This window comes from Papaver somniferum, chromosome 9 (genome assembly GCF_003573695.1).
Source record: "Papaver somniferum cultivar HN1 chromosome 9, ASM357369v1, whole genome shotgun sequence".
Taxonomy (NCBI): Eukaryota; Viridiplantae; Streptophyta; class Magnoliopsida; order Ranunculales; family Papaveraceae; genus Papaver; species Papaver somniferum.
This window is the reverse complement of record NC_039366.1, coordinates 20,546,426-20,618,514: the sequence shown is the minus strand read 5'-3', so window position 1 is coordinate 20,618,514 and position 72,089 is coordinate 20,546,426. Positions and strand designations below refer to the sequence as shown.

Here is a 72,089-nt window from a genome sequence, read left to right as displayed (position 1 = left end):
TATTCTCGCAACAAGTTTACAGTTCTTTCTTCTTCTTCTATATCCATTTTGGTTCCAATTCTCAACATTAGAGGCTCCTCTACAGTCCCAACATTTATTTCTTTTGTTGGTTCTGCGGCAGTGTAACTGGGTTTAGGTTCTCCCATCGGTGTTGGTTCTTTTATTGTTTTTATGGGTCTCTCTCTTCTTCCGAAATTTCGCTGGGTATTCCTTTGCCTTCTTTTGCCCTTATCATATATACTCTAAATTCTTCTTCTTTCTTTGCTTCTTTTGCCAATTTTCTGCGAAATTGTTTCTTTTTTGCTTGTTCTTCATAATGTTTTACTTCAATTTGATGACATAATTTCGCATTGTCAACATCTCCTCTGATTTCACCTGTTCCATTTGGAGTGGGGAATTTAATACATTGATGCAACGTTGATACTACAGCTTTTATCGCATGTATCCATGATCTTCCTAATAACATATTATAAGGCGATTCCATATCCACCACGCATAATGTTACATGTGTTTCGATTTCTCCAAGTGGAATTCGTACCACTATCTCTCCTTTAGGTTTTGTTGTGGGTTTCCCGAAGCCGTGAACAAAATATGTTGAACTGGACATTTCTTCATCTTTAAATCCCATTCCCCGGAATACGTGATAAAATATTATATCAACTGAACTTCATGTATCAATTAAATTTCTGTTGAACATCCATTCTCCTGTGGATTTTATTGTTGTCTCCTTCTCTTTTCGTGTAACAGGCTTTGTAATGACCAACGGAGATGTGTGGTTCAAATTTTCTTTTGGTATTTCTTCCGCCATGAATGTAATTTTTTTCTTTTGCCAATCTTTCAAGGGTGATGTTTTTTCTACCACCATAACTTTCTTTCCTTCAAAATTTCGTTTATGTATTCTTCCTTTGATGTTTTCATGGAATTCATTAATCAAGCTTTTTGTTATCATATTACACTCCAATCTTTTTCCATTTCTATTAATTCTATTCATCTTTCTTCCAACTGATTCACTGATTTATTTAATCACTTTATTGATTTGAATATTCTCAATCAACAATCTTCAACTTTCGATCTTCATTCCCTGTTTCTAGCGCCATTATGTAGTTGCAGGAAATCCTACACTACACACCTCATATGATTTCATTGTTGATCAACTCATTTTTAGATTTATGTTCTTAATTTTATTGATTAAACTTTGAATGTTCTTACAAGAAAGATAAAGAAATAAAGAATGATCTCTGCTCTGAACTTTCTCTCTCCTATTTACTTGTTTCTTACTCAAAAAGATCCCTCCTCTTTACAACTCGAATGACTATTTATGAGGAAATACATAGTGGATGACAACTAATCTGCCCTTTGTTTTTGGATATGGTTTGCGACATTCTTGCAACCTTACAAATGTTAATTTCGCAAACTCTCTAATTTTCGCAGGACTATCATATCTTTCTCGTGTTCTTAGCTGACGTCATTTATTTTATCATTTCTGGAGTTGTTTTGCGACGCTTAAGTACTGCGTCATTGATAATTTCGCTGAAACATTATTGTTGCGAGATTATGATCCTACACTACTTGTTGGAGTGTTCTCTTTAATTGTGTAATCATATACATATTAACCATGAACAATTCATACTTAACTGTAATATGATATCATGCAATTATGTGAGAATCTGTTATATAGGATATGTGAGTATAATATAAAGAAAATGAAAAAAAAAAGAGTCTGATGACCACTTTTGTTGATATCTAACTTTTTATGATACTCGCATCAATATTGTATTCTTGAACCACAAAATCTTAGTTTAGTAGCCACGTACCTTAATTTTCATGAACCTTGGTCTTGAAACATGTCATTATATTTAGTTTAAGTCAGATTATTATCAAGAAAATACGTAAATAAACATAAGACAAATAATAAAACAAAATAAATTAATATTAATGAAATATATATGTGTGTGTTTTCTGATAAAAAAATATTCGATAATTGTTCTATTTTTTAATATAATTCTTAGATTTTTTTAGATTATCATGGTATGTATATAAACCTTATTTTAAATGTTGCGGGAAAAAAATTTAGTTGGGAAGAATGCAACTATCGAAAGATAAATAATTTATAATGACATTTTTACGCCACGTAGTGATATCGCATCAGCACGTTTGGACCTCTTGTTGTATAACTCTTGATCGACCTCCATACTAGCTATATTCTTTCCAGCTGAAATAAATGCCCTGGAAACACGGGATGTTGTCTCCTCATCCAATGACTGTTGAAGTTGTTTAATCCTTGTTTCAATGTGTATAATTCGTGTTCTCACATCCGTCTGAGCAAAATCTTCTTTCACTTTTAGGATAGCATTTCTTAAAAAATATACAGTGAAACTGCGGTTTCTGATTAATTCGTCAATTGTACCCAATTTGTATAATTGAAGTCTATATAGTTATACGACTTTTGTCTCAAATAGGAGATAGAGTAGATAGACTTTTGAGTGATAGATGAGTTCAAGTCTCCACATACCTTTTGTTGATGAAGTTCCATAAGCTCCCCTTAGTAGTTCTTCGTCTTCAATCGATGAACGCCATGAAGTCTAAAGCTCAACTACACTTACTATCCGATATTTTAAATTATTAAATTGGATAAATTAATATGAGCACTGAATATATCTCCGAGCGTTAATTAAACTGAGTACTAGTATGTGAATGGGATGACATACGAGACACCATGATACATGGAATGTTTGTTTAAATATAAGAGTGTATTGGTAGATGATCTATATTTTGATGCTTAAAGTATAAATTGTGTTTTAGTATCTAAGACGTGTTGCAGTTGGGTCATCACAACCATTCGACCATTTTCGCTGAACCATCACCATTTGTCTTTTTCACTGAACTATCTTTGACATTTTTCTTCAAAATATATCATATAACTTGAACCTTGAAAAACTTTTTGGGGCAGTCTATTACAATGATTTCAAGAACAGGTCCAGTAACAGTTCCGTCAACCATAACTCCCTTGATTTGATTTATAACACATTTAGTATCATCTTTAATTTCAAATTCGAGTGTCATCTCAAATACCCATTTCTCCTGGGTTGTTATGTTAGAAATAGGATTAATTGAACATCTATTTGGGATTGTTTGAATCTCACCTTTGTGTTGAGAACAGAGGTTTTGGAGGAAAAAAATCTCCATCACCTGCCCTTCAATTGTTTCATTTCTGAGAATGGCTTTTGTCTTGTGACCCTTCTCATAATTCCTCATGCTCTTTATCAAATCCATGTGTGTAAAAGCTTTATCAACAAGCTCAAGCAATAGTATAATATACGGAGATAACGTCGCCATCATACTAAGTTCTATCAACCCCGACTTTCTTGGGATCATCTTTTCTTAGTTGAAATAAATCTATTTCAACATCTTTTTTTCTGGGTTGAGAATAATTAAATTTTAAACTGATAATTATTTTAATTTTTTTTAAATTGGAAAACTTGTTTCTTAAAAATGCTTACCGGAATGACCAAGCTAATAAAAATATCATATGCAAAACATAAAAATTCGTATCATGAGATATCGTACTCTTAACACATGAGACATTGTATTTTAAATTATTTACCTATGAGGAACATTTGAAAATTTAGTTAGTCTTGATGTGTGTAGGATGTACGTAAATTAAAATAATATGATTGCATTATCGAGTTTTATTATCTAGTTTTTTAAATACTTGTAAACACAAATACTAGTAGTAAATATATTCATATACTAAAAAGAAACTTTATCTTATAAGAAAACAATTATATGCAAATGTCGAATACGAGAAAAAAAATCATGATATAAATCTATAATTAAAAATAAAACTTAGCTAAGTTAGGCAAGATAAAAAGAGGTTCGGATTTGTCCTACCAACAGATAAATATTGGTTTGAGTTCTGAAACGCTGATCATTTTCGAGAATTGAAAATTCTAGCAATTTTAGGGGCTCAAACCCTAGTAACAAAAAACCTTAAAAGAATTGAAGAATCAAACCTCCATATATGATCTCCTTTCTACTCTCTCTTGTATCTTAATCTTCTTCAATAAAAACTTATATGTTTGATCAATCAAACTACTTTAAGGTAAGAATGTGCGGGCACTCGTTATATTTCCGTTGCTTCGTGTATGATTTTTATGGATTCTATCATTTTACTCAAGTTAATTTGTTATATTTTAACTTAAATATATACATTCGCAAAGATATCCTAATTGATTAGGATATCACATGGTGTTGAACTTTTCAACCTATTCAGAACTTTAGGTCTAACGGTAAACTTTTAGGTCTAGAACAGTGGAATTTAGTACCTATTAATTATTTTTATTTGTTTAGACTTACTGGAGATATCGTTAGTTGCGATACCATTTGGATTTCGTCTCGATGAACCTTTTTTACTCGGATTATATCTAAAATATTCTTTTGTTGAAGCAAGGTGGTGGAAAGACTTTCAGAGAAAATGAGAGTCAGTCTTAGACCAATAGTGATAAAGTCTTTTTAGTAGCTAATACGGTAATCTAATTGGGATTCATAATACTTCAATTTCATGTCCATTTATTTACCCTTTATGTTATAGGATTGGTTTAATATTACCTCTGTATTAGTTTGGAAATGCCAAGTGTTAAATAGAAAAAAAATACTTTCATCTTCCTTGCTATATTTTCGTTGAGCATTTTTCTTGATTGTTTTGGTTTCATGGATATGTTTAGGGTTTTCAATATGTTCTTTACTTGGGTGTTTTTGTTACCTGTTTTTTGGCGTTATCCTAAATATCAAAATTTATTTCAGAGGTACAAATAAATTTAGGTGGCAATCTAGCTGGTTTAGATGGATATGTGAGAATGATAGTGTTGGAAGTAGTCAAAATTCATTGATCATAACGCTTTTTGGAAGATTAAACTTCTTCCTAGAATTTACCATTTTTTTGTAAAAATGTTTGCTAAGTTTTGTTCTCGTTAGAGATCAAATGGTTATATATGTTAACATTAATGACGTTTGTTGTTTATGTAATAGTGGAATGATAGCATTTAACATTTGCTTTTGGATTGCGATATGACTAAGATAATTTAGCTAGATTGTTGTTAATATGTCTAATGACTAGAATTAATTCCTAATTATTTCGAAAATAAATTTGCTCTTTCGCATATTTGAAAAAGTATATGTTCTATCTCTTTTGAGGATCTGCAGTTTAATGAGATTGAAATTTTGAAAAAGAGGGGGTACCAAGTGTTAGAGAAATGCTCGGTTGAACCCACAAGTTTTGCTATCTCAAGCTTGTTGTCAATGCTAGACGACCAAAACTATATCTTGATTTCTAGTCTACTTAGTCAAGTCTCGTACTAGGTTTATAATTTGGTAGTTGGGTATCAGACATCACCCTCGAAGACTAAAGATCGACGAAAATATTTGGAGAACTTTATCAACAAGGTATGTGAAGAATAAACCATTCTATTTTACTCAATATCTTACCATTCTATCTTTATGAGACTAGCATATTTATTGCAAAAAAAAAAAAATCGGGTCACAATACTGGTTCGAAAAAAGTATAAAAACTATTATCTTGTTAAACATCTCGAAATATGATTCAAGCATTAGATGTTCAAAGGTCCTTAACAATATTAGTTCGGGAAAATTTATTATTGAAAAATTTATGAATTAATTTTATCATTTCAAACTGTTTCAAATATCAAAGAGGGGAATTCAGAACTTTGGTAATTTCAACTCAGGGTAGGTTGGCAACCAGTTCGCAAACCATGGATATCTGAGTTTATGGAATACAGGAAGGTTCGCAAACCTTAAGCTCAGTTCATGAACCCTGTTAGAGCACTGCTCGGTGAAACTCGCAAGCATTGATATCTCAAGCTTGTTTGTCAAATTCAGTGATCCTATAAGTCTTGATTTCTAGTCTACTTATAGCTATATCTCGGACTAGGATAGAATGTGTAGTTGAGCTTTAGACTTCACGGTGTTCATCAATTGAAGACGAGGAACTACTAAGGGGAGCTTGTGGAACTTCATCAACAAAAGGTATGTGGAGACCGAAACTCATCTATCACTCAGAAGTTTATTTCCACTTTATCTCCTATTTGAGACAAAAGTCGTATAGCTATATACACTTCATTATACACATTTGATATTTCGAGCTGAGTTTATCTCGCTTATATATTTCTCGAAATAAGTGTTGGGAAGCTTTCGCTTTAACAAAGTTCATCTTATATTCTTGACGAAAGTCAAAAGATGATCATGTGAAAATCGCCTGGTAACATCTTACATGATTTGTGTGAGATAGTCATTTGATGTAGACTCAGAATGTTTTGTATTGATCATTAGATCACTTGAAAATTGCTTTGAAGCTAATAGTTTGTGTGAGACAACTATTGTCGTCTTCCAAGAATGTTTCAATGATTGAAATGAGGGTTTAAAAAACTTAACCATGATTGGATTATAAGCACAGTATGCGTACTTGCATATGTGTTGATCCAAGACCGGAACTTAGTATGCATACTGGTTGGTCAGGTAAAGTCCGGGAGCTAGAGTACGCGTACCTGTACGCGTACTGGCAAAGTCAGTTGAAGTCCGGGAGTATGTGTACTTGTACGCGTACTAGTTTCAACTAAAGTTTGGAAGTGTACGACTTTATGCGTACCCGTTTGCATACTGGAGAACACAGTCCAAGTTCGGCTACTTAGGTGTGCGTACCCGCTTGCATACTTGAGTGGGTTTTATTTTAGAATCGGTTATGTCATGAACTAATACATTTATATAATGAGGGATGCAATCTTTTGCAAGTGGTAATTTAAATAATTGTCCCTACTTTTGATGGACTTTACAAATATCCTTATCACACATTAAATATGTCCTTCTTTATCTATAATCCCATCAGGGGTCCACTAACATTTTTTCTACTTTTCATATTTATCCCTCCCTCTTTTAGATCGGATCAAGGTTATATTTTTTCTGCTTTCTATTCTTCCCTTCAACGTCTGCAACTACCATCACCACCAACTCCTACGTCGCCGTACCAACATGTCCTCCACTATAATCAGTTGATCTATCAATATGTTTATGTTCGATTTTCAACATGTTAATTATTGTTCTTCATCTTCTTAGGTTAAAATTGTTTTTCCAGATTCAGGGATCGACAGATTTGTTTTTGGTTTTCGATTTCATAATTTCGAGTTGGAGATTCAGGGAGATCTTTGCATGTTCGAATTATTGAAAGAAGGTACTGATTTGGTATGTATGATTTTTAATTTTGTTGCAGAGATTTAAGATTTGAGAGATAGAGAATTCTGTGATTGAAACAAATCAAACCAAACCAAACCACTCCCACCACCACCATCTTCATCGTCACCAGCTCTGCAACTATCAGCACTTCTTCGCTGCCAACTGGTTCGGGATTTTGAAGATTAATTTTCAAAATCAAATCTGACGAGATGGAGATTTGATTTAGGATTTGGTATTTGCTCAATTGGTTCAGATGGTTCAAATTGGTGTTGAAGCTTCATAGAAGACAGGTGGCGGTTGCTGCTATGGATTATAAATGGTGGTTGATGGTTCTGTTGGTGGTTACTGCAATGAAGGAGATGAAGCTGTTGTTGTTTATGAAGCTACAGGTGATAATCAATTGGTGTTGTTTATATGTTTTTATGGGATCAATTGTTGTTGTTGACCCAATTTTTTATGGGATCAACTACGGTTGTTGATCCATTTATGGGATCAACTCTTGATGTTGACCCAATTTTTTATGGGATCAACTACGGTTGTTGATCCATTTATTGGATCAACTCTTGTTGTTGACCCAATTTTTTATTGGATCAACTACTGTTGTTGATCCTTTCAATTCCTATTGTTGACAATATTTCCTTGGATAAGTATAATCATGCTTGTATTTTAAATCATACTTGTAGTATAAATCATGTAAATTTCTTCCGATGTTGAACTTGTGGTGCAATGGTAGCATGATTGACTCCATGTCAGCTGATGCGTGTTCGATTCACGCCAAGTTCACTCCATTTACATGGATCAACTTCTACTGTTGATCCCTTTTTTTTGGATCAACTACCATTGTTGGTTCTATTTTTATTTGGATCAAATACTGTTGTTGATACAAAAATATCCGAACCACCGGCGGTGGTGGTGGCGGCGGACTAGTGGTGGTAGCGACGACAAACTAGTGGTAGTGGAGGACTGGTGGTGTAGTGGTGGTGGTGAAGGAGTGGTGGTAGAATATTAGTGGTGGTGGCGGTTGGTAGGTGGTGGTGGAATGGTAATTGAATGTTGGTGGTGGTGGTGCCAGTGGTGGTGGTGAAGTGGTAGAGGAAGAAATTTGTTGCATTTTGAAATAAAGAAAAATATTATATGGGTGAGGGTATTAAGGGAATCTAATTTTAAATGGATAAGGTAATTAAAAAGTAGGGACATATTTATTGTTGTATAAGGTTATATTTATTGGGTGTCAAAAGTAGGGACATATAAATAATATACCCCTTTTGCAAACCGTGGCTATAATGTTCATGAATTGATTCGAGTGAATCAAACCGATTTTGCTTCAACTGTGTCTTGTATACTTCTATGAGAATATAAACAATTGAACAACTCTATAACTAGTTTCATTTGATTTATTAGTTGTGGTTAAGATGAATAAGGTTGATATGAAAGTGTTCATATGGCTAAATTCGGTTAACTATTGTTGAGCCAACTTTGTGTACACGTTTAGGTACGGTTAGTCATATCTAAATGAAGGTACATTTCATTTGTGTATAACAAGCTAAGTTCGATCTAAAGGTTGAATGATAGTAGCTTGAGTATAATCAGGTTTTCATCTAACGGTGAATATTGAATGTTTTGTTACCAAGGTAACATTGATTGCAAACCCTGATTTGAAGACTGTATAAGGGAGAACTTTAGCAACTGGGAAACCTAATCTTGTGTGATACTAGTTGCGACTAGAGTCGATTCTCTAAAACCTTCATAGGTTAACGACTTGAAGACTTCATTGGGATTGTGAAGCCAGACCGAACTATTTTCTCTGTAGTTGCGTGTTCTGATCTTACTTTATACTATCGTGATTGAGTACTATCTTCTCTAAGGTTTGCTCGAGATTTATCTCCGAAAGGTAAGATAAAAATAAGTCACAAACATCTTCGTCTCATCGTTTGTGATTCCACAATATCTTGTTTCGCTTCCATACGATTAAGATTATTGTGAGGTGATTGATATTACTACGCTGTTCTTCGGGAATATAAGTCTGGTGTATCAATTGGTTCCTGTTCACCATGATTTATCAAAACACGGAACAAGAATCGTAGGTATTTCTGTGGGAGACAGATTTATCTATTCCAATATACTTTTCTGTGTGAGACAAATTTGTTTATCAAGTCTTCGACTTTGGGTCGTAGCAACTCTTAGTTGTGGGTAAGATCAGCTAAGGGAATCAAGTGTGTAGAGTCTTGCTGGGATTCAGAGGCATAAGGAGCTCAACTGTACCTTGATCAGTGTGAGATTGGTTAGGGCTCAACTACATTCCAGTATGAAGTTACTTGTAGTAGGCTAGTGTATGTAATGGCTTAATACAGTGTGGTGCTCAAAGCTGGACTAGGTCCCGGGGTTTTTCTGCATTTTCGGTTTCCACGTTAACAAAATTCTGGTGTCTGTGTTATTTCTTTTCCGCATTATATTTTATATATAATTGAAATATCACAGGTTGTACGTAAGTTCAATCAGTTCTTAAATCCGTCCTTTGGTTGTTGCTTGAATTGATTGACACTTGGATATTGGTTTTTGATACAGTCCAAGTTATTTGTCTTATTCAATCGGTCTCGCAAATTCCTATTTGTTTGATTACGGATTAAATTGAGAAATAGAGATATAACTCTTTGATATACTTTTCTAAAGATTGAGTCTGACTGTCTAGTTGTTTCTCTTGAAAGTATGTTGGAGTTAGTCCATATAGATTGATAAACAAAATATTGGGTGTGGTTGTTAGACCCCCGCTTTTTCAATTGGTATCAGAGCAGGCAAACACGTTCAAGACCTCATAAGTATGTGTTTGTAGAAATCTGACTCTATGGACAGTAGCGCTATCTCTGATAAACGCATCACCAGAAACAAAATCTATTAAAGAGAAAGATTTGTCAATCTCGAATATAGATGAACCTAGCGTTCCAACGAAACAGACTTGCATTGACAAATGTTATCTTGATTACCTTACCGACGAGTCTGACTCTGAAGTAGAAAGGGAAGTAGCCAAAGAGAGCGCAGCGATTCTAAAACTTGTTAGAATCCAGGATGATGAAATCAATTGGTTGAAACATAAAGTCAATGCTCTTGTTGGTATGGTAAATGACCGTGACTCTCAATTAAAGATTCTTCGAGAGGAATTCAGTCTGTTCTTCACGAACCCTGCTCGAGGTGAAACTCAAAGAGGATGCTTTAGAAATTGAACATCTTTTGAGTAAACTCTCTATTCAAGGATGTTCCGAATATTCCACTATACCAATTGCTTCTGATTCGACTATAAAATATTTAATCCCAGAAGCTAAATTAAAATCCCTTCCTGTTGGAAAAAATGTGCATGTATCATCCTCTAATCAAGGAATCTCCACATCACATGGAAGGAAGAATTCTCCCAACGATGGTGTTAAGTCTGTTCACTATAATCACTCAGGTGATCAGAAAGTGTGTCTCTTTTGTGATTCAAAAGAACATGTTGAACAAAAGAGGAAATATAGGTTGAATGACAATTTTATTTTTCGAATTCAACACACCTTAGATTTAATTCTCAAAGGTGTAACTGACATTCGTATGTCTAAACCAACTGGTTTTAGTACTCACCCTGTGAATCCTACCAGGAAAGTCAGTTCGATTTGTTCCTCAAATGTTCATGCAGGTAACAGTATTTTTAATACAATTCGTCCATGAAGAGTTCAAGGATCTTCTTCAACTAAAAAGTGAGATATTGTTGTTCTTGATGTGAATAAGGTTTCATGAGAAGGAAAGAAAAATGGAGGTGTCAATGACAACCTAAATTTGATAATTGAAGGATACATAGAACTCATCAACAGGCTGTCACATTCCCCAGGTCAAAATCCTTCAGGTAAGAATCCATACTATGCATCATACTTTGATGACAGTAAGTTTTATGATAACTTTTCGCATCAAAACGGTTTTCCTCTAAACATTAAGAAAAATAGGGTTAACCGAAAACATCTCATGCTTATGCTAATTAATCACAAGGTTGAAATGTCACTCACAAAAACTCCTGGTTGAGTGAGATATGATCATGTATACTTGATGACAAAATGTTCTCTGACTGTATATCTATTTTCTTACCATTCTTAGATGGATTATCATTCACAAACATTTTTGCATAAGTATTTCTGTTTTATTTTTTCAATTTTTTGATTTACGAGTCAAAAATGCTACTCTTATGCTCTAAATTTTTCTCTTGAGAGAATATAAAATTTATTGAGCTAAGATTTGTGAAAACATTCACTTAGCAAAATATTGCTGTCCAGACATCTTTTCTTGGGTTACATTTTTTGTTGCTTTGGTGATTTCCGCCTATGAGTCAAGTTTGTGTTCGTACAGGTACCCGTGTTGCATGTGACGAACCAAATTTTGAAACCCTAAATTTTTCCCGAAACCGTGTATATATCTTTCCTATTGAGTTGAGTTATCTCACTCTAGGTTTTGATATTATCAAGAATGTCTTCTCCTCCTTGTTCTTGGGATTTACCAGAATACCTTGTTGATAAGGCTATATGCTTCGATTTCGATGTAAAGAAGAAAAGAACCATTGTTGAAGCTGACGAACTCAATCCTAGTGCATCATGCAATTATGCATATTCTCATCAAGATAGTGAAAAGGTTGAGATGGTCTCTGCTGAGGTGGTTCATGATTTCCTCAATTATTTTGAGAAAGCAAAACTGAAGCTCGTTGATACTATGAAGGACCTTGACGTGTTACGAACTGAGTTGAAAAAGGTTAACTCTGACCTTGGTCTGATGAAGACACATGTTAAGGATCTTCTAAATGAGGATATCTTCTCCGAAGAAACAGTTGATGCTGTCAATCACAAGCTTAAAGGTCTTGAAACCCGTGAAGTGTCCGAACGTGAACTCTGATTTTAGCCTGTGATCGTTTTTTTTTTTTTTTTATAGAGTTATCTTTAAATTATTTTGTCTTGGAAACTTCTTATGAGAATTTATTCTTGTGTTTTAAGAAGGATAACTAGGATATAGAATAACAATTATTGTGATTACACATAGTTATTGCCAACGGTTTTCATCTTGCAATGTTTTTAGATTTTTAATTCTAAAGTTATTTGGAAGATGATTTTTGCAGTATTAATCTTTATTGGTTTCATATATTGCAAAATTTGTTATTGGATATGTGTGTTTATGTCCGTGAACTTTGATTGTCGCATATATGCTCAAAAGTTAAGTCTATCGTATGTCTTTATGCAAATATTGATGAAAGATAGAATGAACTTTTTACAACAAAGATTAAGTCTATTATATGTCATTATGCAAATATTGATGAAAAATAGAATGAATCTTTGTATATTCCGCAGTATTGGTCTTTCCCTGATCCACATCTTTGTGAAAGTACTGCGTTGCTCCGTAAATTTTCTTATGTTGAGCACTTCCGATTAAATTAATCATTTCCTTTGTGGTTAATTTAATTGAGATTTTTGGATACAAATTCATGTCTCATGTGATTTGTTAATGTCCAAAGAAATCCTTCTTTTCTTGTAAAAGTAAGGTCGCTCTTGTTGTTCTTTTGGGAATGATATTTTATGGGGGAGAGTTCTTAATTGAACTTGTGCTTAATTGCCAAATCTTTGTGGGGAGTGCGGCTGTGGAATATTGTAGGAGTTATCTTGTATCTTTATAAACTCATTGATGAATACACTAAGTTTCGACTATGTGAAATCATCGAAACAAAGTTGATATGTTCTCTTTTGGTCATGAAGTATCTCTATGGAAATTTCATTATGATCCTGCAAGTTTTCGTACCTTTGCCAATTTATATTGACAAAAAGGGGGAGAATTATTTTGTAGTTCACACTACATATACATATGGTTTACGAATCATTATGTAAGGGGGAGTGGTTTTGATTGTGAGATGAAGTATTGACCAAGGGGGAGTGATACATATCACCATAGTATTGTTGTCAAAGTTGTGATACAATTGAACTTTGATGTTGTGTAATAATACTATGACACTGTATAACAATGATTGAGTGCAACTGTTTTCTCATTGTTATGGATACGGATCTTCAACAACTATGATGCTAAGTTGAACACGTTTAGAATCACTGGAGTACTTGGAAGTGATGAAGATTTCGAGTAATGTTGAAGAACCAAGGAGATCAAGCATTTGGATGAGAAGCTACAAATTTTATTTATTTTGTAATCCATATGTATTGATAGTTTTGTCACTAAAATTGACAAAGGGGGAGATTGTTGGAACACTGATAGACGCATTTATGTGTCTATTTTGTTCTCAATTCTCTGTAATGTTAGTACTCGATTTTGTGATTATTGTGCTATTTTGTGTATTTGTAGGTATTTTTGAGAAATAAAGCTCGATGGACCAAAAAGTGGAATTCTACTCACAAAAAGAAATAAATGAAGTGGGCTAGGCCCAAGAAGAAACATGAAGAATTATTGGGTCAATCATTTGGTTATGGGAGTGCATTAAGCATGGAAGTGTGCCATATCATGTGTAGAAGTGTGGAGACCATGTGCAAGATACTAATAATTAAAGGATATTTGAAGATATGTGGTTTAATGAAGAAAATAAGAAAAATAAAGAAGGAAATCAAGATATTATTCTTTATGGTTGGAATTAATTAAAAATAATATATTTTCCAAATAAAGAATATTCTTACTGCAATATTTGACACGTGGCTCATTTTTATTGGAGGATTTTGCATTGTCCTGACACATGGCGTCACTCCATTAGCCAGAAAATAAAAAATGACATCACTTCATGTAGAAAATTATGGAAGGATTTCAGAATCCCCACTATAAAAGGAGTCGTATGGAATCATGTCGGGGGGTTCTTGGTGGGGGGAGAGATTGAGAAAAATAGTGAGAGTATTATTTCATATTTCTTGTAATCGAGCAATATTAGTGAGTGGGAATCAATAAATTTTGTATCCTTTTCACGTTGAATCAATAAATATGATGCTACCTATTTTTTTTATAACATTCATTTACAACATGAGGAGCTAAACCTCATCACTGGGATGACAGAGGAAGCCAATTCTCAACACTATGGTAATTTTATTATATTCTTTTTAAGACTTTTTTCTTAATATAATTTGAACTATGATTTTAAATTAATTAGTTGTGATTTAGTTTGATGGGTTACGCTTAGCTTAGGTGTTTTGATAACTCATGCTTACCATTTACAATTAATGTTTTATAAAATCTACCTTGGCAAAGATTTAGAGTCAATATTATCATTTTTGGAGTTATAATTGTCTAAGAATTAATATTGAACCATAGTATATGAGTTTGGTGGAATCCCGATTCTCAGTAACCTCTCAATATTGTCATCATCCTTTGTTTTATTTGCTATATCAATTTTATATATTAAGTCTAAAATCAACTTCACAAGTACGAGAATCAAACCCTTTTCTTACCACTGTAAAAACTACATCAAACACTGCTCGGTCAAACTTGCAAACGTTGATATCTCAAGCTTGTTTGTCAAGTTCAGTGATCAAAATTATAAGTCTTGATTTCTAGTCTACTTATAGCTATATCTCGGACTAGGATAGAATGTGTAGTTGAGCTTTAGGCTTCATAGCGTTCATCAATTGAAGACGAAGAACTACTAAGGGGAGCTTGTGGAACTTCATCAACAAAAGGTATGTGGACACTGAAACTCATCTATCACTCAGAAGTCTATTTCTACTCTATCTCCTATTTGAGACAAAAGTCGTATAGCTATATAGACTTCATTATACACATTTGATATTTCGAGCTGAGTTTAGTTTGCTTAAATATTTTTCAAAATATGTGTTGGTAAGCTTTCGCTTTAACCAATTTCATCTTATATTCTTGACGAAAGTCAAAAGATGATCATGTGAAAATTTCCTGGTAACATCTTACATGATTTGTGAGAGACAATCATTTGATGTAGACTCAGAATGTTTTGGATTGATCATTCGATCACTTGAAAATTGCTTTGAAGCTAATAGTTTGTGTGAGACAACTATTGTCGTCTTCCAAGAATATTTCAATGATTGAGATGGGAGTTTAGAACACTTAACCATGATTGGATTATAAGCACAGTATGCGTACTTGTAAATGTGTTAATCCAAGACCGGAACTTAGTATGCATACTTGTATGCATACTGGTTGGTCAGGTAAAATCCGAGAGATAGAGTATGCGTACCTGTGCGCGTACTGGAGAAGTAAGTTGAAGTCCGGGTACTAGAGTATGCGTACCTGTATGCGTACCGGTTTCAACTGAAGTTTGGAAGTGTACGGCAGTATGCGTACCCGTTTGCATACTGGCAAACAGAGTCCAAGTTCGGCTACTTAGGTATGCGTACCCGTTTGCATACTTGAGTGGGGGATTTTTTCTAGAATCGGTTATGTCATGAACTAATACATTTATATAATAAGGGATGCAATCTTTTGCAAACCGTGACTATAATGTTCATGAATTGATTCAAGTGAATCAAACCGATTTTGCTTCAATTGTGTCTTGTATACTTCTATGAGAATATAAACATTTGAACAACTTTAGAACTAGTTTCATTTGAGTCATTTGAACTAGTTTTGGTTAAGATAAGGTTGATACGAAAGTGTTCATATGGATAACTTCGGTTAACTATTGTTGATCCAACTTGGTGTACACGTTTAGGTACGGTTAATCATATCTAAATGAAGTCACTTTTCATTTGTGTGTAATAAGCTAAGTTCGATCTAACGGTTGAAAGATATTAGCTTGAGTCTAATCAGGTTTTTATCTAACGGTGAATATTGAATCCTTTGTTACCAAGGAGGTAACATTGATTGCAAACCCTGATTTGAAGACTATATAAGGGAGAACTCTAGGAACTGGGAAACCTAATCCCCACATCTCATGTGTGATAATAATTGCGACTAGAGTCGATTCGCCTTTAACCTAGGTTTTTCCTAAAACCTTCATAGGTTAACGACTTGAAGACTTCATTGGGATTGTGAAGCGAGGCGCAACTATTTTCTCTGTAGCTGCGTGTTCTGATCTTACTTTATACTATCGTGATTGAGTACTATCTTCTATAAGATTTGCTCGAGATTTATCTCCGATAGGTAAGATAATAAGAAGTCACAAACATATTCTTCTCATCGTTTGTGATTCCACAATATCTTGTTTCGCTTCCATACGATTAAGATTATTATGAGGTGATTGATATTACTGCGATACTCTTCGGGAATATAAATCTGGTGTATCAATTGGTTCATGTTCACCTTGATTTATCAAAAGACGGAACAAAACTCGTAGGTATTGATCGAATTTTATATAGTGGTAAATAGAGTTGTCATTCACTCGGACTTGATGAGATTGATTTTAAGAATTAATAAACTAAAATAAAAGAAAAAATATATACAAAATATGTCACAGGATGAAGAGTTTACTGGGACTCAGGATTTCACTGACTTTCATATTCAAGTGGTTCAAAAATTAATCCAACGCAATTATAGCTCAAAATAAAAGAAACACTAACTCTATTCTTTGCCAAAGACGATTTCATAAAACGTTAGTTGTATATTGTAAGCATGAAGCATCAAAATTACCTAGAACCAAGTATGCGTCATCAAACAAAGTCACAAATAATTAATAGAAATCATAAATCCTTAAAAATCGGTGCAAAAAGTAATTAAAGAATTAATTTATTTTACCACATGATGAAATTCAGCTTTGTCCATCGCCCCAGAGATGGGGTCTAACTCCTCATGTTGGAAATACACTCAAAAGTTGATTTCATTGCTCAAAAAGGGTTTTGCAAGAGGAAAGAGTATAAATCAGTGTGTTTGTAACAGATATAACTGCTACAGAATCCACTGTTACAGAGAAACAGTAAAAGACTGTTGCAAACTCGAAATAATTGTTACAGAAATTGTTACAAAGTTATTGGATTTGAATTATAGGCAACAGTTTCTGCGACTGTCTAAATATGCTGTTTTGTGTTCTTCCTCTTCTTCGCCTGAAAGTGCAGAACTCGTCTGCAACTTCTTCTACGGACCAGAACTTCACCCCTAACTCTCCATATCTCCCCTCAGGCCTCCAGAGACCCTATTTATATCCAACATTCGCTCTCCAATCTTTGCAATTAATCAACAATATTCCCTTTTATTTCCATGCAAGATACGAGATTTATTTGCATTATTTTCTTCTCCACACGTCTGCTAACAATCTCTAAAGCATGCGTACTTGGTCAGCAACAATTTCGTGTCCAAATCCCTTGAAAATCAACAATATCTTCCACCATTCAAAACCAACAGAAATACAGAATCCCGAAACATACTCTTTCCCTGTTTAACGAGATATGAAGAAATCTTCCATTTTTATCGAACCCGAATCGATTACCTTCCATGTTTATCTGTAACAGGGAGATACCAACTCATATCCATCAAACTCACAAAAAATCTCGTCAACAATAAATCCATAAAATCTCGAAATTTCAAAAGATATTTTCTTGTGTACTCGTCTCTGTTTCTTCTCTCCGATTATCTGGTCCAGATGGATGGAAACCAACACTGTTCTAGATCCTTCACGTTCCAAACACCAAATAGATAGAGTAAATTACTCTCTAGCCACACGCCAGCACACACAGAACTTGGGATGAAGTAACCAAAACCCGAGTTACCCTGTTTTCTTCATTGCCGATTATACAACCAAATCCAGATGATTTTGCTGCCCATACCATGCCTGTTACTCTCAATCCAGTAATCCCAATCAATTACATCCATTGAGTCTCACTGAATCGCGTAAAAACTCCAACCCTAATTCTGCCTGTATCCCACACAATTTTCCCACCAATTTTTATGTTTTGAATAAAGAAGAAAGGTTGCCCCTTATCAAGACCAGGGGTGTGAATAGCAGTTGGCGTCTGGGATGCAAACAGTAAAGAAGGTGCCCCTTAGTAATTGAGTGCCCCTTATCCAAAGTGGGGGTCCGTTTAGCAAATGTCCTCTGGGGTGCAAAACATCATTTTTCGAGCTACATTCTCCATAAGAGCTTATTTCCTTGAAAAGACTTAAAACAAGTTTATTAGTGATAAAATGAGTCCCAGCTAATGTATTTATGGGTGAAATGCGTCGCACTTTCGTGCTTATCAAATTCCCCCACACTTACATTTTGCTAGTCCTCGAGCAAAACAGAAAATTGACCCGCTACACAGCTGGTCATATAATAAGAGAGAGAGACCCGCTACACAACTGGTCATATAAATATTATTATTATTTTATTATTATTATTATTATTATTTTTAGACCCGCTAACATGCAAGAAAAGAGAAAAGACCCGCTACACAGCTAGCCATAACCCTAACAATCATAATAATTTTTTTATTTCTTTTTTTAAATTTTTTTTTAGACCCGCTACACAGCTGATCACGATTTGCAAGAAAATTCCTGAAAAATAAACTAAAAAGTTAACCACTCCCCCACACTTAAACATTACATTGTCCGTAATGTAACTGAGTCATCCAATGCAAAACCTAAGATGAGAAATTCATAAGATGCAAAAAGAAAACGAAAATATAAAAAATAAAATAAAAATACCTACTGGAATGTACAGAAACAGATCCCCAAAAATTAACATCCTGAAAATTTGGGGATCAACCCAGAATACAGTATTTACAAACGACAGCTTCACAATTATGTTATGAAAATATGGTGACATTGAAACTGTCAGAAATAAAGGATTACCCCCAAACCTAGTTTTTAGTTCACATGGAAGTGAGTATAGAACAAAATATGGGGATACTATTGGGACTGGGAAGATATCAATTGGCTCATGCACGGTATCAGAAACAGACAAGTCCTCTGGGTATTTGTATGCAAAGTGATCCAACAAAATTTTAGAAGCATACAATTCTAACCCTAAATTAGGTAACTTTTGGAAGTCTAAGGGTCTAGAAACAACCTTTAAGTCGGGTGAATGATTTTGCGAGATAGGTTCATCTATGGAATTAGGAAAATCATCTGTACAATCATCCACAGGGTCATCTATATATTCTGTCTGGAACAGGGAGTCACTACAAGACTGATCATCATCATCATCAAATAATTTTTGGCATTCCAGAATTCTCAATCTTTGTTCCAAACTAGGTGGTGTGTATTTGTAATACTTCTCATATATCATTAGAGGGGATTCTTCAATTACCTCATGTGGAGCAGAAACTCCATACCGTTGCCTACGCTTATATTCAGCAAGTTTCATCTCAGATGAGGTTTCCTGATAATTTGACTTTCTAAGCTTATATTCTGCCAGCGTCATCTTAGGTGACGTCTCCCCAGAAGAATTCATCATCCTCAAAATGTCCCTGAAAAGAAATACAAAAATAAACGCATAAAAAGGAAAAAAAATGAAATGAAAATACTGTACACAATAAAAATAAACCTAAAAATTAATCTAAAAACAAGTCCGCGTCGGCGGCGCCAAAAATTGATAGGATCCGGAGATGCCTGTATAATAAACCGCAATCGCACAGTGTCTAACTAGTAGACAGAGGCAAGTACGGGTCGTTCCCACAGGGAGCGGTGGAAATACCAATAATCGATATTCTCAATCAATTAACCAGCAATGATGTTTTGGGATTTTTGAAAGAATAAAAACAAAGAAAATAAACTAAAATAAAATAATGAATTCGATGAGAAAACTCAGTAACCAGGGTCTGTACTATCCCCCACTATTTCTATTTAGTTACTAAAATGAAACATAATTCATGAATTATTTATTGTTCGTTCTATTGTCATCACCTATTATATGTATTAGAGTCGCAAATATCACTGGGACGCCCTAAGCATGGCACATCAAAAGACTAAACCGAAGCATGCACCATCAAATTGCATTAGCAAGAAAGTTATACGAAACTAATTATAAGTCACAAATAATACCTGACTATTCTAAGCATACCCCATCAAAGGATTTAACCCCAGTATAGAATATCAAATAAGTAGACAATTATATTTGCGTTCCAATTAATTATGCACAAGGGTTATACAAAACCAGTGAAGCAACACATATCATTATTAAATCAATAAACAATATTAAGAATTAATTTATTCGAATCATAATAGCCTCAAAACCATATGTGTTTCAATTCAAAGTGATCTAATGCTTAAGAGTGGTTTCAACTATTAACCCTAGTTACATGAATCTAGCAAGACATGACTTTCTCAAAAGCCATAAAAACAAACAAGACAAGATAGAGAGATTAAATCCAAAGGATGGTCGTCGTCGTCTTCTTCTCTTCCCTTCCCTTTGCTATGTGCTATGAAGTCGGATGAATCCTCCAATCCGCGGCCACCAAAACTAAAGAAAATGAAAAACCTATTCTTTGTTCCAGTTGCGTCTGTCTAGCCGTCCTCCAGCCGACCCCCCTTTGTTCTCTTCTCTTCTCTGTTTGTTTATATATCGCGAGCAGTCCAAACTAAGGCCTAGAAATTGCCAACGCCCTATCCATTACTCTATTCGCACTCAAGCACAACGCGGTTTCTATTTTCTATCGGTACAATACTCCCTGCCACCGACCAACAGCTCAGGACACATCGCCTCCTAAATGAAACCACGGCAAACTTAAGTCTACCGGTCACAACTGCACGGCTCAAACTAACCCTTGCAACCGATTCAGATCAACCCCTGACACAGAATACTTCTCTCAGCAACCATCGACCAAACAAAACCCATATGAATCTCGGACCAGCAACCATTTACCTTGAACTTTCTAATCACCACGAACAATCTCGTCAGCTCAACCAACTATTTCATGTCCGCATGAGAGTCTTCTTTACTTTGTTGCAAACAACTCGAGCACAACACTATTACTCATCCACGACATTATTCACTCAACACAACGATTCTCGATCTTCGCTACTGCTGATCCATCACCAGCTGATTAATGGCAGCAGCCACAGTTCACTTCCATAATCACCGTCGACCATACACCACTGCCAACCAACAATAACAAACTACGTTCTTGTTTGTACTCAACTCGTATCCTTGCCATGTTCATGAAAACGAGTATCATTCCTTGTTTTCTCGCCACTGTTCTCGCTGCAAACCCATCTCTTCTCTGTTGGCAGCAGGATCCGTTCTTTTCATCGAGCATAATCATCACAGTTCCAACTCCGAGCTAAGAATGGAACCATCATCACCGCCACCGATTATAACTGCAACCAACTAGCCGAGACAGTAACCAAGACTTCTTTTCTCCATTGATATATTGCACGGCACTGCTAACCCCTGAGAAGAGTTTCTTGACATTCTTTCGTGACCAGGACCACTTGAATCATCTCCAGCAAATTATCGAACCACCTGCTTCAGCCATTAAGAACAACCAACAACATTGCAAATGAAGTTTTCATCTCCTCCAGTAGCTCGACTTCACAGACCCAAAACAACAGCATCTCGAGTAGTTTGGTTGCTGCCAACTCCGTTTTCCCTGACCTTCTCAATATGCAACCACTGGTTGTCTCTGCATCTCCAAATAAACCCCCAAAATCCATTCACGACCATGCTACCAATCTACAGACGAACCATTATTCATTGACTTCTTAATCCCGTCACCACTTGCAATGTGAACACCGGCATCTCAGGTCACTTGTTATTATTCTTCCAACTGATGTAGTACCATACCTTGCCATTAACACGCTCCTTTCATTACCCATATTTCTCTGTACAACTTCATTCCCCAACATGAACAATCGGTGACAGCAACAGCTTGGAGAAATAACACGTTCACATGCCAAGACAAAATAATGAAAACCCTTCTGCTGGAGTGGGCAATATTACTGTGGTTGGAGAAATGACACGTCTCATTCTCCCTTAGCCTACTAGTGGGGTCCTCATGCATAATAATATCTACAAAGAAAGGCTTTGGTCCACTCACTGCCTTCACCAAGATGTTAATAAAGTGGTGCATCAAATATGCAGCTTAGGCAGCTCCTCTTCTCTGTGCCGTGAGTCCGTTTGTAATTTACGCCGCTAAGGACATTTTAGCTTCACATTTGGCCATTTATTTCACCGCCTATCGGTTTGCTCGTACTTTCTACAAAAGCACTAAAATAGTGTTGTCAGGCGAAATAACAAGTCCTATCTAATATAAATATGGGTATAAAATATAACAGTTACGTGCTTATCAAGTATTTCTGTGGGAGATAAATTTATCTATTTCAGTAGACTTTTCTACATATTTTTTTATCAAGTCTTCGACTTTGGGTCATAGCAACTCTTAGTTGTGGGTGAGATCATCTAAGGGAATCAAGTGCGTAGAGTCTTGCTGGGATTCAGAGACGTAAGGAGCGCAACTGTACCTTGATCAGTGTGAGATTGGTTAGGGCTTAACTACATTCTAGTCTGTAGTTAACTTGTAGTAAGCTAGTGTCTGTAGTGTCTTAATATAGTATGGTGTTCAAATATGGACTAGGTACCGGGGTTTTTCTGCATTTGCGGTTTCCTCGTTAACAAAATTCTGGTGTCTGTGTTATTTCTTTTCCGCATTATATTTTCTATATAATTGAAATATCACAGGTTGTGCGTAAGTTCAATCAGTTCTTGAATCCGGTTTTTGGGTTGTTGATTGAATTGATTGACACTTGGATGTTGGTTTTTGATACCGTCCAAGTTATTTCTCTTATTCAATCGGGCTCGCAAATTCCTATTTGTTTGATTGCGGACAGAATTGAGAAATAGAGATATAACTCTTTGATATACTTTTCTAAAGATTGAGTCTGATTGTCTAGTTGATTCTTTTGAGAGTGTATTGGAGTTAGTCCATATAGATTGCTAAACGAAATATTGGGTGTGGTTGTTAGGCCCCCGCTTCTTCAAACCCGATTCACGAACTGTAGTGATCTGAATTTTTAGTATTGGTGAAAAGGCTTACAGTTGGCGAACCCAGTTCATGAACTATGTCCATCTGAGTTCTCAAGCCAAGTAGGTTTTGCGAACCTGGTTCACGAAAAATTGCACTCTAACCCATGACCTATGCCTTTCCTATTCACGAATCATTTCACCAACGGTCCCAGTGAAACTTTAGCAGATGCTTAAAGATTTATTTGTTTTCAAATATGTTTAACATTGTTATGACTCTCATAAACACCTCTAAAACATCATTGATCACTAAAACACTAGTATATGTGTACATGATTAAATTTTTAAGTGTTTAAATGAACATCAAATTGCATATAGTTCATAAGGCATATTTTCTAGAAAAATCATTATACACGGTTCAGTAACCGGACCATTGTGTATATTCTTCTATGTGATTCCAAGACTAATTCTCACATTCTTACTTGAAACCCTAATTAGAGTTTCATCTAAACAGAGAAAGTGTTTGCTTGAATTTCAAGTTATCTTAGCTTGAATTTTAAGCAACCCTCAGTCTTGAACATCCATAAATATAGATGCTTTTTCAGCTGTGAAAATTAATCCCTGAAAGTTTTATGTCATAGTTGATAGCTAGAGTTGTCCTCTATTGATCTAGGTTTTCTCTGTAAAACATAATTAGGTCTGCGACTAAAAGACTTTGCTTGGGGATTCGTGAAGACAGATCCGACTATCTTTTACCTTGATAGTTCGTGTATTCTAATCTTGATTTTCTGTTATAGAGGTTTTCGTAAACTCTTTCAGGCAAGATAGACGGTAATCGTAAAGTTCTCTTCGTCTCAGACTTTGTGATTCCTCAATATAGATATCTAAAAACTATTTTTAAATTGATAAATTGAAGATTATTCTTGAGAAGTGGTTAAAGATCCAGACTTCCCAGCTAACTGAGTGTAAGTGTTCCAGATTGTGAGGTTTGCTAGCTTTGTATATTGCAAACAGATTTCCAATCCTTGATATTTGATATAAATGGAAATCAAATAAGCTTATTTGTTAGAGGAATATTGGTATCAAAAGTCTTCACTTAGGTTGAAGCAACTCTTAGGCTTTAAAGGACGTCAACTAAGGGAATCAATTACGTAGAGCCTTGCGAGGTTCAAGAAACGTAAGGAGCGCGACTGTAACTGAATCACTTAGAGGGTGGGTTTGGTCTCAACTATATATATTCTCGTCTGAAGTCTGATAGTAGGCTAGTGTCTGTAACGGCTTAGTACAGTTTGGTTTTCAAATTTGGACAAGGTTCCTGGGTTTTTCTACTATTGCAGTTTCCTTGCTAACACATTTCTGGTGTCTTGTGTTTTTCCATTTCCGCATCTAGGATTTACACAAGTATTACGTATTCAATCTTAGTAGATACGTCCATTTTAATTGTGATCGATTATGAGACTCGTTCTTGTAGAATTCATACCTTGAAAGATCGATAACAATTTTGATATTTGGAAGAATTCTGATTGGTCTATTTTGATACGACTAGATTGATGTTGGATATTCATTGTTGGGATCATCCAAGTCCTCTTCTTAACAATCAGGTTCACGAACTCTATTGTCTAGACATTCTGATTAAGAAGGGATAGAGATATTAACTCTACATACATATTGTCAAGGGTCATTAAGTTGGTCTACTTAAAATTGTATTAATTTTTGTCCATACATGTTACCGAACAAAAAAGTTGGTGGTGTACTTGGTACCATCTCCTTTTCACCAAGTACACCACCAAAGTTTTATTCATAAATTTGTATGGGAAAACTTGTCACAATCAGTAGCACAAATCAACAGTGGAGATTCGATACCTGATATGAAGACAGGTTTAACTTGGACGATCTCATAAATCAATATTCCAGCAATAACCTAGTATGTAGGTTACAAAGCCGAATTCCAACAAGAACAAGTCTTGTATTCTTTCTTTCATGATACGAATTCCCAAGAATAAATCTTGTAGGTTGTATACAGTCTTTTAGACTTCAAAACTGTCTAGGTTATTCAACGTACTACTTGTGATATTTCTATTATGATGTGGAAAAGAAATAACACAAGACACCATAAATTTTATTAACGAGGAGAATTGCAAGGCAGAAAACACTACCTAGTCCAGAACTTGAACACCACACTGTATTAAGCTGTTACAGACACTAACCTACTACCAGACTTTGGACTGGAATGTTGTTGAGACGAATCGACCTTACGAGAAATGCAGCCTCAGTCCTTTACATCTGTTGGATCTCACAAGAATCTACCTAAAACGATTCTTTTGAGGTCCTTTACAGACCTAGGAGCTTCTTCAACATAAGTGAAGGCTCATTTACCTTACGTCTCCATATCTTGTTGCTTACCTTGTATATATACCTAACATTTGAATTCCCAAAAGAGACACAAGTATTACATATTAGAGGTTTCCAAGTATATTCAACTGAAATCAGGAAAATCACCGGCAGCTTGCATTTCTACACAGACTCTAGCATATTTCATTTTTGTCCTAGCCAAAGTGACTTTATCAGAAAACAAAAGAACTCCAACAACACTCGCAATCATGATTAAACTTTTAGCATTCTATAATGTGTTGCGATATTCCTCAAATTAATTCATACGGGTATAATATTCATTTCCATAATATCTTGTTCAATGAAATGCTGTCATGGGCGGATTAAAAATAATTTATTTGAAATAGTAATAAATCCAAATTCCATTGCGGCAACTCGGCCGTCTTCTAACTCAAATTCAAAAATGAACATCAATTTTTCATGAAGAGGCAGTCAAAACTTCCCTTTAAGCTTCCAAGTATTTTCCAGAGTTTCCATACTAGACTGAAAGACAATCTGTTGCCCACAAAATATCCAACTAAAAATTTATCGCAAAATTTATCCACGAAATATAGAGTTGAATGGGGTGGTAGAAGGGGTCGAAAATAAAGAAGGGACTTCGAAGGGCTGGACCAGAGACAAACATGATAAAAAATGTGAATTCAAGAGAGAGGGTAACAGAGAAGATAAAGAAATTTAAGTTGGGGGTGGGAGGGGTTGGCGATGCCCTTAGATGTTCTGGGCCGCACGCGCGCTACACTGATGTATTCATCGAGTATGTAGCCTTGGCCGACAGGCCCGGGTAATCTTCGAAAATTTCATCGTGATGGGGATAGACTGTCATTGTCTGGTGGACAATACATGTTGGCGTATGAGTGGTGTCCTGGGTAATCAAGTGCTTGTTGGCTCTCTGCACCTAGCGGCGAACGATAAGCCAGATTTACCCCTGTCCCGCCCAAGACTGTTGAGCGTTAATGCCATATATACATAGCATCTGACGGAGCCGGGTGTATACCTTAATTTGAGTTAGGGTCAACTCTCTCGAGGGCCCAATCTTCGTGACGTAGCATCTGACAACATTCCCTTCTGGGCAGGCATGATTTTGGATTGTTTTTTTCAGGGTAAAACTCTCTGATAACCCTCGTAACGTAGTATCTAATCAAAAGCCTCTCCGAGTATTAAAGTATACATCTACATTCGCCAGGGTAACACTCTATAGATGCCTACACCTTCAACATGCGAACATGTCGATCCCCGTAGCAAGTATGCGACTCCGGTAGGTGGCTGAACTCACTAAGGAATTTACTAACACCTTCCTTATAAAGGGTTCGGCATATCTGACGATATGGTAGAATGAGAGATGGTCATGGATACGCCAGGTAAGAACTTTCCGATCTCGGTTCAAAGAGAACCAACCCTGTCACCTCGTTTTGGGTGTGCTCCCCACACCATCCGGGGATCAAATGACGGTATTCTAAACCCGCTAGGGAACTGATTAACACCTTCCCTATGTCGGGTTATGGCGAACCCAGTAAGGTGATAAGAGGGGAGACTTGTCACTACCATGGCTTGGAAAGAAATATCCGATTTCGGCGCGGAAGTGTCAGTTAACTATGCTCCGCATGTGTGTTTTCCTCGCACATCCTATACCCAATCCAGGATAAAAAGAGCGGGTTTTCTGTTATGACGAAGCCATTGTGAAATTAGTCAACCCTTATGAATATGACAATTAATGAATCTTACGTGGGCGCGTACGGGTAGAAGCGACGCGCTGAGCCGGATCCCGGGCGAGGTGATAAGTATACAGTTAGGGCTGGGTCGTCACCCCGTACTCAAATTTCCGAAATTCTTTGTGACGCGCCGGCCTGCCCGGGTCTGGTGCCAAATAATCAAGGGCCGCTACGTCGACGCCCTGATGTAGTGATGACTAGTAGGATAGAAGGGTCTTCGCATGCACTTCGACGCGTGCGGGGGGCAAGGAAGCTAGTCACGAAGACCAGGATTCGTTTGGGTACCTGGAATGTTGGATCCTTGACGACGAGACTTTGGGAACTAACAGAGGTGGCACGCAAAAGACAAGTTGACATCTTATGTGCGCAGGAAACCAGATAGAAGGGTGCGAAGGTCCGAGAAGTAGAAGGAACAACCTCCAGGCTTTTCTTCTCGGGTTTAACCAATGACAAAAACAGTGTTGGCATTCTAATCAACAGAAAACTGACGGATCATGTCGTAGAAGTCCGTAGGCGGGGAGAAAGATTAATCCTTGTGCGACTTTTGCTAGGGAAGGTGTTTCTGAACGTTATCAGTGCGTATGCGCCCCATGATCGGTCAACTGGGGACGTCAAGCTTGAATTTTTGGAAGCACTTGATGGCATGGTAAGTGGTGTACCCCCGAACAAAAAGATGTTCATTGGGGGAGACCTCAACAGACATGTTGGTGCGTTCGGTTCAGGGTAGATATGATTCATGAGGGATTTGGGCTCGGAAGAAAGAACCAGGAGGGTGAAGATATCTTGAGCTTCACCGAGTCTTTTGACCTCATGATTGCTAATACCTTCTTTGAGAAAAACGAAAGAGATCTGGTTACCTATAAGAGCGCTGAACATATGACCCAAATCGACTATCTCCTGGCGAGGAGAGAGGATAGACATGAATGCTCTAATTGCAAGGTCATACTTGATGAGTGTGTGGGCACCCAAGATAGACTTTTAATAGCATATTTTCATATCACGGCGCACTGCGATCGGAAAGAACTAAAAACCCACCGAGAACCAGGTGGTGGAACCTCAAGGAAGATACCGCACGGACCTTCAAGGATAAGGCACTATCCGTAGGCGTGCTCTGTGAGGATGGGGAAGCGGAACACGTGTGGAAAGAAACGTCTAGTCGGATCCGACAGCTAGCGGTAGAAGTACTGGGAGAATCTAAAGGTAATGGAAAACGAGACCCGAAAGATCGTTTCAAGGAATTTCAAGCCCTCGAAAGCGAAGAAAACCTTCGGAGCTATAAGGTCGCAAAACAACAATAAAGTGAATGGTGTCTGAGGCAAAAGGTTGATCTTATGAAGACTTTTACCGAAAACTAGGCACAGAAGAGGGTGAGAAGGGGATCTACAATATTGCTCGGTCGCGGGAAAAGAAAACTCGAGACCTTATCCAGGTCAAGTGCATTAAGGATGCATACGGTCGCGTTTTAGTAGAAGACGTGGAGATAAAGACACGATGGAAGGATTACTTCGTCAATATTTTCAATGCTGATGAAGGTAACCCTCCAGTCAATCTGGTGGGCGACAGTGAACCTGTAGACCCGCAAGAGGAGGACATCCCCACCATCCTCGAAAGTGAGGTAAAAGAGGCCCTAAAAGGAACTAAACGAGGGAAGGCACTGGGACCTGATACCATCCCGATTGAGGTGTGGAAGTGTCTGGGAGATGAGGGGATTACTTGGTTGACCAAGCTATTCAATAGTATCTGCCAGTCAAACCGAATGCCTAATAAGTAGCGACGAAGCGTCATCGTGCCGATCTATAAGAGTAAAGGGATATCCAGAATTGTACTAATTATAGGGGCATCAAACTTATGAGCCACACAATGAAACTCTGAGAATGTATCATCGATCGTCGGCTCAGAGGGAAATCTAGAGTTACAAAGAATCAATCTGGGTTTATGCCAGAGAGATCTACCACTGAAGCGATTTTCCTGATTAAACAACTAATGGAGCGCTACCGGGAACAAATGCGAAACCTGCATATAGTCTTCATCGAACTTGAGAAGGCATATGACAAAGTCCCACGAGAGGTAATGTGGTGGGCACTCGAACAGAAGAATATACCACTAATCAAGGATATGTATGAGGGAGCGGTCACAGGGGTCAGGACGTGCGACAGTATCTCGAACGACTTCCCTATCAAGATAGGACTACACCAAGGGTCGGCCTTGAGTCCGTACTTATTTACGCTAGTATTGGACCAAGTCACGAAGGATATACATGGGGATATCCCTTGGTGTATGCTCTTCGCAGACGATGTGGCACTTATTGGGGAGTCAAAACAGGAGGTAGAGGATAAGCTTGAGCGGTGGCGCCAGACTTTGGAATCAAAGGGCTTCAGACTCAGTAGATCTAAGACTGAGTACCTGAGGTGTGATTTTGACGAATCCGGAACAGATGAGGGAGAACTGTTGATAGACGGACAGATTGTACCAAGGAAAGAATCCTTTCGTTACCTGGGATCTATGATCCAGAGGGATGGGGACATAGGCGAGGACATTGGACACAAAACCCAGTCAGGGTGGGCGAAATGGAGAATGGCGACGAGAGTCCTGTGTGATCGTAAGGTCCCAACTAAACTAAAAGGAAAGTTCTACAAAACGACAATTCGACCCGCGATATTGTATGGAGCAGAATGTTGGGCTACTACAATACGACACATCAGATAGCTCCATGCGACAGAGATGAGGATGCTAAGGTCGGCATGTGGACATGCAAGACATGATAAAATCAGAAATGAGTTTGTCCGAGGTAAGCTTGGGGTAGCACCAATGGAGGATATACTAGCACGGCACCGGCTACGTTGGTTCGGGCATCTCCAACGAAGACCACCTGATGCGCCTGTTCGCTTAGGACGCATCACAAGACTGGAAGGTAAAATAAAGCGTAGAGGACGACCAAAAATGACCTGGGATGAACTGATTGGACGGGATTTGACTGACCGAGGATTGGAGAGAGAGTTGGCGCTTGACAGAACTGCGTGGAAAAAAACGATCCATGTGAAAGAGGTATGTACACGAGGTACGTGAGTTTCCCCTATTACTTTTGAATCTTTCTTTTTTTAGTAAGAGTGTTTAAACAATTAATGTAGGATTGGCCAAAGGTAACATTACCCAATACTGTTGAACGTTAAGGCCGTCGTTATCGATGCATCTGGCGTCTTTCCCTCAGGGGTGGCTTAAGATATGTCTGGATTTCGGTCCAGGTGTATGCTCGCCTTCGTACAGAGTCACACTCTTTTGGGGCTATACCTTCAACATGCGAACATGTAAAACCATCCTCCGACAGGCCGGCAAGTGCCCCTTGGTCTGCCCTCTGGACATGGATAAAGTGGATATGATGCTTTAACGGTCGCGAATGCGTAAACCCAACTAGAGTAATGTGTCCACTCCCTGTTCATCACAATACGACACATAATGTGTTAAGGATTACTCTTACCAATAGGTAAGTTGCGTTTAGGCCTGCAGACAGTCGGTGTAAAAACTTCGCTGCATCTTTGGAGATAAGATCGTTACGCGGCTTATCTCCGCCCGACTCGGTACTTGCTACTGGAAAATGGCTCTGGTTTCTGGTGGGAGGGGTTGGCGATCGAGTGGGGACATTTGTGCCCCGACCCCCAGGGCCCAAGCCCCCCACTTACACTTAACGTGGAAAATTGCTCGTGATCAGGAACTGGCGAAAACTGCATATACTGATGATGGACATACAGTGCGAAATACATAATCTCTATCTTTCTCTGAATTAGGTTTCTTCTGATGATGCACGTTCAATGCTAAATACACAATCTCTCTCTTTCTCTGAATTAGGTTTCTTCTCAAAATCATCTAAAAGCGAGGACAGAAACAAAGAAGGAAGAAGAAGAGTTTTTAGTATTATTAGGTTAGGGTTTTCGGTGGGTGATGGAGGGAGGCGGAACAGGATCAGTGGTGTTGCCACTCAAGAAAAACAATATTGAATCGGTATTAACTCAACTTCAAACCAAATGGGTTTCCAAGGTTGGGTTTCTGAACTACCTTTACTTGAAACTGTTGTTGTTACTGCAACCTATGCTTTACAAGGAGCTGTTGCCGTTATGTCCATGGAACCCTTGCTAAGTCTGAAGCGGCCAATAATTTTTTTTCCTTTTAAGGTGATCTCCTTGATCCCAAGTTTTCTTTCCAAACTTTAGGTGCATATACATAATTATAAATCCCTCCGTTCCTTTTTAATAGGCTGGTTTTGTTTTTAGAGAAATTTAAGAAAATTAAGAGAACTAATCATTGAAAGTGGTCCTCATGACACTTGTCAATAAAAGAAGTGAAGTGAAATGGTCTCATGACACTTGTCAGCAAAAGAAGTAAAGTGAAATGGTCCACATGACACTTGTCATAAAAAGAAGTTAAGAGAAAAATGGTCCCAGAAAATTAAAGTAACATTTGACTTTCCCAATTAGGAAACCAGCCTATTTTTTTTTGAAACATTTATTTATAGAAACCAGCCTATTAAAAAGGAACTGAGGGAGTATATGATTTGACTCCTGTTATGTTACAGAGGTTCAGGAAAACTCCTTCGGTGATAGTTCGTAATTTCTCTGTTTTGAGGGGGACTGATGGTGCTATGATTTGCGCTAGGAGAAGAATTAGAGGTGGGAAAGACGATACCCCGGCTAGGTAATAACATTATGGCTACTGCTTCTTTGCTAATTTTGAGACTACCAACTAGAAAAGAAAATGCTTGTATCCAGAGAAGTATTCTGCTAGGTGGACCACCTTTATACCTGATTCATGAAAAAACTCCTACCAGCAAAATTGGAAAATTTAGGATTTGCCCCCAAAGCATACAACTTTTGCAAGTGATTCATGTAGACCTTCCTTATCAAATAGAACCGAATACACCTAGGATTCAAGTAAACGAGAATGCAACGTTGAGCTTGTTGTTTCTCCTCATTAAAATCTTTGTACTATCTGCTGGGATACGGGGTTTGGGCCTCTCTTTCTTTTATTTTTTTTCCGTTTTTTCTTTTTCTGACGCAGATCTGTGTTGTTAAGTTGATTGCTTGCGTATCAGGAATTTTAGTCATAATTCTTGGTTATTGACCACCCAAAACAACATATCAGAACTTATGTAGGATGTAGACATACAGTTCACACGTTGCAAGATAAAATAGATACATTATGACTTATGAGCTTATGTCTACATAATAATGAAAAAGTAAATGTGTTTAGCTCAGGGTCCATTAATCTGTACATGCTATATATGTCTACGCTGTATGGATGGGCTGTAGTGTATTAGCATTGACAATAAGTACTATTCAGATAAGTTATTGGAGAAAAACGGCACGCATCTGATGCATTCAGTGGATATGCTATCTGTCTTTGACTGCTCGCTACTATAACACAAGCTATGACATTCCCTTACGATAATCCAAGATGTCATTGTAGGTAATTGATGTTGCAGTTACGGAGAAACTCTTACTGATAATCCAGAAGATTATCAGTAAATCTTTTTTTGCTGGACTAGAGATCTGCTATGTTCTGCATTAGCGCTTCTTACGTGCATAATCTTTTGTTGTCCGTCTGACATGCTGTGATGCGTATAGTGGACACATGATTAATAACATACTCCTTAACTGAACTGTCGGTCATGTCTTGTAGACTCTGCGTGACTGTGAGGTGGCCTTACTTCCATTTCAGAGAAAAATCCTGAGGGATCAATGCTAAAGGGCATAAATATTCCAGTAAAAATATAGGTTTTCATACGAGAAAGTAAAAATAAAAATACATGTTTTTTTCTCCGAAGCATATATCTTGCAAGGCTTTGCACCAGACTGAGTGATTCATGTAGACCTTCAATATAGAACAGAATATACTAAGGATTCAAGAAAACGAGTTTTCAACGTTGAGCTTGTTGCTTCTCCTCGTTAAAAATCACGGATGATCCATGGCTTGATAAACAGTTCCCTATTCAACTTCCTTCACTCTCTTTTTCTCGAAATAAATGAGCTGGGTCAGGGTCATTTTCGCTTTACCTAAAGGTGAATGGAATGTTCCATTTTGCAGAATGGTGGCAGCTTTTACTTCTGGTTACGTGTTTCAAACTTTGATCAGGAACGGTTTTTCTCCTAGCGCCCCAGATGCAATCGCAGTAGGACTCGTCTTAGCAATTTGTCAAGGTCTTCTGCATGAGGTAACTTTCGCCTTCCACTTTTTTAAACACGGTTTGAAACATTTTTTTCTTTACTGTTAATTACTAGTATTAGTTGGACTGTTGCTTCCCAAGTCTAATCTGTTCAGGTAGGGGACAGTGTTAGTTGTATGTTTGTTAGCATTTTTAGTACTCCCTTCATACCTGGTGTAGAGTCATATCACATATGGCATCACATTCGGAGTGGACATTCCTTCTTAAGTCATTCTTTTGGATTACATTCTGTAATAGTGCGCGCATAACAGAAACACTAGTTTTTCTCAATCAAGCAGTTCATATTCAGCTTGAATCTGTGTATTTGCAGTTGCAGGTGCAGGCGCAGGCGCAGCTAAGATCTGACTCTTCTCAGCCGCCAGTGGAGGATACATGCTATACCAGAACAAGAAGCATGTTGCCAAACCTAGGCCTTCAGAATTACGAGAGTAACTTCAAGAAAAACCTGTTAACAGACAGAACTATGCCTTTGCTTAAAGAAAGGCAAGTATTAGCGGAAGAGTTCTTATTCTGTCTTTGTTTTCTGTGTATTTCTTAGTGTTTGCTGAAGATGCTGACAACCATTTTCTCGTGCCTTAATTGTCTGCAGTGATCTTGTATAGGCAGAAATTCCTCTTGGACCAAGGGTTTCAATACTGAACCATATTGAAAGGTACTGATGGCAGCTCACTATTTCTTATATTTCTTTTTTTTTTTCTTAAACTTTTTTCTAAGGTTGTAAACTTAAGATTCTCCCTCTGTTCATCTTAACAAAATATCCAGGGATGTAAAGATGCGGGAAGCTGAAAACTGCAGGGGGTTAAAAGCAAAATTAAGTAGTTTATGTTTCGGAAGTAAGTTCTACTAAATTTCTCAAACTACAATTAGTTCTGATAGTAGGTATAACCGTATAGTTGAAAACACAAGGATCTAGCATGTAATTAAAAGCTTTTGTTATGAGCCGAAGTTTACTGAATTACAACATCCTTAGTTATCGATTGTATGCTACATTTGTTCAGAGGATTTGTGTTTTAGCCACTGACATTCCGGTCACTCTTTTAAGATTGAATTGTATTCTCCCATTTGGCCATTTTCCTTTAAGAACAGTGGTGCATATTCCTCCTCAAATTTCTGATTGCAGCCCAACCTTTCCCCGAATCCACGCCAAACTGATTGTAGCACGGTAAAATAGGTGAGAATGAGATACACCACAACAGAGCTGCTTGATGATCTCTGCAACATAGACTGCTAATTTATCCAGTTTTGGCAATTGAATTTGATGTACCTGCGAATTTTATTATCGAAAAGCATGACTTCACTTCAGCGAAACAAAGCAAGAAACTGAGTGGCAACTGACATTTTGAAATTTAATAGAAACCAACGAAAATATGTTAAGACAGAAATTCAATAGAAACCTCAATTGCAAGCAGTATACTTACAACCAAGACATCAGAATCCAGATTGCCGATGTAGGTGGTAACTCTTTATGAGCAAATTCATACGTTCATAAGACTGACCTGACCTATCATAGACCAAGACAACTAGTACCAAGTCAACCGGTAGTTGACTTGGTCAGTTGTTCGTGTTCCTCCGACAGAGATTATAAATCAAGAAGCTGAAGTTTGGGGGTCAATTGGCGAACATTTATCCCCCACACTTGCACTAACGTGAACTGCATGTACTGATGATGAACTCTTTCTCTCTTCCTTAGGGTTCTTCTCAAAATCATCTAAAGCCAGGACAGAAACAAGGAAGAAAGAAGAAGAATTTTGTTAGTTGATATCTAGGGTTTTCCAGTAAGTGATGGAGGGAGGTGGATCAGGATCAGTGGCTTTCCCACTCAAGAAGAATAATATTGAATCTGTATTAACTCAGCTTCAAACCAATTGGGGGGAATTAGAAAAGGGTTTCCAAGGTTGGGTTTGTAAACAACCTGTACTTGTTGAAACTGCTGCTGTTGCTGCCTCCTATGCTTTACAAGGAGCTGCTGCCGGTCTTTTCTATGGAAACCTTGCTCAGTCTGAAGCGGTCAATAATATTCTTCCTTTTAAGGTGATGTATTAAGCTGAATTCGTCTGTTTTAGAATTACCATATTCAAACACTTCATGATCATCCTAAGTTTAGGATCAAAGAGTTGTATTCACATGATACATAATTGAATAATTGAATCTTTCTATTTTACAGAATTTGGGAAAAACTCGTTTGTTGCAAGTTCGTAATTTTTCTGTTTTGAGGGGGACCGATGGTGCTATGATTTGTGCTATGAGAAGAATTAGAGGTGGGAAAGACGATACCCCGGCTAGGTAACCCCTAATTTTACACCTCTAACATATTTTTATTTGCTGCAAATTTTGCATCTCTAGTTTTGGAATAGAGAGAACCAAGTAGAAAAGAAAATGTTTGTACTGTATGATCACAGAGATGTTATAACATGTCTGATACAACAAAATCCTCTACATCTCATCTCATGTGGCGCCGTTTCTTTCTTTCACACTGGACGCCGATCCAATCCAGAATTTTGACTTCGATTGTTTGGTTGGTGTCCTGATCAATCGATTCTGCTTACAGTGGATTGGTAGGATGTGCTTTTTGTTGCTACAAGGACTCTGCAATTAGCAAACATTTCCTGTAATGGGCTCGTCGACATACAGTTGTAATCTGCTTAGTAGCTGATCAGCAGCAGCAGCATTATCACCAATGGGAACGTGGTAATAACATAATAGATAATCATTCCATACTCATAAAAGAATAAGTACAAATATACGATTCATTAGTAACAGAAAATGAATTGAAGAATGAAATCTGACTACTCGGAGAGAGCGTTATCTTTACAAAATATGTGATTTTCCCTCCCTAAAGATGTCAGAATGGAGAAAAATTACAACTGATTCCAACTTTTGAACATATACGAACCGAATTAAAGAATTTAAATGACAAAATGTTTATATCTTTCTTTCTTTCCTTCTCCTTTTTTTTTTCTTTTTCTTTTCTTTTTTTAGATTTTTTAGTAGAACATATCGCCATTAACGTTGCTTTCAAATATTAGAAATTTCATTTACTCTGAGCACTAGGTTATCGACAGTGATGGTGGAACAGAAACTTTGTTTGCGTTACATCAAGGTCCTATTAAAACTGCTTTTGAGGCATCTAGATGATTAAACCGACATGTTCCGAGAAGAACCTCCGGAAGCTCCTCCTGTGTGTTGCCCTGAGTAGACCACGCATTTCAAGACGTTAAGACAATATCATAAAACTGAAGAGCAAAATTTTTCATCTGTTATTGTCCAGACTGTCGGAATAGGATGGAGTATTAGCTACCTGAATCAAAAATGCCATTTCGATAACAAGGTTATTCAAGTAACCAAGAACAAGACTGACTACACCCCTTGCAACTGTTGACGATCCAATATCAACCCCAAGCTGAAAGTTTATAACAGAAGATTCAAGTCAGAAGGCAGTCACATATAAGAACTTAAGATTTGATGCAGAACTGCAAGGAGATTATGTAGATGCATTATCTGATACCTCTAAGTAATTCTTTCCCCGGAAGTAATTGATTTCAAGCGCTTGACCCACTAGGCATGCTTTCTTTCCAACACTTTGCTTTACTATCCATGACCCCTGAAGAATAAACCCAATCAACACACGTGAGTGCTAGTTACATCCCATAGTTATTCTGAATGACACTATAAATAGTTAAGGAATAAATTATAAAAATAGGAACTGCATTTGATAGAGTTGTCCACTAAGTCTGAAGTGAAAAATTAACTTCTGCTTGCACTTACTTTCGAAATGTAGGGTATAAGCTTGAACCTCGAATTCCTATATGCATCATCTCCATTGATAAAGTTCATCAATAAAGGATTTTCTTCCACTGGGCTAGTCATCATGTAATACTGTACAAGGTTGTATGTTGTTGCACCTGGAACCTGCCTCAACATGGTTTATACGATAAATATTGTACTCAAATAAAGGTCACACCGGTGAATGAAGTAACTATATCTCATTACCTGAATGTTTACAATGAAGAAGAACTCTTGACCTCCCTGTGCAGCATATTTCTGCAAGATCCAAAGTATTTTCATTAATACTATGCGTTTTGTATCTGTGAACATGCTTTGCGTATTTGACAGATAGATATAGAGAAAGAGAGATGACACAATTGATTTATGGATATACCTGAACAATGCTTCCAGGGCGGCTCCCAAGATTATCCTCTCGTTTGTCAGATCTTAACCAATCTGCAGCAACCATTTGCATCGAGGTACCTTTTGCCTTGATCTACATAATAAACAAAACACAATAGTAAAAGGCATGGACAATGACCAGAAATTACGATTGCAAATAAATCTCACTCTAGAAATTTAATAATCTCATATAAAAAGCTCTCTTTGATTGAAGCCTTCAAATTTACTTTTATAAGCATTAGTGCAGAGAAGAAACCTTCTGATGGTCTTTTAAATAATCAGGCCCACGAATAAGAAATGTGGATGGATCTGCTTGATTCCAACTGCAAGGCATGTTACAGCTCGCGTCTTTAGGCAGTGTGGTACCATAACAGCATGTGAGAGAGTCTTCCTTCACCATGTCTTGTAAATCCATGTATCCTTTCTTCTGAACTGCATGAGGTGTAAGTCTTGAGTGAGTTGAAAAACAGTATACATCTCTGTAGCTGTCATGATGAAATAAAATTTAGACAAATAAAACTGACCCGCAAGATCATGCAACTTTTTCACAAAATTAGCGGCTGATGAAAGCTTTGGCTGGCGTAGGTCCTGAGATTGCATATCTGGACTCGTGTCAGAACCCCACCCGTACTCCATTGGGTAATCAGATGGCTCGGGAACATCAAAAAATTCATCAGTCACATCAGTTAGTCCCCCAAGGCTAACAGCTACGGAAGATGACTTCTCTAACTCTTCTTCCACTAACCCTCCTTCACTTTTCCTGTTCTCTTCATGGGTTTTCACTTCAACTTTAATTTCCTCTTTCTCAGTAAGAGGCAACCCAATATCTCTTGTCAGCTGTAAAGAGGGCGTATCTGAGTACTTTCCAGATTTGGCTCTAAGAAATTCTCTTAATGCTGCAAATACAGAATAGGTATAGTGAGTTCGACAGGAGTTCATTCAGAGTGTTCATAGTACAAGAGTACTACCTCCTTTTGTCTATTAGTTCATATGTCTAAAATTCTGAGATTTGCTAGGGAAAGGTGCCATAGTAAGCATGTGTTGGGGAAATAGAAAAAAAGATAGGAAAAGCCTATTGTCCTGGCTACACGAATGACAAGAAGCTATGTGAGCTGAGCTTTATCAGTGTTTTATATTCTAATAAAGAGCAGAAATTTTCTCCTTGAAGCAGTTGTATCTTTTATTTCTAAACAATTTTTGTATCCTATATGAAGAACAAATGAGTAGATGCAATCAGTTGTGCAAAAGTACCTGCAACTCTACCAAGCATACGGATGGTTATAGATTTGGCTGACGATGTTATTACATATGACTTCCAGAATTTCCAATCAATAGCAAGCATGTGTTTCACGACTGTTTGTTTCCCTTGGTTCACTGGAGATATTACGTATCCTCCACCTTCAAAAACGCATAAACTTATCTCATTAATACAGTTTAAACTTTACAGATGCATCTAATATCAAGATAGAAAGATGGCCTATCTCCCTCACCGTAAACTCAAGAAACTTAAAGAAACTGGGGTGAAAAGGGTAAAAAGTCAACATAAGAGCATACATAAGTTCTTACACACTGCTGGCTAAGATTAAAGTTTAACTACAATCACATGTAAAGTTAAAGGAATTGTGAGGCCAAAAGCCTCGGAGTATGAAAGCTAATAAGTAGGAGTAACATTTCTATAAAACCACAATGCAAAGCATACATTACTTTTAAGGCAAGCACGAACATAGCCATTTTGGGGTAGACATTTTTTGTGAAACACAGAGTGGTATAGAATTACTGCAAAAGAGGAAAGAGCTCCAAGTTAGGCGGTTTCAGATAAGGATATATGTAATTCTTCAAAAAGTATATCCAATGCCTGTCAAAGAATTAACTACCATATGTTCCATCATCTTCCCTTCTCCAATATCGCCGCAATAGTAGATCTCTTTTTTGCATCCCCCTACAAAAGCAGCAACATCATTTAATAACAGGTAATTCTGTAACTGGCTGCATTGAGAATTATGTTAACATATATTGTCTACAAAAAGTAAAAAAGTTCCAAGTCGGACCACGGTAACCAATCACTGTTCAGCTGCTTGTGGACAATATCGTTATGACCATCAAGGTGCTCAATCACGCTACCTCTGGATAGACAGAAATCCCACCTGTGAATAAATTTTTATTAAGATACCACAAGCTACTGATGAACTATCCAAATATAAAGCAACACAACAGAATTGTCAGATACAATAATGTGATGAAATCGTTTGTTGTACACTCTTGAGAATTTTAAGATTTTAATAAAAAAGCCTCAAGTTTTGATAATCTAGGTGTGAAAAGTACATTGAAAACCCAGCAGACAGAATTTTCATGCACAGATACGGAAACATATGAAAGATACAATAACTTACTCTGATCTCGATGGACCAAGTGACATAAGTGTACGAAACACATCCTCTGAAGTTCCCTCAACTACACCAACTGCCATTATTGCTGGATGGTCATCCCAGTTCTGAGAGTAGGTAAAAATTCAGCGACAAAACCATAATTTAACAAACATTAACATGCACAATAATCTATAAAATTACCTTCCCAATGAGATCAATATCTTTTGTCTCTTTAAACAGACGTAATCCTGTACAAGTGTAGAGTGTTAATGGGCGATTCAGGATAAGCATCTTGGAACCTGGAACGAATAAGAGTTTTAGCATGTACCATTTTGACAGCCAAATATTGTCCAAGGAGACGGAGCAATAACATCCACCGGATCCTGGTTTGTAGGTGAGCAAAGAGTCCAATCTATGGAGTTTGTACGACCTCTTGCTTTTGCACCATTTAACCTATCATAATAAAATGGTTATTACAAGACACACTTGGTTCTCATTGGAACAAAAATGCGTACCAGAGTTTTGTTTATCTAGACATCAGAATCATGCCAAACTTAATCTCTGCAACAATAAAAGAGTAGAAGACAAATTTCTAAGAATTGCCGTTGAGAGCTGTAAGTAATTTTGTACCTGAAAGATTGCCACATTTTCTTGGAACCATCCAAAATATTCTCTCTTGGGGCCACACATTCCTGCAAATAGCACAAAACTTCAAAAAAGACTTCTTAAGTAAAAGAAGTTTCCAACAATCTATATCAATTAAGTAGTCCAGAACCTTCATAGCAGCTTCCTGGAACGAACGAATCCACTTTGCTGCTTCCTCTGAACTAGTTGCTCCCAACTATTCAAATAAAAAGACAATACACTTAAAGTTTATAAGAATAAACAGATAAACCTAGACATGTACTGCTACTTTTGAAAACTTTAACCGCACCTTAAGATGATCGTTGTGGTCTGAGGTATTATATAGGGTAAAAATGAAAAATACCTGCACAGTTCAATAAAAAGATGTCATTGCTGAATTACAAACGAAGTAAGAAACCAATTCAAATACTAGCTGCCTTCAAGTACATACTTTTCTATGAATGCTCTCCCTGCCATTGTCCATAACCCGCACGCAGGAATCAATGATTGCACTTCTAACAGGTTCCTGTCAAGTTAATTACACACACAGTTAATACATTTATCATATAAACATGTTAGCATTTATACAGTTATACCACACGTTTCATACAACATCAAGGGTGATGGGGCGGGCACAATACAACATCGAACAAACTAATACAGAAGGAAAAAATTGATGGTTCCTTACTAATACTCTCTGGGACTATTGAGCAAACACAAACAGTGATATACAACTTCTAAATGGCGATTTGTTGACCAAAACAACAAGGGCGTCCACCCAAGGAAGAAGAAGTTGATTTCTACCATACTACGTAATCAAACATGGCTTGTTTAAAAAACCCACTAGTACTAAATCAAAAATATTCAATATGTGACGACAATAGAATATTCGGTATCTTGTTAAAGGACACTTTACATTCATAACAAAAGAAATATCTCTCTACATAGAACATGGGTTATCATCAATGGCACAGATCAAAAAAACAATCGCAATAAAAACCCCATTATCATACCAATAAAATCTCAACCAAAATAATTAATAATTTGCCCCAAATAATAGGACTTTGACATGATTTTGAAACCAAACCATGGAAAAGGGGGTAAATAAAAGTTAAGCCATTGGAGTTATTTTAAATACCTCTTTCTTAATAGATTTAAATCTCTTGAGATGATGATTTTCGAGAATGAAATAACGTTTCTGTGAATATTGTAATCCAATTCTATTAGAACGAATTAGATATAACCATCCTTCCATTCTTCCTTCCATTTGCGGTTCTGATAACAAACCCATTATTCTTCCTTTCTTCTTCTTATATTTAATGACAGACACAAACAATTTAAACAACAGAAATAAAAAAGGAATTTCTATTTTCTGGGTTTCTTATTGGAAAGAGTTTGAGAAGAGAAAAACTCTAATAAGATTCATAATAACAAAATTTGAACCAATGGGGTTTTTTATAAAAGGCTCTGATGGTGAATAATGAATGGTAATGATGATGGTGATGGTAAAAGGAGATGATCCTCTGATCCCTTAAACGGGAATCAGAGAATCGTCTTTGTATTCTGCCAAAACTACTTTCTTTTTCTTCTTTTTTCCTCTCCTTCTCTGGTTTTGTTTTTCGTTTTCGTTGTAATTTTCTCTCTGATTCCCCCTCTCTCTCTGATTTCTGTGTCTCTGTTTTCTCCCCCTACGCTCTGTTAAAAGTAACTGAATTTTAGACAGAGTTCGACAGATACTGAAACGACGAAATTACCCTTATCCGTTTGTTTTTTTTTCCTATTTTTGTTTTAAAAACTTATGCTGAAAAAATCAAGAATTTAATTAGTATTTATTTTTTAAATTAAATAGGATGAAGATGGGAAATGTTACATTAAATTTGTAAGCATTTTTTAATAAAACAGAGGGTATTTTGGTAAATGAATTTGATTGTTGGTTTGTCATATTGCTCACAAAACTCAGGTGGCAAAGGGAGTCTCGTGGGTACTATGAAACAAATATTCAAAAATAATAATATAATAATTTTATTTTAAATGCAAAAACTAATAATTTTTTTAAATAAATGATGAGGAATTTCCTGGTTTTTATTTAGGTAATTTTGGTTGGATGTTGGGGAGGTGGAGAGGAAGCCAAGTCCTAATACACATATTCATAGAATGAGGGTATAATCGTCTTTTACAAAAAATTGATGAGTTTTTTCTTTTTTTGGTGTTTGTATTATGTGGGTAATCTAGTTAGACACTAGTTACAAGAGGGAGTGAGTGATTATCATTGGTTTTGAAAGCAAAGCTGCTTAATTGACAAAATCTACGCTCTTATCTCCTTGTCTCCCTTCTTACCCCTTTGCAATTAACAAATTTGGCCCGAAAGTCATTCTCTACTCAAACCACAAAATGTGTCCCTTTCTTTCTATCTAATAAATTGGGCAAAAGTCTTTTCTCATTTAGTCTTAGAGTCTGGTACAAGTTTTTCTCAAAAATGTGCATAAGACAGACATTCTCGAATCATTAGTCCACAATATCTAACTACTAGTCCTAGTAAGGAAATGGATGTTAAACCTTTTTTCAAAAAGTAGTATCAAGTTGTAATCCGGCGACGATTAGCAGGGCTAGAACCTCTACCTCAAAAGAGGAAAATGATACTGCAACCGTTTATGAAAAGTATGCATCACTAGTGTTATACCGTTGGACACGACAGAGCTAAAATGTTCAAGTGTTCTCACTTGCCAAATGATTGTTATTGTGTAAATAAATATCACATAATTGATTATTTAATGTTTGCATTTGAATTCACGGGTCTACACAAAAAAAAATTATGAATTATGTAGTAGAATTATCAATTTATGTATAACCTATACTAGTACAACCGTTGCCACGGTAGGAAGGCCGACCGAAGAAGAATTTGAAAATAGGATTTGTCTGCGACTATTTTCGCTATGTTGAGGGAAAAGTGATACTTTCGATCCGTTTCGGAAAAAGTGATACTTTCACCACGTTTCAGATTAAGTGATACTTTCGCCCCGTCTCAAAAAAAGTGTCACTTTTCCTGAAACGGAGCAAAAGTATCACTTTTTCTTAAACGGAGCGAAAGTATCATTTATCCCGAAACGAGGCGAAAGTATCACTTTTCGCGAAACGGGGCGAAAGGATCACTTTTCCTGAAACGGAATGTGAAAGTATTACTTTTTTCTGAGACGGAAAATTAGTCGATCCATAAACCAAAATATGGTTGCATGATGTGTTATGCATCCTTTGCGGTGGTTTGCATAATGGCTATGCATTCAATTTTCGAGAATTAAGCCTAAAATGAAAGTATCATTTTTCTTGAGACGGAGGGAGTACATCGTTTTATTAGTTGCAATGGAAAATTAGTTGATGCATAATTCAAAATATGGCTATTTAAAGTATTATGTAACCTTTATGCTGGTTTGCATATTAATTTTCTAAAATTGTGCCTAAAATGATAAATACCTCCGAATTTTTCGTAAAAACTCTAAATTTGATATTGTTGTTTGTACTCGTTGCATAGCTTTTTTTATTACCTTTCCAACGAGATAAAATTTGTAAAATTCCAAGACACGGATTTGTAGATATGTTATATTAAAATTTGATTTCCATTATACCCATAAAAAATAGGATACACAAGGATTTATAGTAATTGGACTAAAAGGAAGGGATAATTGTGTCAAGTGAAAAAGACCAACCATGGACACCAAATCCAATCTTTTTGTGTCGATTGATGACTTAAGATTTATAAAAAAGTGGTCATATAAAGATCCTCCCTCGCTTCCGCTCGGTCGGCCCAGTAAAAAGATAACATGGGACTTTTCGGCCCTTGATGATGATGATATTCAATAGGTATTATGTGCAACAAGCTGAACCATTTAATGTTTTGTTTTCTTGTTTTGTTTCGTGCAACTGTATATCCTATCTACCAATAATTGATTTTTTTTTTCAATGACATAGTTTTTGGACCTTATCATGGAATATTAATCAATTTGGAGTGTCTTGAATAGTTAGAGCACCTCTATTTTTGTCTATCAAGAACAATGATACATGTTCTTGGAAACTATCTCATTCTTGAATAGGTTCTAGCTCAAAAAAGGAAAATTAGCTACGTGGTTCGCTCATATACCATATCATAAAATTAATGTTTTTTCACAAAACTTATTAGCCCACTGTTTCCATTGGAGTACAAACCCAATCATTAATCACGAGATATGTAATTTTTACAGTCAATTTAACGCATCGTCTACAGAAAAACACTCTAACATTGGTCTTTTATTTTGAAAAGAACCATCAATCAGAAAATAAAGATGGACATTGATTAGTGCGTGATTATCCCACTTACTAATTAATCTAAGATCATGTCTCAAGAAGATAAGAAAGGAAGCAAAGAAACATTAATAATTTGCTGATAAAGTCTGTTTTCGGACCTAACCCTTTTGATTGTAATCTAAGTTTGAGCCCTACCTAATTGCTGGATTTGTCATTTGTTTATGTTGGCAGGCAGAATTAGCTTTTTTGGAAAGAAAATAGTAGCTAGATTCATAGAGTGTCTCATTAGTGACTTAAAGTCCAAATTAATGAATTCAGTCAAGAGTCAACATTTTAAATTTCTTGACGGTTTCATCCTTTTGGCATGGTAGACATATAAAGGCACCACATAGCTTTGTTGAGACTTTTGACATGTATACATTGTGTGGCTAAGAGCAACTGGGGTGGACGACCAAACCTATAATTATGGTCCAGGGACGAGACGCATCGGACGGAGTAAAGACTAAAAGTAGGACCAAAACCAAATTTCGGATCATATATGGTCTGGGACCAAGACCAAAACCATATATAGTCGAGCGAACGTATAGTCACCGTTTGTCATCGGGCGTGTATATAAACTACGCCTGTTGTGAAATGCACCTAAAGTCACCGCCCCATAAAGAGGCGTGTATATAAGTTACGCCTCATTCAGGCGTTGCTGAAATGTTCGCCCGTTGGGACGTTGCTGAAGTTTACGCCCCACGCTAGGCGTTCATAAAATTTACGCCCCAGTGAGACGAAGATTATACGTACGTCTCATACAGGCGATTACATAGTTAACGCCCCAGCCCGGCGTATGTATAGTTAACGCCTGTTGTTGAGCGGACTTAATAGCTCCGCCCCATTTAATGTTTCAGTTTCAAAAAAAATTAAAACGTTATTAGACAAAATTGTTTTTGAATTTTTTTTATACCGTTGATAATTTTCGAACGTTCAAGAAAATCGAACGTTGGATAATTTGGAATGTTGGAAAGTGTAAAGTTTGGAAGACATTTTCGAACGTTGGAAATTTTAGAGGAAACACCTATATATACACATGAAATCCTGTAACATTTTCCCACAACTACTACTTCAAACTATCTATCACAACAATAAGAAGAAATATTATTTCGGCTTTCAAATCATTTGGAAATTTTTCACCGATTCGCTTACAATGGCACCAAGAGCAGCATGAGGTCCAAATTTTACGACAATCGAAGATGTAACGATGTGTAAAATTCATTTATCTATATCTCAAGATCCTGGTGTTGGAACTGATCAATCAGAGGCGACGTTGTGGACTCGTATCAAGGATGATATTAAACTTCATTTACCTAATAATCCAGAGCGGTCTTGGAGTTCCTGGCAAAAACGATATCAGGGAATAAGTAAAGATGTGGCGTTGTTTTCGGCAAAAGAGGCAGAAGTGGAAGGTGAATATCATACTGGATGGGGTCCTGAAAAGAAGGTAAGCATTCTTGATTTTTTGAACAATTATTTTCTAATATTTAATAAGCGCCCATGTACTTAAGTGTTTCTAAAAACATTAACAGCTTGAAGAAGTGAACAAGAGGTTCAAGGAATGCAACGATGGGAAAAAATTTAAGCACGAAGAGTGCTACCCAATTGTGTTAGAAAATATAAAATATAATCGGCGATCGACTTTTGTATTCGATACGACGCACGATTTGGACACTTATGAGAATAACGAGGAAGATGAGGAAGGACCGCAAACAACAACTCAAGGAGAGACTGGTAACGACACAGATGGGGGAGACATAGAGAACACATATCTCCGCAAGATGGGGAAAAAAGCAGCAAAAAGATTGAAGAAAACAGGAGGAATTGATGGGAATAATTATTAAAGAACAACAAAATTTCAATACTCATTACCAAGCACAATCAAGATTCAAGATGGAACAAAGAGCAGCAGAGTTTGTAGCAAAACAAGCTGAACATGCGGCAAAAATAGCCAAGCAAGCTGAAGACGACGAATTTCGCATCATTATGATGGATCTTCAAAAAATGGATCTTGTACAACAAGAGTACTTCCAACTTCGCAGGGCGGACATAGTTCGGAATAGAAGAAACCGATCTTAACACAAAGGCGGAATAGTTCAAACCTTACTTATTTCTCCTATTTAGTGATTAGTAGTATTATTAGTATTATTATGTTTTAATATTTCTTATTATCTGAACAATTAGCCGTATTATTATGTAATTTTTGGATTTTAAGTTTACTTCCGTTGATTTGAATTAAATTTCTACTTTTTTGAAACATACGACCTTAATTAAAATTTGAGGATGATTACATACAAAGAGATAATAGAACGTACAGAAAAATCATTTGTCCAAAGTTAATTATTTTATTATTATCCAGAGTTAACATACAAAGGAAATGACAAACGACAATTTTTAATTCTCATATTCTGCCCATATATGTTCGATCAAGTCATCACGCAAGCGAATATGCGCATCTTTGTTACGCATTGCACGTCGGCGTTGCTCAGCTCTAATTTTTGAAAACTCGTCACTATTTCCTCTTAATATATTAACCGGTGTTGCGTTGCTACGTTGTTCATAAACATGTGGCCAGTCACCGGGTAGACGCTCATCCTCGACTATCATATTAAGTAAGATAATACAGGTTTTCATGATATAGGCAAGCACATCTGGATTCCACATTCTTGCGGATTGTTTGATGATTCCAAATTGTTGTTGAAGTACACCAAATCCCCGTTCAACATCTTTTCTTGCACCTTCTTGCATCGATGAAAATATTTCCTTTTTCCTACCAACCGGATGTTTAATGGCCATGATAATAGTAGGAATCTATGGGTATATGCCATCACCTAGATAATACGGAATATCATATGAATGTCCGTTCACCTCGTAGCTCACCGGCGGTACTTTTCCTGTTACAAGACTTCGAAAAACATATGAACGGTTCATAACATTAATATCGTTGTTAGAGCCGGGCATACCAAAAAAAGCATGCCAAAACCATAGGCCATACGACACCACTGCCTCCAACACGATACTTTTGCTCCCTTTATACGCGGTGTAAGCCCCGGATTCTGCCGACGGACATTTATCCCATTTCCAATGCATACAATCTAGACTACCCAGCATCCCAGGATATCCCCGATCTTTGTTTTGCTTGAGCAACAGTTCAATATCATCAGCCGTTGGTTCACGCAAATATTCTTTCCCATACACATTTACAATCGTCTTACAGAACCTACGAGTGGCTTCCAGCACGGTGGTTTCTCTTATGTGTAAGTACTCCTCTATTGCATCTGTCGCACATCCGTAAGCTAACATTCGTACTGCTGCTGTTACTTTTTGATGAGGGTTTAATCCTATAACTCCACAAGCATCGTTCTTTTGAACAAAATATTTGTCTGCATTGTTAACACCTTCCACTATTCGGTTAAACAATTGTCGACGCATTCTAAATCTTCTGCGAAAAACATTGGGTGGTTGGTTTGGGTACGGAGAAAAATAGTCGTTCCATAGAAGTTAAGACCTTGACTCACGATCTCTTGGTATTTTGATACGAGTTTGAGGCCATTTTGAATTTGTAACAAGGACTCACAAACTAACGGCCATGTTATTTTGCATAATTGCTATTGCATCATCATCCGAGGAATAAAAACTACTATTAGAAGAAGAAGATGAAGAAGAAACAGAAGAGCAATAATGAGCGGTTTTCTCACAGTTTTCCATTACTATATGAAGCATAAGAGAGGTACTGCTATTCATATATTGAGTGACCAGGTCTTTAATTTATAACCAATTTTCAAGAGCATTAAAAAAACAAAAAATAGATATTGTTTTGGGAATGGAGCAAAAGTGTTTTCCAAAAAAGATAAAGTGTTTGTCAGTGACCTGATATGGCTATACTATATATATGGACGGTGAAAATCCTATACACACTGACTACTCGCTCAAACTTCAGAGGACTACTAAAGGGACATCAAACATAGTAGACTTGAAATGACTAGTCGCTGAAAGAATAGATAAGCAATTAACTATCAGTAGGTCTAGTATGACTACACAAAAAGATAAGAAAAGATAACACCAAAGACAGACCATCTAAATAGTCATAACAAATTAACCATTTATATTATCAGTATCCGAAGTCGTCGATCTTGGTGCCATAAAAGGCATGTGCGTTCTCGGAGTGGTATTGACTGAGGACATTGTTTAAGATGATCCTTGATTCATACAACTCCAAACTTGTGGTGGCATTGTTTGGGAAAAGGAACCGTATCCAAGGGGAGGTTGGACAGTGTGTGACGTACGGAAAAGAGACAGTTGTTGTTGCAAATCAACGTTCGCATTATTTAGCCTTTGTATTTCTGCTTCTTTCGACATAATAACGTCCATCCTCTCCTTCGTTTGTTTTAATGTAAAATCGCGAAATTGTTGATTAAAATCAGCATTTTCTTGAAATAATGTGTAAGCTTCATGCTGTCAAGAAAAAATAAAATACATAAGTACAAATATACAATAAAAAATCGAACGTACAATAAAAAGTCGAAAGTACACTTACTTGGGATAATAGATATGGAGAGGAGGGATATGTACATGTTCAGCAGGTTGTTCAATTGGGTCCGTATACAAGTCACCGACATACCCATATGTTTGGGCTTCCCAAATAGGATGAGTCACATAATCTTTGTAGTTGGTTACCATTCTCCAGTATTGTAAATATATATCATAATCTTTAACAACTTGCACTATCTTTGTTGCATCGACCAAACCTTCTTTTTTTAGGCGTTCAACTTGAATATTGCCGATATCCCCTATAACTGTGTGTAGTCTTATAGGAACAGCGAAAGTACAATAGTTTTGCCTCCAACACCTTTCACCAAGATACATGTTGTGCTGTACAGTTAGAAAGGGAATAAGAATTTAGTAAGTATGTTATATAGAAAAAAGCATGAAAAAAAAGGTACTTGGCATTTAACAACAATTATTGAATAAAATTTAATTATTAACTCACAATGCCCATGTAAGAAAATATATATCTCGAGTATGATATCCACGTAGCCGTGCATCCCATATCAGATGCAAGTACTTCTCTGTATGATTCCCATGGGCGCCATGTCACTTGTTCAGCAGTAAGCTTACTCAGTAAATCCCTACAACGGAAAATATCATTTGTATTCTTCGGTACATTCCATTTAGAAGATACAAACCATTTTTGTTCTGTACTCGCCTCTGGGATTTCTGGTCGACATATGCCCATGTATTCATACCCCCAAAACTACTCCATCAAAATAATTAGCCAATTTAATAACTTCGCAACAAAATAAATAATGAAAGGAGAAATAACTGGATTAAAAGAATACCTCTAATACTTGTAATGGACCGCATAGTGCCTTCTGTCTCCTCCCAGATAAACGGAGTGCCGCATACAATTTCGAAAACGCGGCACCACCCCAGTCATACGTGGATACTACATCAAGATTTTCAAAAGCAGCTAACCATCCAGCATCAATATAGGTCTTTGCATTAGAAAAGAAAAAATGTCCCAAAACATACATGAAAAAAGCAATTGCTACTCTATGAGAAAGGGTGCTATCATTTCCAGCCGCAACCAACTTGTCTTCGAAGAAATATGACCTTAAATATTTAATTGTAACTGAATTTGAAACCCACGACGGTGCTTTTGGACAGAGCGTGACATCTTGGATATCCGGAAAGATATGCTCACGAACATGTTCAAATTGGTACTTCCCCGAATCATAAGGAACATCAGGCCCATCACCGATACTCAGTCCAGTCAACATGATCCAATCTAGGGGTGAATCCCATCTCACCAAATGGGAAGTGAAAAGTGTTTGTTGGATCCCAAAACCGCTCAGCAATATAATCATCCATTGAATGGTTGGTTTCGCCACATTCTATGTTCAGTAAATTTTGCCATCCCACTTTTTCAATAATATATTTAGCTCTAGGACAGTGTTGTGAAATAGTTTGATAGTGATGAATTACCGATGCCAGAGATCCACGATGTTGATACTTCAATTTGTGCTCCCCTGTAAATGTGATGTCCGTAGTAGCATGCGGTTTATCATCTTGTATTATAGGAAACCTCCCTAACCGGGGAATATCAACCTCCTTAATTTTACCAGTAGGGATTAAGTTATAATCCTCTTCGGCTACAGATTTTTGTTTCTTGTTCGTCTTCATGCGACCATTGAACCGCGCTATGAATTTGTTCAACATCTGTGCACACACAAGATAGATGCAATCACATTATTAAAAGCCCAACCCTCATTATTCCATATTTTTATTAGTCCATCACCATTTATATTCCAAATACTATAAATCCTTAACACAAACTATATCAATTCCAAATTCTATAATTCCACGAACACAAATTAAATCGTCACTGATGTATTTCAAAAATCATTACAAGATTCCACAACCCAATTTAATCACTTCAAGATTCCATAAAAATCACTACAAAATCAATTCCATACATATAAATTAGCTCTTCTACATATGTAACACACAAAATTTACATAACTATAATTTTTCGCATAACCACATGAATTGTAAAAACACATATTAATCTATATAACCCACAAATTAAGTGTTGTACATATTTGACGAAATTTCAAAAAATCTTTTAGCCTAATTCACATGAACATCAAAAATAAACCAAAAAACAACTAAAATTAATCACCTCAAAATTCAATAAAAAACAATACAAATTCAATTATTTTTAACCATACTCACATACGTACAAATCATCTCTTCTACATATATAACACACATAATCTACATAACTACCAATTTTTACAGTACCCAAAAAATTTAAATCTATTCAATCCACAAATTAGGTCTTCTATAACTATTTTAAAATTTCTTTTAACCAAATTTACATAAGCAACAAATATGGTCTTTTTCACATACATATTAATCTCTAAAAACATAAAACACACATACTCAATTATATTTAACCAATTTCATATTCATATTTGTTCGTTAAAACCCAATTTTATATAAACTAATTTTAACAAATAAAACCCTAAATAATTTATAGAACAATATGGATAAAACAAAAGAGATTAAGAAAAAAAAACATACCTCTTTTGTAACCCATATTCATCAAGTATCTCGTTTTTTTTTTTCCTGCTCGTTACTGTGATGTGTTTAGAAGTTGTGTTTGTGGGCGGTAGAAACAAAGAGGAGGTAGAAAAGAAAAGAAGACGACGGAGAGGAGAAGATTAGGGTAAAGTCCAAGTGAACACGTGGGATATACGTGGTGGTTTCTCTTCGTCTGGGCTTTAATGCCACACGTGCTCAATACGTGTGTTAATACAAGTCAAACACTATACGTACGCCTGCCATGAGGCGTTGATTCATTCATTCGCCTGAGTGAAACCAAACGCGTTGATTATATGTACGCCTGAATGAGGCGTTGATTATACGTACGCCTGAATGAGGAGTTGATTTACCCGTTCGCCACACCAGGCGAGATTATACCTACGTCCCTTCTCCGAGCGTGAACTATATGTACGCCCCACAATCAACGTATTTTTACCAACGCCCCACAACCAGCGTAAACTATATCTACGCCTCTTCGGGACGAAGATTATATGTACGCTCCACATGCAAGCGTAGATTATACATCCGCTCGACTAAATATACTCCACTGCCTTAACGTGACATTCCAGACTAAACTCAAATTTGATCGTTTGTTTTGGTCTTTGATCTTTGGTTATGATCGTACCATTGTGGACGCTCTAAAAGTTAGTGACTATACTTCACTTTGTTTTATGTGATGAGCACATTTTTGTTAGGTTAAGCTTATAAATTTGCAATCAAGATTCAAAACTGACCCTAAACTATTAAAAAAATTTTTTTGCAGCCATGGACACTAATGGGCGTACCTATTTGTCCGAGGGTGCACCAAAATCCATTATAAGAGAAAACACTTCTCACCTATGGATTTGTACACCGCTTAGTAAAGTGGGACTCCCTATTAGCAATGGTATAAATAAAAAGGCAAGCCAGAGACAGTTTGCACCAAGAGACTCGCAACTGAAATGTGCTGAATTAGTTAAGATGGGTTATGTGCACATATGCCAAATGAGTGTAGTGCTGAATCTGATGCTCTTTTTACAATGATAACCACTTAGACTAATTAATTAAACAATTTCTTTGCAGGGAATCTTGATCAAAAGACAATTTATGTGGAATGAAGCACTGATTATTTGTAACTAATCAATCGAGAATGAAAAATAAGATCTTTATTTTGTTATTCTACTAACACAAACATACTAATAATCTGTATCTTAGATTTTGATTAGCACTGAGGGTAAGTTGTGGATTTGGTATATTTAATAATAAGGAATTGTGATATGAATGAGTCAGTCGAATAAGGTAACATGAGGTAAACCAATTATTGAATACGATTAGTTTAAAGTTTTATTATTGATTATAACCCATGACTAATTATCTTTTAAAAAATTGAGATTTGCCTATGTAATTGTAAACACATGCATATGACATATGCAAGCTTGGCGCTTGTGGCCCTTGGATCACTTGTTAGGTTATTACATGAATCAAGAAGAGTAACCAGAAATTTATATACGACGGTATATGTTTAAGTACATGATCACGATGGGATTTTTCTATTCTTTTTCAGGAAAAAATTATTTGAAACGAAAACATGGAACTCAACGACCGGTAGAAACATCAAGTCAACCTGTTTTGTGAGTTAAATCGACTTGATATCCAACCAACGGGTGTCCAACCAATAATTTTTTCTATGCTCTCTAATAACCGTATTTTCCCAAAAATTATCCAGGAACTTTCTTCTTCACATCTCCATCTTTCTAACTTAGATTTGCTCGGGTCAACCGAGTAGATCTAGAGAATCTTAGCAAGTATATATTTTATACTATGTAATTACTATCAATAAAACTATAATCCCTATTTAGATGATTATATGTTTCTTTTATACTCCCTCCGTTTCAAAAAGACAGTCCGCTTTGACTTTGTCAAGATATTAAGGAGACCATAATAGTTTACATGTCTACCCTTAATTAATTGCCTAATTTATTTCAATAAAACTCTTAGTAATAAAAACTACCAAAAATTGTTATGGGAATGTAAATAGGAAATACAAAAAGGAATGAAGGATATATTTGTTTCCTTAATTATACAAATTTCATTAATATTTTAGATTGGGTCCCATTAAAAAAAAATTGTAAATATAAAAAAACTTAAGGGTATATTAGAGAGTTCACTATAAACAGAAGCTGGACACAATTTTGAAACAGACCAAAATGGAATAGAGGACGGTCTTTCAAAAACAGAGGGAGTATCTTATTTTATTTTTATATCTGATTGTCTGTTCTAGACAATTAGATTTTCTATTATATATTGCAATTTCATACAACCTTCTAGGCGTTTCCAACGATTCTCATAATCGTTCCACACACATATTTGAGGGAGATCTACATCGATTTGACGAAGATCTACATGTGGATCCTTGGCGACAAGATTTGACCCCAATTTCGATCAATTGTGTTGATTACTCCTCTTTAGGAGCATCTAGTCTTATTGAAGACAATAATTTCTCAATTAAGAAGAATATTGAAGAGATTTTCAAATATTGATTATAAATTCTCACACCATCTCTCAATTTAATTCCTCAATGAAACACATGTATATTATGTTTTTGTATTTTAGTATAATTTTCATGTATTTTAAATTGTATGTTGTATCTCTTTGATGTAATTGCATGTATTCATGGCTTCTAATTGGGCATCGTAACCCTTCTGACCTCAACTAAATGAGATATTTGAAATAAAAGTTTGGGACAATAGCCCCTGAATGTTATAATGCTTGAAAGATCCTAAAGATAAAGGATACTTAATAGTTAATACTAGAGAATCATATCTTAGAGAACAATTTTTGGAGCTTTCAAGTAAAAATTTACTTAAAATGGAATCTTCAAGAATTTGATAGGTCCGTTTGACGGCTCACCTTGCCATCTTGATCAGGTACGAGTCCAGTTTTGGAGAAGTGATAAATCTCAATTTACACTAATACTCAATCTGAGATATGCAAATGAACTGAGGAATCCCAATTTACAGAGATATAGATGATCATTGCCATAAAAGTACAGAAAAATATAATAATTGAAATTCATGCTAAATTAGACAAACTAATCTTTTATTTTTAAAATTAAATAAATTGAAAATAGGAAAAACTATATCTGAATTTTAAATTGTTTAGTAAACGTAGGGTATTTCGTTTTTATTTTTCATATTGCTGAGCAACCTCAGTGTGAACACGTAAATCACGAAGGCATCTATATGTTCACAAACAATGTTCACACTCTAGGTACCATCTCGCACTGATAATACGATTGCATTGATTCCTTGGCTCAAAACCCTCGGGTTTATCATAGCCTCATCTAATAACATCGCGAGGGGCGTTTACGCAGGGGAAGATAAAGAAAACGAAGTATAAAAGTAAAACTCAAGGAGCGTTAAGCGAATATAAAGTGTTGAAATGTAAATAAGACGGGGATTTACGTGGTTCAGCACTAAGGCCTACATCCACGGGGTTGTTGTTTCACTATATACTTGATGGTTACAGGGATAGTCGAGTGACTTTGGAGTTTACATGGGTCTGTTTATTGTAAAGGACTAACTTACACTCACAATCTTTCTCTCTCCTTCTCTCCCTGATTTTTTCCGATCCCCTCACTCTTGGTGGAGAGGGGGTATTTATAGGGTTAGAGTGTGGGACCCATTTCTGAGGGCCGTTGGAACCTTATCTTTTTGTGTTTTGTGTCCATCACGCGGAGGTCTTCGTTCATTACTTGATCACGCAGAGTCATCCTCGTTCGTTCCACGGGTTGATCGACACGTATACTGCTCAGAGTGTTTAATGCGGGTAGTTGAGGCGCCTGCTCGTGTCAGACAAGTATCTTCTGCCCCTGTCACGTCCATGTCAGTTAACTTTCTCTTCACCGTTGATCTTAGCTTCTTTTGGGGATGAGATAAAGTAACTCTTCGGGAGTTTTTGGTGCTCCGCAGTACATCGTGTTTTCGGTGCATCTTTTAACTTCTTCCCTTAGATTTGTTCGGGCAAAGATCCGACGTCGCCGGGATAGGCTTCTTGGCTATGGGCGTGTGTCATCGTGTTTTGATGACTTTGCCTGCATTCTCTCCATGTATCTTCCTATATACACGTGTTCGATGATGAAATATGTACACACAATTTGCCCCTTTTCTTCGGGCTTGAGTGTTTAGTGGGAGCATTGAAGAAAACAGACGTTACATATTCTTCCTCTCTCCTAATAACTTCTCCTAGATACTTGGGCACGTTTCTTATTCGTGCATTAACTGCTCATTTAATGGGCACATTTCCCATTCCTCCATTAACTTCCTTCTCTTTCTTTCGAGTATATTAAGGAGAGAAGAAGAATTAATTTCATTCTCCTTGAAAATTAATTTCATTCTCCCTAAAAATTAATTTCATTCTCCATGCCAGTCTTCATTCTTTGTTCTTCAATCATTAAATTCTCTCTGCCATAGCATTAATCACACTCGCTTCTTCTTTGTTTCTGGTTTGTTGTCCTCATCCTGCTGCTGTTTGTGGTGGTGAGGTTTCTTTTCTTTGTTCCTGTTGTTTTAAGCTGTGTTGATTGTAAATTTTCTGCTGTTAATCGTATCGTAGCCTCCCATTTCTGTTGCTGTCGTCCCTTGTTTGTGATGAAGAACCTCTTTTAATGCTTGTATGCTGTGTTTGCCCCTGTTCTTCGTCTCAAATCAAGGAGGCCATTATTTTAGTTGTATTGATTGGACTTTTGAGTTTAGGGTTTTAGGGTTTTGTGGAATTTCAAGCATGTATGCTAGTTCTATGGTTTCTGTGCTATGTTGAGATGGACTGCTAATTTTGTGGTTTTTTTTATCTTTGGTGATGTCCTTGTGTTTGTTTCTAACTTGTTTATGTTGTACCTCTTCGCAGCCATGTCTGACCGTCCGCGGTTTCCTTATCAAACTCCGGGTTCTAGTCTACCGAGATCCCCTCCGCGCAGAGAGTCTCAAATGGATCCCCGTGGTATTAGAGTTTCTTCTTCTGGGGCGAAGGCCTCTCCTCCTAGGAAAGAGGGTCCCTCAAAATATCCTTCCGGGTCTCGAAACGCTGCCGATCGTGCGGTTTCTCGTCCTCGTGATGACGTTAGGTGTACGCAGACACCTCCTCGTGGTGTCGCCTTTGATGTTCCTCCTATGCGTTCTGTAGTGCCCGTGCAGCACCCTCTGCCGCCGCCTCCAGTACTTTCTTTCAAAGGGAAGAACACCAAAGGTGGTGTCCCGAGAGCTGAATCTTTTAGGAATCCTTCTTTGAAAAGAAGAGCTTCCGAGGCTTTTGTTGGTTCGTCCAATCCCGCGGAAGAGGATGAGGCTGCCCCGGTGATACGCAGCGTTTCGGTCAGCAAGAAGAAAGTTACGTTCAGGCATATTGACCTTGAAGTTTTCAAGGAAAAGCATGAGCTTCAAGCCTTCGAGGTTCGTTTCTATGCCCCTGAGGATGATATTACTTATGAGCTCATCTCGAAGTATCAGTTTGATGAGTTTCACCTGTTGACTACGGTTGGAGCCTTCGAGGCGGGTCTTATGCTGCCGTTGTACAAGTCTGGTGACTCCTTTTATTACGATGTGCTTGCTGGTCGTGAAGGCTCTTCCACCAATACTCACAGTCGTTCTGTGTCGCAATTATCGGGGAATTAACTCCGTGCACTGAGGGAGTGTTATCTGCGGAGTAAGGGGGAGATGACGATGACGTGTTACGTTCCAAATCCCGCGGAGAAGGAATGGTATACTCCTGAAAACTTCAACAACTCCTTTGGTGATTACGTCAATAGTAGGAACCGTAAACCGTGGAGTGTTAGCCTTCGGAATCTCGCTGCTCCTCGGGGCGAGATTCGTCTGTTAAGTGAGGTGAGCGATGCCAAACTGAAGTATGTTCCAGGCACCGAGGGGTCTAGTCAGCGGAAACTTTTTCCGGCACGTGAGAGGATCAAGCGTGACCATGATTATGAGTGGCACGCTACTGTTATTGAAATTGTTGGTCCTTGGGCGTACGGTCGGATTCCCGGTCCGCGCGGTTGGCGTCCTTCTGAGAGTAGCAGGCCACGTGAATCTCCTCCTGCTCGTTATGGAGATTTCTGTCCCTGGCGTTTAAATTGCGAAGGCATGAACTTTCCTTATGCCCTCGACGTCGTTGAAGGAGACGAGGAGGAAGGTTTTGGTGCTATACTTCCACCGAAGAGTGCCACTACTGCCAAGGTATGGTTATTGCAGATTCTGGCCGCGCCTCCTTTTTTTTTTTTAAATCAAACTGTTCGAGAAAAAAGATCACTCTGTTTGTGGAACGTGTTGGTTTGCAGGTGTCGAAGAAGAAAAAGATTGGGCCGAAGCAGTCTTCTACCATTGTGACGGGTGAGGCTGAGGTTCATGAAGAAGTTGCCAGTCCAGTAAACGAAGAGTTTGCCGAGGATGAGGAGAAATATGATGGGGAAGAACGCACTGATACTTCCCCTCCTAATGTCGAGGAGGATATTGGTGCGGGTTGTGATGGTGATGAGGGGAGAAATAATGCCGCGGTAGCTGACGGCAGTGTTATCGCTGATATGTCTGTTCCTGCTGGTGATGCTGCGGAAACTCTCCCCACTATTTCTCAAGAGTTCTCTTTTGACAAGATTTATTCCGCAGGGGAACTCTTTGACGATGCTCTCGATTTTCCTGAAGACTTCTCTCTGCTTTCCCCCAATGATGATTGGGATGTGCTCGGGGGTTCTGGTAAGGAAGACACTGTTGTTCAGGATGGGGGCGCGGATGATCATGATGCGCATGTTGATGCCGAAACTTGTGCTGATGGGGCAATATCAGCAAAGGGGAAGTCCGTGGTTGACTCGCCTTCCGAGGATTTCCCTCATTCGCTGACGTTTGAGGGTGAGGACGCCATAATGGATTGGCTCAAGAAAAAGGGTCTGCTCTGTGTCCCTCATCCTGCCCCGGTGGTTGCTGGTGAAAAGGATTCCGATGCTTATACCCGTCGGATGATGGAACTATCTTCCAAGGCGCGGGTATCTGAGATGTGGGGGAAAAGCTTGAGTGTTCCCGAAGCTACCCTCGTATCGGATCCTCCTACTTCTGTCGCGGATATGATTGCCATAGCCGATGGGTACCAATATGGTTTTCCTCAACAACGTGTCTTGGAGGTGAGTCTTCGTACATATCTCTTCGTTACGATTGAATCCTTCGGTGTAATAATGTTTGCCGTTTTGATGTGTAGATGATGAGGAGTGAGCATTGTAACCATGTGCTGTATCCATTCTTTAAAGAGAAATCTGTGAAGCTGGAGGCTAAGCTTCGTCACAGAGAATAGTAATTATCTGCGGCTGAGGTGGAAATAGAAGAACTGAAGAAAAGCCTTAAAGAGAAAGAAAGGCTGGGTGAAGCGGAGGCTGGTCTTCGTTCAGAGCTTGCTGCCGTTCGCGCTGAGTTAGAGCAAACTCGCATCCAAGTTTCAGCTTTCACAGGTTTGGTTCTTTTTCCTCTTTTACCCTCGCAGTTCGTCGTGATTCCTCTATACTACTTAGTTGTTCTGTCTGAGTCTCCCCACCCTATCTCCAGTGGGTGGCGTCCCCGAGCTGATATGGCTTCGAAACGAAAGGGCACGAAAAAAATCTCGTATCAAAGAGCTGGTCGAGAAAATTAAGAGCGAAGCCAAAAAGTGGGACGCTCGGGCTGAGGGATGGCGCGCAAGGGATGTTCAAATGGTTGATATGCAGAATCTATATAACCATGACCGTACTTTGTTCAATGGTACGCTGCTGTGGACACGTGAGAATCTGCGGGAATCCCGTGAGCGCACTTCATTGTTGGAGTCTAGGATACACCTTACGGAAGAGGAATTACGAAAAGCTCGCTCCCTTCCTTTTCCGGGAGTTAAGGAGAGCATGTTGTGTCTTACCAGAGAAAGGGACGATGCCAGAGCCGAAGTTGGGGCTCTAAGCAAAGCCCTTGCTGCGTCTCGCGCTGAAATAGCCCGCCAGGCTGAGTCTGAGAGAAATCTCGAAGTATGTATGTACAGACTTAGCAAAGGGGTATCAGAGATAAACAACGAAGTCAACCACCTTCGTCACATGGATTCGATGAAGCAGGTAGAATTAGATGCCAGTCAATTTACTCTCACCAACCTTCAACTAGATTATAAGAAATTATCCGCGGAATATGATTATCTTGATGAAGCGCGAGATGCGGTTGTTAATGAGTATGAAGAGGCTTCGGCTTGTGTCGAAGGTATAACCCTATTTCATCGAGTGTGATTGTGTCTTTTCTGTGCTAACTCCTTGGTGTTGTCTTTTTCAGAGATCGAGGGACAACTCCGCGTTGCAAATGAAAAATTTGAAAAGGCTCAATCTTCCTCAGCGCAGCAGGAAGAACAGACTAATCATTTTAAGAGTTTGGCGGCATCCCGCGAGGAGGCCGTTGGTGCTGCTTCTAAAGAAGTGAATCGTCTATCTTCGTTGTTATCCCAAGCCCACCAGCGGACGACAGTTATTATGCATAAGGCTCGGTGTCAATTGGCTGAGGAGACAAACAAGATGCTGGAGAAGATTGAGCTTGGCCTTAAGACCGAGCATGGCCTCTTGAAGAGCTATCCGCGTCGTTCAGTACCTGCCTCCTTTCCTGGCTCCTCGGGACCCTCATCTGGTGGGAGCGTCCCTCCAACTCTTCGGAACAACCATGCTGATGGGGCGGCATCATCTAAGTAGAGACCGCGGCATCATTATCCTTCCGTTAGATTTTTCTAGTATTTTGTAAAAAGAATATTTTTGATGTGTATTCCTTGTAGTGGCCTTGCCGCTTTTTGTAACCAACCTTTATGAAATGGATCATTTTTTTGATATACCTGCAATATCAGTTTGTTGTTTATTTTAAGCATTGTGAGGAAGGACACTAAAAACAAAAGAAGAGTTTTTTAAGTGTTTGGGTGCGATACCGAAGGGAGGTACCTTCGTGATCGTCTTGAGACCTGTCACCCCGCTGGCGAACCCTTGGCCAGAGGATTCCCAGACGGTGGGGGCCGAGGCAACGTTCTAGGATATGGAGTTAAAATATTTACATACACCCATTCCGTCGACCCGTTGCCTTAAGATTGGTTGGGTATCTCTTTCTGCTGGGGTTCCTTCCCCCTGGTCTTACACTTATGGACACTGATGGGGGAGCCCTGAGAGATTGTAGATTAACTTCTTTCCCCAATATTGTTGATAGGTTTTGTTTACTTGAATTTTAGAAAGCTTGTTTGATTGATAGGTTGAGGCCTGCAATTCCTCGTCCAGAGATAGAAACATGTAGAGCGGTCACGCTGCCTTCTTCTTATGGTCTTCTTCACGCAGATGCAAAGCTGCGTTGCTCCTATGGGTAATATGGTTTAAGCCACTTAGCATTCCAAGGATGCCGGAGGACCTCGCCTTTCAGATTGCGAAGGTAGTAGGAACCGTTTCCCGCAATGTCGTGTATTATAAAAGGTCCTCCCCACGTAGGTGCTAACTTTCCCCATCTCTTTTCTCGTTGATACTGTGGGATTGTTCTCAACACATACTGCCCCTCTACAAAATTTCGAAGCTTTACCTTTTTGTTGTACTCCCTTGCTAGTCTTCGTTGATAATTTTCCATCTTCTGCAATGCTGCTTCCCTTCTTCCTTCTAGATCGTCCAATCTCTCTAACATCATATCTGTTGTGAGATTTTTCTCCCATGCTTCGGTCTTTATGGTTGGCATGAGGATCTTTGTTGGGATGACTGCTTCAGCTCCATAAGTGAGGAGAAACGGGGATTCCCCAGTGGCAGATCTTCTTGTTGTTCTGTATGCCCATAACACATTATGCAACTGTTCACACCATCGCCCCTTATGTTCGTCTAATTGTTTTTTGAGGATAAGGGCGAGGGTCTTGTTAGTGGCTTCCGCCTGTACATTGCTTTGAGGGTATATGGGGGTGGATTTGTTCTTCCTTATTTTGAAAGTATCGAAGAGCATGTCTATGTTTTTCCCCTGTAATTGCTTACCATTATCGGACACGATTTCTGCTGGTATGCCGAACCTGCAAATGATGTTCTGGAATATGAAAGTAAACACATCCACGTCTCTGATCCTGGCTAAGGCTTTAGCTTCCACCCATTTACTGAAGTAGTCCGTGGCTACTATCAAAAATCGTCTTTTCCCTGACCCTTCGACGAAAGGCCCGACGATATTTATGCCCCATTTTGCAAATGGCCACGGGATATCTACAGAATTTAACATTGTTGCCGGCACGTGTATCTTTTTGGCGAAGCGCTGACATTCTTCACACCGTCGGGACATCCTTGCGACATCCTGTATCATTGTGGGCCAGTAATATCCTTGCGTTTTTTCTTTGTCGGCTAGTGATCTCATGCCGCTATGATTCCCTGCGTCACCATAATGGATGTCGTTTAGAATTCGATGCCCCTCTTTCCGGGATAAGCAACGTAGTAACGGTCCGAGGAAGGATTTCTCGTACAGGACCCCATCCCGGAGATCATATCTTCCTACTTTGGAGAGTATTTTCCTAGCTTGTTTATGATCCGCGGGTAAGCTTCCCTTTTCGAGAAACGCCTGGATCACCCTTCTCCAATCATCTTCGTTGCTGAAGTCTTCGTCTTGATTTTCTCTTGACAGGATATATTCTTCGTCAAAATCGTTATGGATGTCTTCTCCTACCTGGTCTTCGATATTTTCTTCCACTGTATCTTGATTGGTAGCGAAGGAGAATTGAGATGCAATCGAAGGCTCGTATACCCTTGTTATTTTAATAGCTTCGACGCTTTTATCCTTTAGCATGGATGATATATATGCTAGGGCATCCGCGTGTCTGAGATCCCTTCTTCATAAGTGCCGGAACTTGATGTTCGGAATTTGTGATGCCAATGTTTGGACCAGGGCCATGTAAGCTGAGAAGGTGTCATGGTACACATTGTACTCGAGCCCTATTTTCCGTATGACAAGCTGCGAATCACTTGTCAGTCTTACATCGGTTACCCCCATTTCTATTATTACACGGAGGGCATGTACGACTGCCTCGTATTCGACGATGTTGTTGGTATGCTCTTTGAATTCTAACCTGAGTGCCTGTACAATCCTTTCTCCGGTTGGGGTAGTGATGACAATGCCTATTCCTGCTCCTTCCTTATTTTTGGAACCGTCGACGAAGACTTCCCATTGTCTTTGACTCGCGGTTTCGAGGATATCCATTGGATTCTTGCTTTCTTCCTCGGCTTCTGGTATTCCCTTAATCTCTTCGTCGTTCTCCAGGGGGAGGTCTGCTAAGAAATCCGCCAAAACTTGGGATTTTCGAGAATGTTGAATTTCATGAATGATATTGAATTGGTCTAGGTGGGTGTTCCACTTGGCTATTCTGCCCACTTTTCCCGCGCTTTTGAGGACTGCTTCCAGTGGTGCTTTGCATGGGACCCGAACGAAGTGAGTTAGGAAGTAGGTTCTCAGCTTTTGAGTAGCCCATACCAATGCTAGGATAAGCTGTTCGATCTTTGTGTAGTTCCTTTCCGCAGAATTGAGGGTCTTACTGACGTAATAGATAGGTTGTTCTATCTTCGTATTGGTTTTGACCAACACTGCGCTGACTGCGTCTTCTGTTGCTACTATGTATAATGCCAAAACCTCATCAGGATCCGGCTTCTGCAGGATTGGAATTGAAGCTAGGTGTTCTTTGATTTTTTGGAAGGCTTCTTCGCATTCTGCGGTCCATTCAAACTTGCTCCCTTTTTTGAGAATATTGAAGAAATGTTTGCATTTGTCCGAGGATCGGGCAATAAATCTGCCCAAGGCTGCTATGGACCCATTGAGTTTCTGCACTTCTTTTAAATTCTTCGGGGATGGCATTTCTACTATGTCCTGAATCTTCACTGGGTCTACCTCAATGCCCCTTTTTGTTACCAGATACCCGAGGAATTTCCCCGAGGTGACGCCGAAAGTACATTTCTCTGGATTCACTTTCATGTGATGTTTTCTCATTGCTTCGAAAATATCTCTCAGATCCTGGTGGTGATCTTTGCGCAGCTTACTTTTGACGAGCATATCGTCAACGTAAACTTCTAAGGTACTACCAATCCATGGCCTGAAGATAGAATCGACCATTCTTTGGTATGTTGCCCCTGCTTTTCGAAGTCTGAAGGGCATTCTAGTGTAGCAATAAAGGCCATGTGGGGTGTAGAACGCTGTGTGTGGCTGATCTTCTTCTGCCAGGGCTAATTGGTTGTAGCCAGAATGTCCATCCATGAATGACAGTTCTTCATATCCTTCTACTGCTTCTACCAGCTGATCTATGCTTGGCAGGGGATAGTTGTCCTTTGGACATGCCTTTTTGAGGTTAGTAAAATCGATGCATATTCTAACCCCTCCATTTTTCTTAGGAACGACGACCATGTTAGAGATCCATGTAGGGTACTTGACTTCCTTGATAAATCTTGCGTCTAGTAGTTTCCGAAGTTCTTTTTCCACTGCCTTATGATACTCTGGTGCAACTTTTCTAATTTTTTGCCTGAACGGGGGTGTGCATGGTATGATGCGTAGCTCGTGTTGGATTACTTTCGGGTCAATCCCAGGCATATCTCCTAGCTTCCAGGCGAATACATCCGCGTATTCTTTAAGTAATTTGGTTAGAGAATCTTCTCTTCTTTCGTCCATTATGGTCCCTACTTTGATCATCTTCGGGTTTTCTTCCGTTCCTATGTTGATTTCTTTTACGGGCTCTACTGGCGTGAACACCGGCTTCGGGTCCCCGAGGACTGGGACGTTCTTTGATTGCTATTTGGTATGTTTTTGTCCTTCGTTGGCTGCTGAAGTACTTGTCTCTGTGCTTAGTACATTATCATCTTTTGTCAAGTCCTTTCCTGTAGTTTCGTTGAGGAACAGGTCTATGGCCTTCTCTTTCGCGGCTTCTTTATTTTTAATTCTTCTGGTTTTTCGATGCTCTTCTTGTTCGTTGTTGATACGATCCTGAGTGGCTTGGCACTCTCTTGCAGAGACCCGATCTCCCTTGATTTCCATTACTCCCTCAGGTGTTGGGAATATGAGATATTGGTAGTACGTTTCCGCCACTCCCTTGAGTTTATGTAACCATTTTCGTCCAATAATGGCGTTGTAGGGGGATGGGGCGTCCACCACGCTGAATCGTGTTTCTAATTTCATGGGTCCAGCTTCAACTTGCAACACGATGTCTCTCAATGGCTTTGTGGGTGCTTCATTGAATCTGTAGATGGTGTAATAAGAGGTCATTAGATGTTTTTCATGGAGCTTCATTCGTTTGAATGCGTCGTAGAATAGAACGTTCACTGAGCTTCCCCCGTCTATGAGGATTTTTTTAAGGTTACATCCATCCACTGGTAGTGTGAGGACCAGGGGGTCGTTATGGTCTTCCATATCTTCTTCGATATCTTCAGCACCGAAGATAATAGGTGAGTCCATCCACTCCTCGTGCTCGTCCACCTCTATCCCATCGATCTTATACAATTCGCAGCGGTCTTCGAACTGCTTCTGTAACCTCTTTCCTATCTGTGCTGTAAGTGAGGGACCTGCAGCTTCAGAACACGAGATGGTGTTGATTGTGTGGTTCCCTTCTGGAAGTTGGACTGGCTTGGTTCGTTTGGATCTATCCTCGGCGACATCCTTTCGTACGTAATGTTTGAGCTTGCCAGCATCAATTAATTTTTGGATCATTATTTTGAGGTTTTTATATTTTTCGGTATGGTGTCCGTTGAAGCAGTGATATTCACAGTAATCTTTAGACTTCTCGGTTCTCGGGGGCTGTTTTCCCTTAGACCATGGCCACTCCAGGTTTTCCCTTCCTTTGATCTCTCGCAGGATCCGAGCATAGCTAGCGTTGAGCTTCGTGTAAACTTGATCTTCGAATTTTCGGTCGCCTGTTCGTCGTTCATCCCTTCGTTCCTTCCTGTCTTCGTGAGGCCGCTCCACTGAGCAATTCCTTTAGGCCCCATTGGTTTGTTCTGCTGAATTGGTACGGTGAGACCTCTGCGTGTACGCCCTCGGGTTTTCACGCTGGATTTCTTCAAGACGAGCGTGCTTTTCAATAATTATTCGAAGATCTCCCTCTGTCTTAGGCACGCTTCCATGAATCTCAACAAATAGCGGACTCATTCGGTCTAATCCCCACTTGTAGCAGTTGATACTTACCACTGGGTCCACACTTCCTATGTCTTGGCAGATCTTGTGCCATTTGTTAGTGTATTCCCTCGTGTAGCCAATTGCCAGTGAAAAGAGCTTATCCATTCCGGTGTTAACAGTCTTGTTGTACATGTAAGTTCTTAAGAACTTTTCTGCGAGTTGGTCGTAGGAGTGGATGGAGTCTGGCGGCAGATTATCAAACCAAGACAATGGCGATCCCTTCAGGCTTGACGGGAAGTATCTACAGAGTACGACGTCGTTCTGACTCCATCTAGCTAAGACACGGTTATAATACCGAATATGTGCAGCGGGACCACTGGATCCGTCATAACATTCGAACGCCGGGACAAGGCATTTCAGCGGAATAGGGGTGTTGGCCAGGCGATGAGTTAGGGGCGTGGAGTTAGCCTATATCATGACCTCTTCTAACCTTCCCCCGCCTTGTCTACTTTTTAATTGCCTGATCTCGGCCATCATTTCATCACGTAGCTCTTCCATCGCGCGGTGATTCCCTACGCTCTTCTGCTCGTGATAGTCTGACTCTCCGTCATTGTAATCTGGGTCAGATGCGCTACTTCCCCTAGCCGTGTCTCCATTGGCTGCTACGATGACTCTTCGGTCTCGATTTGGTTCTGGTGCCTTTGAATTTGCCTCATCAAGTTGATGGCTGGTCTTCGTGCTTAGGGAAATCCGGTCTTTTAAATCTTGGTTTTCTCTATCCAGCAGAGCTACAACATCTGCGTAAACCTGCTGGCTCTTCTTCAATTCTTAAATCTCAGCCATCAGTCGATGTGATTGGTTTGACCCCTGATTGGGAGTCCCCGCTCGTGCTACTACGGCCATGGTGCCGCCTTCTTCTATGGTTTGTACTAAAGGTGGTGGAGGTTCAACTTCGATTGTTGGCATTTACAAATCGGGCGGAGTGCCCACCGGCACAGTTTGATTCTGTTCGTTTGTTGATGGCATTCCGAAGGTTGGCGGGTGCGCGGGTTGATGTGTTCTGGATTCATCCACCCTTTCTTTTGGTTGGTGAGATTGATTCGTAACAAGAGTTTTGCTGGCTTCCGCAGCCTTTGGGGTTGCCGCTGCCGTACTGTACTTCGCTGCCGCTGCTCTGAGGGACGCGGCTGCGACGGATTTAGCGTTCATAGGCGAAGTGATTTCCGCAGTGTCCTGTCTATGACTAGTTATTTTGGCTTTGTCTCCTTTCTGCTTGCTCCGGGTGATGACCGGGGTTGTCCTTGGTGCTTCCTTTGACGAGGCTTTTGATTTTCCTGCTTCCTGCATCTTTTCAATCGTGCTGTCGTTTTCTTTCTGCACAAGGGAATTTCAAACAGCGAGAAACAGAAATGTCCGTGCGGATCGGGTTAGTTTACGAAATTCATTACTCCAAGATAGAAAAAAAACTGCCCGAGGGCCACAGAGAACTTTTTAAAAATGCGGGTTCATTGAAGGTATGTGGATACGTGAAAGGATACCTTTGAAAATGCACGTAGATCTTTTTGAAAATTTTCAAAAACCCACCGGAAAGAAAAGTCCGTACGAGATATAAAAAATGTAAATCCATGGATCTAAGCAATAAATCTTTTATCCAGTTTGAATTGCTTCGACAGATACTGCCAGAGCTAATGAAGTAGAGCAATCATATGCTAATTTAATATGAAATCACAGGATAAGATAAATCTTTTACCGGGACGAAGTCCCTGTTTCCAGCGCCAAATTGTGAACACGTAAATCACGAAGGCATCTATATGTTCACAAACAATGTTCGCACTCTAGGTACCGTCTCGCACTGATAATACGATTGCATTAATTCCTTGGCTCAAAACCCTCGGGTTTATCATAGCCTCATCTAATAACATCGCGAGGGGCGTTTACGCAGGGGAAGATAAAGAAAACGAAGTATAAAAGTAAAACTCAAGGAGCGTTAAGCGAATATAAATTGCTGAAATGTAAATAAGACTGGGATTTACGTGGTTCAGCACTAAGGCCTACATCCACGGGGTTGTTGTTTCACTATATACTTGATGGTTACAGGGATAGTCGAGTGACTTTGGAGTTTACATAGGTCTGTTTATTGTAAAGGACTAACTTACACTCACAATCTTTCTCTCTCCTTCTATCCCTGATTTTTTCCGATCCCCTCACTTTTGGTGGAGAGGGGGTATTTATAGGGTTAGAGTGTGGGACCCATTTCTGAGGGCCGTTGGAACCTTATCTTCTTGTGTTTTGTGTCCATCACGCGGAGGTCTTCGTTCATTACTTGATCACGCAGAGCCATCCTCGTTCGTTCCACGGGTTGATCGACACGTATACTGCTCAGAGTGTTTAATGCGGGTAGTTGAGGCGCTTGCTCGTGTCAGAAAAGTTCTTCTGCCCCTGTCACGTCCATGTCAGTTAACTTTCTCTTCACCGTTGATCTTAGCTTCTTTTGGGGATGAGATAAAGTAACTCTTCGGGAGTTATTTGGTGCTCCGCAGTACATCGTTTTTTCGGTGCATCTTTTAACTTCTACCCTTAGATTTGTTCGGGCAAAGATCCGACGTCGCCGGGATAGGCTTCTTGGCTATGGGCGTGTGTCATCGTGTTTTGATGACTTTTCCTGCATGCTCTCCACGTATCTTCCTATATACACGTGTTCGATGATGAAATATGTACACACTCAGTTGGCAAAGGGGGGTCTCGTGGGGTTAATGTAAAAACAAGGTGAATGTTCAAAATGTTAATACAATAATTTTATTTTTAATGCAAAAAATAATTAAAATAAGAAAATGAAGAAGAATTTCCTTGTTTTTATTTGGGTAACGGTGGGGAGGTGGAGGAAGCCATGCATGTCCTAATAAGTTGGTAGTTTTTTTTTTTTTTTTTTTTTTTTTTGATAACTCTCATAAATTTCATTGATGATAAAATAGAGATTACATGGACTCCATGTACATCAAGATTAAAGATCAAATTACAATTCAAAGGTACCAACAAAGAGTAATTTGTGAACAAAAGTAACAAAACTACCAACAAGAATACCAAACAATCCTAAGATTGAATGAGAGGTAAAGAATGAGGTCGTGAGAATAAAGATACAGATAGAAATTGTCATGTTCATTGAATGAGGGGTAAAGACGTCTTTTAAAAAATATGATAAGTTTTTGGTGTTTGTATTATGTGGGTAATCTAGTTACACTGGTTACAAGAGTGAGTGAGTTGGAGAAAACCACTACAAAACTGGATAAAAATAAACACAAATGGAGCAAACAAAGGGAAACTAGGAGGAAGACTGGAAATAGCTGGAGCATTGTGGATATGTCGAGACTCAAGAGGGACGGTAATTATGGCTATGGCAGCACCGATATATCTGACCACGACATTGGTAGCGGAAACATGGGCTTTCCTTATGGCTACCATAATGTGTTAGAGCATTGCTCAGTCGAACTCGCATGCGTTGCTATCTCAAGCATGTTTGTCAAGTTTAGTTGTCAAAACTATATGTCTTGATTTCTAGACTACTTATAGCTAAGTCTCGGTTTAGGACAGTTTAGTGTAGTTGAGCTCCAGACTCCATGGAGATCATCTTACGAAGACGAAGAACTACTCAAGGAACCAGTGGAACTTCATCCGACTAAAAGGTATGTGGAGACTTGAACTTATCTATCACTCAAAATTCTATCTACTCTATCTCCTACTTTTGAGACAAAGTCATATAAGTAGGATAGTTTTCATACATACACATTTGCTATTTCGAGCCGAGTTTACTCGCCTATCTTTTTATCAAAATATGTGTTGGTAAGCTTTCGCTTTAACCACTTTTAATCTTAACCCGTGACGAAAGTCATGATGACGTTTCAATCTTGAAAATATCTTTGATGACGATAGTCGTGAATAACGATTATTATAACATTATAGAAAAATGTTTCAATGATTGAAATGTAAAGTTGAGATTACGTAACCAACTATGGATATAAGAATATATAGTGTGTTTGCACATTAGTGTATAAATCCATGTGCCGGAAACCAAGTGTGTGCATATGTGTGCATACGGTATTGGTGAAGGATACAGGTTGGGTACGCGTACCAGCGGAAGTTTTCGAACCGAAAATTTATGTTGAGTTTGTAAGTTTGCAAAATTGTTAAACCAGTCACCTTGGGTACGCATACACATACGCGTACCCACGGAAGTTTTCGACCGAATTTTTTTGCTGAGTTTTTAAACTCAAATCCGGTAGCTATGGTACACGTACCCGTACGCGTAACCAAGCTGGTTATATTTCTCAAATCGGAAGCTCATGAACTTAAACAATAAATCAATAAGGATTGCAATCTTTGCAAACCATGGCTATATTGTTCATGAATTGATTCAAGTGAATCAAATCGATTTTGTTTCAATTATGTCTATTCATAAAGACCTAAGCAATTGAACAACTCTTCAACTAGTTCTTATGAGTCATTTGAACTAGTTATGTGAAGAAGATGAATATGGTTAATATGATAGTACTCATATGGCTAACCATCGATTAACTATTTGTGAACCAACTAAGTGTACACGTTTAGGTACGGTTACTCAAACCTAAATGAAATACATTTCATTTGTATGTGACAAGCTAAGTTTCGATCTAACAGTTAAAAGATATTAGCTTGGTTAAATCAGTTTTTTCATTTAACGGTGAATATTGAATGCTTTGTTGCCAAGGTAACTTGGATTGCAAACCCTGTTTAAAAACTATATAAAGGAAACATCTAGCAACTGGAAAAACTAATCACCACACCTCATGTGTGATACTAGTTGGTTTTGCTAGAGTCGATTCTCCTTTAATCTTAGGTTTCTTCTCGAGACCCTGTAGGTTAACGACTGAAAGACTTTATTTGGATTGTGAAGCCAGACGAAACTACTTCTCTTGTAGTTGAGCGATCTGATCTTGCCATTTTGTACGAGTTCAATTGAATAATTGACTTAAAATTATATCTCCGATAGGGAAAGATAAAAAGAAATCACAAACATCTTCGTATCATCGTTTGTGATTCCGCAATATCTAGTTTCGCTACCATACGATTTAGATTATTGTGAGGTGATTGATAATTTTAGGCTGTTCTTCGGGGATATAAGTCCGGGTTATCAATTAGTTTCAGTTCACCTTGATTTTATCAAAATACGAAACAAAACTCTTAGGTTTATCTGTGGGAGACAGATTTATCTATCATTGTAGACTTTTCTGTGTGATACAAATTTGTTTATTAAAGTCTTCGACTTTGGGTCGTAGCAACTCTTGGTTGTGGGTGAGATCAGCTAAGGGAATCAAGTGTGTAGTATCCTGCTGGGATCAGAGACGTAAGGAGCGCAACTGTACCTTGAATCAGTGTGATATTGATTAGGGTTCAACTACAGTCCAGACCTAAGTTAGTTTGTAGTAGGCTAGTGTCTGTAGTGGCTTAATACAGTGTGGTGTTCAATCTGGACTAGGTCCCGGGGTTTTTCTGCATTTGTGGTTTCCTCGTTAACAAAATTTCTGGTGTCTGTGTTATTTCTATTCCGCATTATATTTTGTTATATAATTGAAATATCACAGGTTGTGCGTTAGGATCAATCAATTCGAATATCAAACCTTTGGTTGTTGATTTAAATTGATTGACACTTGGATATTGGTCTTTGGTATCATCCAAGTTTATCTCTCTAGTATTTGATAAAGACTCGTAGATTTCCATTTGCTTGAGTAAAGATCAAATCGAGAGATTGAGATATTAACTCTTTGATATACTTTTATCTATATTGAGTCTGACTGTCTAGTTGATTCTCTAGAAAGTATATTGGAGTTAGTACATACAGATTGCTAATCGAAATATTGGGTGAGGTTGTTAGACCCCCGCTTTTTTCAATTGGTATCAGAGCAGGCAAACACCCTAAACCTTATAAGTTTGTGTTTGTTCGATCCTCAAAAGTCTATCCCCATGGGAAATCCTTTTGGGAGACTTGTTCATGGCATATCTAACGCACAC

The 72,089-nt window shown here is 38.2% G+C and overlaps 2 protein-coding genes across 5 annotated transcripts; one reads left to right on the top strand and one right to left on the bottom strand.

Annotated features, from left to right (window-relative positions):
• The first annotated feature begins 34,883 nt into the window (after window positions 1–34,883).
• On the top strand, window positions 34,884–36,706 carry LOC113309392 (chloroplastic import inner membrane translocase subunit HP30-2-like). 3 transcript variants are annotated; one of them, XM_026557816.1, is made up of 3 exons: window positions 34,884–35,413; window positions 35,547–35,665; window positions 35,782–35,918. In XM_026557816.1, the coding sequence occupies exons 1-3, from the start codon at window positions 35,165–35,167 to the stop codon at window positions 35,882–35,884; spliced, it is 471 nt and encodes a 156-aa protein (XP_026413601.1). In that variant the 5' UTR covers window positions 34,884–35,164; the 3' UTR covers window positions 35,885–35,918. The 3 variants fall into 3 exon arrangements, with proteins under 3 accessions (XP_026413601.1, XP_026413603.1, XP_026413602.1); XM_026557818.1 differs by lacking the exon at window positions 35,782–35,918 and adding an exon at window positions 36,651–36,706 and having other exon boundaries at window positions 34,887–35,413; XM_026557817.1 differs by lacking the exon at window positions 35,782–35,918 and adding an exon at window positions 35,931–36,073 and having other exon boundaries at window positions 34,887–35,413.
• On the bottom strand, window positions 36,075–42,225 carry LOC113309391 (protein ENHANCED DISEASE RESISTANCE 2-like). Of its 2 annotated transcripts, none has more exons than XM_026557813.1 (20): window positions 41,678–42,224; window positions 40,991–41,065; window positions 40,850–40,903; window positions 40,691–40,756; window positions 40,546–40,607; window positions 40,244–40,368; window positions 40,117–40,163; window positions 39,940–40,040; window positions 39,598–39,693; window positions 39,424–39,488; window positions 39,254–39,325; window positions 38,801–38,947; window positions 38,074–38,445; window positions 37,806–37,981; window positions 37,542–37,643; window positions 37,373–37,423; window positions 37,148–37,291; window positions 36,888–36,983; window positions 36,681–36,782; window positions 36,075–36,570 (listed from the first exon to the last, which is right to left on the bottom strand). In XM_026557813.1, the coding sequence occupies exons 1-20, from the start codon at window positions 41,828–41,830 to the stop codon at window positions 36,478–36,480; spliced, it is 2,199 nt and encodes a 732-aa protein (XP_026413598.1). In that variant the 5' UTR covers window positions 41,831–42,224; the 3' UTR covers window positions 36,075–36,477. The 2 variants fall into 2 exon arrangements, with proteins under 2 accessions (XP_026413598.1, XP_026413600.1); XM_026557815.1 differs by having other exon boundaries at window positions 36,478–36,570; window positions 39,601–39,693; window positions 41,678–42,225.
• Between the last annotated feature and the right edge of the window lie 29,864 nt (window positions 42,226–72,089).

Excerpts from the sequence above, each read along its gene's own strand:
- LOC113309391 (XM_026557813.1), bottom strand. The coding sequence starts at position 41,830 with ATGGGTTTGTTATCAGAACCGCAAATGGAAGGAAGAATGGAAGGATGG. Across the intron at positions 40,608-40,690 it reads TCCAGGAAGCTGCTATGAAG|GAATGTGTGGCCCCAAGAGA; the intron begins GTTCTGGACTAC and ends TGCTATTTGCAG. Across the intron at positions 36,783-36,887 it reads GGGGAAAGAATTACTTAGAG|CTTGGGGTTGATATTGGATC; the intron begins GTATCAGATAAT and ends ATAAACTTTCAG.
- LOC113309392 (XM_026557816.1), top strand. The coding sequence starts at position 35,165 with ATGGAGGGAGGTGGATCAGGATCAGTGGCTTTCCCACTCAAGAAGAAT. Across the intron at positions 35,414-35,546 it reads ATAATATTCTTCCTTTTAAG|AATTTGGGAAAAACTCGTTT; the intron begins GTGATGTATTAA and ends TCTATTTTACAG. Across the intron at positions 35,666-35,781 it reads AAAGACGATACCCCGGCTAG|AGATGTTATAACATGTCTGA; the intron begins GTAACCCCTAAT and ends GTATGATCACAG.